The 72,089-nt window shown below is 40.7% G+C and overlaps 1 protein-coding gene across 1 annotated transcript; it reads right to left on the bottom strand.

The window, feature by feature from the left end:
• Positions 1-42,239: 42,239 nt before the first annotated feature.
• Positions 42,240-51,798, bottom strand: ADAMTS1 (ADAM metallopeptidase with thrombospondin type 1 motif 1). Its single transcript, XM_004757448.3, has 9 exons — positions 50,594-51,798; positions 48,630-48,976; positions 48,129-48,261; positions 47,563-47,730; positions 46,840-47,126; positions 46,433-46,619; positions 46,167-46,342; positions 44,855-45,030; positions 42,240-44,686 (listed from the first exon to the last, which is right to left on the bottom strand). The coding sequence occupies exons 1-9, from the start codon at positions 51,279-51,281 to the stop codon at positions 43,987-43,989; spliced, it is 2,862 nt and encodes a 953-aa protein (XP_004757505.2). The 5' UTR covers positions 51,282-51,798; the 3' UTR covers positions 42,240-43,986.
• Between the last annotated feature and the right edge of the window lie 20,291 nt (positions 51,799-72,089).

The raw sequence follows: 72,089 nt of genomic DNA, 5'->3' as shown, positions 1-72,089 counted from the left end.
TACAGATAAAAGGGAGATGATTCATTTCACAGGAAAAGCCTAACAATTTTGGAATAATCATATTAAAAAAGCAGTAGGGAATCAGAATAAAGTTCAGTGCAGCTAAGAAAACATTTTTCTCCTGTTACTGTCCCTTTCCCCACTGACCTACTCTTGACCTCTCTTAGCATCCCTGATGTTGACTGGCCCCTCCTGGTTGAAATCTCTTCTAGGACACCCAGCTCTCAAGGTTGCCTTCTACTCTCAGCTGTGGCCCTCTGTCTCTTGTTTCTACTGCTTCTGTCTCCCACTTCCTCAAGGAAAGTGTGGTACAAGTGTCAGTCCTCAGAAATCCTGCTCGTCTTTTCCATTGATGACTGTTTCATTCACCCTCATAGTTTCATTTTTACCTCTCCAGAGACCCTTCTGGAAAATATGTCTCCAACCCTGGACTTCTCTGCTCCAGTTCCCACCTTCATGTACAGCCCTATCATTCCATACCCAGGCCTAGTAGTTAGGATATAAAGAATGATTGTGTGGTTAGTTCCCAAATGTCTTTCTTTTTTTGTTTTGTGGAAAGAAACCGATATTTTATTCTCTTCAGAGATGCGAATGAGGATAAAGCTTCATTAGGATATCTCTTAAAGGAAAATAATGTTAGATGCATTGTTTGCGAAAGGTCCTGAAAATATTATAAACAAAAAGCCTACTATAGAGACCTTCACTTTCTAACAGGCCCAATATCTGGTGGGGAAATATGAGTTATTACAAGCTTCTTACCTTGAAGAAACTAATTTGAGGGGATTTGCTTGGCAAACCTCTCTCTTCGCTTGTTTTTCAACTGTTTATCTTGGAGAATTTCAAACCACACAATGTTTACAAAATAATTTAATGAATTCAGTGTTCCTATTACTCAGCTTTAACAATAATGGACTCATAACTAATCTTGTTGCTATTCTACTCCTTCCTACTTCCATTCCGCCCCAACCCAGTCTTTAATTCTATTTGTACCTCTCCTGTGTTTTGGGTCCACTGTGCCCTTGTCCCCTCAGTGAAGCAAGTACCGCTCACTTTATTAGCTCCTTAACTTCCCTCCCAATTTCAGTCAACTACCCTGATGTTACATCCAATAGTAGACCCAGCTTGGGTGCAGTCCTTGTATGAGCAAGCTCTTTGCAACAAGCCATCGCAGAACTTAAGAGAGTTAGAGCATAGCCATTTTATTTAGCTCTTGATCTTGTTCTTTCTCAAATCTAGGATATGCCTCTCTCATTCACTATCCTGCTCATTGCACAAAATCAAAATGTAATTTCACTTTCTAGCCATGGGCTGGTGAGATCAAGGACATCAGAGTTATTACATGTCTTTCTGTTAGAAATTTTGTCTGAGAATAAAAAGAATTACCTGATCATCTGGGATGATTTTGTCTAATATTAATTTTTAGGACAGAGAAAAATGAAAGCTAGAAAGCTCTCAAATTATCTCTTAACTTTGAAATTGATTCCTTGAGTTTTGAAGCAATGGAATTTTAATAACTACATTTTCAAGCCATTTAGACAGGCAGGCCCATTTCCTTTCCTTTCTCTTGTCTACTACGTCTTTCATCCACTGCTTCCCTTGTTCTGCCCAAGAACACTGGTGTGTTTCCTCTTGACGTAAACTTACACATGTTCCAGTATATAATAACGAAGATGATCTCTCATAGTAATCAAAGATTAAATAGAGTTATAAAGGAGATAATGCACACAGTTAGGTGCAGAGCTTCAAGGGTTGTGTTGGAAGAACAGGTTAAAAATGTGTTCCTCCGGGCACCTGGGTGGCTCAGTGGGTTAAGCCGCTGGCTTTGATTCAGGTCATGATCCCAGGATCCTGGGATCGAGTCCCGCATCGGGCTCTCTGCTCAGTGGGGAACCTGCTTCTCCCCCGTTTCTCTCTCCCTGCCTGCCTCTCTGCCTACTTGTGATCTCTGTCTGACAAATAAATAAATAAAATCTTAAAAAAAAATCTTAAAAAAAAAAAAATGTGTTCCTCCTAGGGTACCTGAGTGGTTCAGTGGTTGAGCATCTGCCTTTGGCTCAGGTCATGGTCCCAGTGTCCTGGGATCAAGCCCTACATCGGGCTCTCTGCTTAGACAGGAAGCCTGCCTCTCCCTCTCCCACTCCACCTGCTTGTGTTCTCTCTCTCGCTGTGTCTCTCTCTGTCAAATAAATAAATAAAATCTTCTTAAAAATTAAAAAAAAAAATGTGTTCCTCCTCAGCTCTTTCTGTTGCTGGTGTGGTTAAATGGAGTTATGTTTGCTTTGGGCACGAGAGGACCCTTATCTTAATGAAATTCTTCTTCTTTAAGATTTTATTTATTTATTTGAGGGCGAGAGTGAGAGAGAGAGAGAGAGATTGATCATGAGCGGGGTGTGGGGGAGGGTAGAGAAAGAATCAGACTCCCTGCTGAGCAGGGAGCTCAATGCAGAGCTTGATCCCAGGATCCTGGGATGATGACCTGAATTGAAGGCAGACAGAGCTTGACCGACTGAGCCATCCAGGCACCCCAGTCTCCACAAAATTCTTTAGGAAATGGTGGGATCTGGGGTAAGGGGTACCTTTATCTATGTCTGGATGCCATCCAGCCTTTAAACAAGGATATTTTTATAATTAAACAATGTCCTCTCTAGCCTGTTCACCAGGTTGAGAAGCAAAAATATAAGGGGGAAAATCATACATTCTATTCTGAAGTAGGATGCGTGTGCTAATCTTGTTTCCTGATTTGTTTATTTTTCCCAACATTCAGTAAATATTTTTGAGTTCTTACCATGAAGCAGGCAGTGGGACCAAGGCAAAATTGAGAGTATGACAATGAATAAAAGAGTCTAAAATATATTCTCTATTGAAGCTCACATTTTAAGGTAGCTTGAGCATATAGTATACTAATGGCAATGATTTCTATAGAAAATACAAAAGCACAAAGGGGGTGTGGAAGAGAAATTTCATAATGGAAATTGAGATAACTGAGAAGATGGCCTATGAACAAAGAACTAAGAAGGTGAGGAGTTGGTGATGCAGACCTCTGGGGAAAACAAAGAAGCAGGGGCAAAAAAACAAAACAAAAAACAAACAAATAAAAAACCTGTGGGAGGAACATGCTTGGCTTATTAAATGCTTTCTGTAGCAACTGTAGAGGCAGCTCAGTGAATAAGGAGGGGAAATACAGAAAGTGAGGTCAGATGAGTAATGAGAAGGGTAATCAAATCAGGTGAAGCCTTGTTGGATATGGTAAGAACTTTAGCTTTTACTTCGAATGAATTAGAAAAGAGGATTTTGAGCAAAGAAGTGACAGGATTCTACTTACACTTTCACAGGATCATTCTGATTTCAAATCCGAGAATAAAGCAGAGTCAGGGAGAACAAATAGAGACTGGGTGATCCCACTGGAGGCCGTTGCCAGAATCCAGGTGCGAGAGAACAGCGGCTTGGACCAGAATGGTGTCCGTATAAGTTGTAACCATGATAGAATGGAAATATCTCATGGCAGAGACCCTAGAATTTGCTTGTGATCAATCACGTGTGGAGTGCATGAAAGAGAGAGAAGTGAGAGTTGACTCCACTGATTTAAGACTGGAAACATGGAAGGTAGGACTGCCGTTTTCTGAGGTGGGGGAGAATATACTACAAGCAGTCTTTGTCTTTTTGTTTTCCTAAATATTTTATTTATTTTAGAGAGGGAGAGAGAGAGAGAGATTGAGAGAGAGTGTGTGAACACAAGCAGGTGGAGGGAGAGGGATAAGCAGACTCAGTGATGAGCGGGGAGCCTGCCAGGCCTCCATCCCACAGCCCTGAGAGCATGACCTGAGCCAAAATCAAGTTGGATGTTCAACTGAGCCACCCGGGTGCCGTGTGTGTGTGTGTGTATGTGTGTGTGTGTGTGTGTGTCTGTGTGTGTGTGTGTTTTAATAAAGTAAGAATGGTGGTGACAAGAGAAAGGAGATTAGGAGCTCCGTTTTGTACATATTAACTTTGAAATGCTTTTAGACATTCAAAGGAAAATATCTAAATGGTCATCAGATTTAGGAGTCTGGAGTTCAGAGGACAGCTCTAACCTGCAGACATAAATCTGAGAGTGCTCAACATAATGTTAATATCTAAAGACAGAATAAAACCAGGAAGAGAGTTAGTGAAAGACACAAATTGGGAAAGCCACAGATTTTATAGATTAGGGATAAGAGACTGAGAAAAGGTGGCCAGTAAGTAGGAGATAATTCAGGAGTGTTGTTTCCTGGAAGCCAAGTTGATGAGGGAGCAGGAGGCTGGCTGAGGACAAAGCAAAAGCTGGCGCCTTGCACCCCCTCTTCACCCGCTCCCCTCCATATGTGTAGCATTCCTCAGGCACCCCGGACTGCCATAAAACGATAAATAGTTAACTTGCAGGGATCGCAATCCTGCAGAACAGGAATCTCCCTTGCTCTAAAAGATGTCCTAGAGACCTAAACAGGGAGGTTACCTTATCAATAGCACAAATTTCCAGAGGCAAATAACTCTTGGTTCCTGAAGCCCTAATGTCCCCCTCCCACCATAAACTGGAGGAGACTGGGGTAGAAGGGAATGTAAATGATAGCAGGATCATAATACCCCACCAAGAATCTCCCAATTATCTTGATGTTAATGCCTGACCTAAAGACGACATTGATCAGGCCATAAGGGCAAAGACTCCCCCCCCCCCGGCACCTTGTAGGCCCTCCCTAACATGTGAGAACTCTGTTGAAATCTCCCATTCCTTCACCACCTCCCCCCAACCGCGGGGTATATAACATGCCCACCTTCACAACCCGGGGCAGCAGCTCTTCCTGCCCACGGGCCCTGTCCCCGTGCTTTCATAAACCACCATTTTGCACCAACGACGTCTTAAGAATTCTTTCTTTAGTCGTCGGCTCCGAACCTCCTCACCCCACCGAACCTGACTTAGGTTCTGGGACTTCATCAAAGTGAAGACATACTTTCAAGGAGAGAAGAGTGATCAAATGTGTCAAATGTTTCTGATGGGCAAGAAAAACAGGGACTGTGAAGTGATCATGGGCATGTCTTTTGAGTCACATCTCTAGGAATGCTGAATTAAGGGTCAGAGATTTGAGAGATGATAATTTGACTGTGCATCTGTCTGTTTTTTGGTGGTGCAGAGTCACCTCGGAAAGCTGTTGCATGGGGACCTTTCTCCCTCCAAATTCCATGAGGGACCTTCCAAATTTCAGTTCAGGTAGATGGCTCTCTCCTGAAAAAACTGTCCTCTGGGGATATATGTCTCTCCATTAGCTTAGGGGATTGCTTAGGGGAGGATCTCTTCCAGGATTTCTATCCAATTTCTCAACCAGGACTTCTTTACCAGGACTCCTCAACCGCAGGACTTTGGAGAGATGAAAAATTTCTCAGCAATAAAAAGGTTTATTTTTAAAGCTGTTGATAACATTTTTTTAAGCATTTAAAAAGTGGCTAAAAAGTAGTTACAGACAGGGGCACCTGGATGGCTCAGTCGATTGAGCATCTGCCTTCTGCTCAGGTCATGGCCTTGGGGTTCTAGAATCGAGCCTTGCGTTGGGCTTGCTGCTCAGTGGGCAGTCTGCTTCTCTCTCTCTCTCTTTCTCTCTCCTTCTGCTCATCCCCCTGCTCAAGCTTGCTCTCTCTCTCTCTCTCTCTCTCTCTGTAAAGATTTTATTTATTTGACAGAGAGAAAGAAACACAGCGAGAGAGAGAACACAAGCAGGAGGGGAGGGAGAGGGAGAAGCAGACTTCTGGCCGAGCAGGGAGCCCAAAGTGCAGGACTGGATCCAGGCCCCCAGGATCATGACCTGAGCTGAAGGCAGATGCATAAGGACTGAACCACCCAGGCACCCCTTGCTCTCGCTCTCAAATAAACAAAATCTTAAAAAAAAAAAAAAAAAAAAAGTAATTCCAGACAGAAAACCACCTCTTTATGAAGGAAGAGCCATAACAACAAAGGAGAGTGGGTAATGACCACGCCGTGGCCACAGTATCAGAAGGGAACAAGCCTAAGCATGGACATAGAGAAGCAACTGGAGTTTTTTTTTATTGTTGTTGTGTATTTGTTTTTTGAAAATTATTTGACACGTAGCATTGTGTAAATTTAAGGGGTATTTGATATATTTATATACCAGTATATAATATGTTGATGTGATAGATTTATAGATTGCAATATGATTGCCATTTTAGCCTTAGCTAATACCTCCTTCATTTCCCATATTTATTATTTCTATTTTGTGGTGGGAATAATTAAGAGCGAGTCTCTCAGCACATTTTGATGTTTATGGCACAGTATTATTGTCTATAATCACTCTGCTGTGCCTTAAATCCCCAGGACTAATTTGTTACTAGTTGCAAGTTTAGACCCTTCAACATCTCTTCTGTTTCCCCATCCCCCGCTCCTGGTAATCACACCATTCTGCTCTCTGTTTTTACAAGCTCCGTTTTCTTAGATTCCACATGGAAGTGATATCATGCACTATTTGTCTTTGTCTGACATCGCACTTAGCATAATGTCCTTGCCTGTGTATGAGTGTGCGTGGTTGGAGGAGGCTGGTGGAGAGGGGTTATGAAAAAGTAGTGGGAAGGCTGCCCAAAGAATTCTTTCTCTAGAGATAGCTAGAAAGAGAACATAAATAAATAAAACAGTGATTCATTCTTTGTGATGCTGTAAACCTTGTCCATCAGGCCTTATTTACGTAGGAGAGGGGCCGATGATGACTCTGGTTGTTTTGAAAGCATAGAAAAACTATTGGATTGAGCCCTACTTTGGCTCAGATGACCGGTCCCTAAAGATGGTCAGTTTTATCTTCTTTGGGAAACATTAAGACAAAAACAACACACACTTAGGACAAGAAGAAACTAATATGAAATGATAGACAATACCCAGAAACTGGCATTTAACTTTTCAAGAAAATGCTTATCAAACCAGTTCCTAAACCTGTGAAACACATGGAGTTTCTAATTGAAGATTTCTGAACGAAGACACATGTCTCTTATTCACTCAAATAAATCATATGCAAACTATATCCTAATGGACATTGTGTTTTTAATAAAATCATCTACAACGTACTCCATCTCTTTTTCTGAGAGTATATGTCAACGATTATAGAATATTTTGAAAATTTTCTGTAGTAATAAATACAGCATATATTTCCATTTGCTTAAGAGTATCTCTATGAAACTATGCCAAAAATAGATCTTGGAATTTGCACAAATAAGAAATCAAATCGTGATTGCAAATGCTTTCTTCTATTGACATTTATTCAGTGCTTTCATGCGATAGCATTTTAAAATGGCAGCTTTCCTTCTAGAAAGCTAATCAAAAGATGTCCTCTCTTTTCCCTAAATCTTTCCTTAGAACAATACCAGATTTTCAAGGAAAAAAAAAAAAAAGTCACAAATGTACCCTGCAGAGCACTCACTGATGTACTGATTTAGGCCTGATGGTGCAGGACTTTCTTTCCTTTGGCCAGGACTGGAAATCTGACATTACACAGCAGTTCCAGAAAGGACTCCAGTGGTTGGAGGCAGAGATCCTTTTCCAGGAAAAAAGCATAGCAAATACTAACGATACATTCCACTCTAACTTCGTCCAGAGATGCAAGATGAGTCTATAAACACAGTGTGACTTCTCTGGCCTCTTCCTACTCCAACTATAAACTGGTGTTTGAAATTCTACCTTAGAGATCCTTTAAACATGTAAAGAGCAGGGGGAGGGGAAGTTTTAAACCCTGAAAAGCCTGATGACTTTCATTTTTTTTTAAATTCTCTCTCTCTCTTTTTTTTTTTTTTTTTGCAAGTCAGTTGCTACCAAGATGTGCTATCTCCATTTCCTGAAAGGGTGTTTATAATTTTCCAATAGATAGAGACCTAGAGATGCAATAGCCATTTTCTTAACTTTTATAAATTGTCACTTATTTCTCTTTGTGCTGAGTTAGCTGCACTCTCAGCATACACAGACTTACCCACAGATGCTAAGACAGCTACACAGGAAAACAAACAGTTCACCCCAACACAGATATGTGTGCTCATCTCTTGTGTTCAGACACGTTCATCCTTCACAGTAAAGTTTCAAAAACTCCCATCTAGCTCTCTGGCCTAAGCCATCACCATCTTCCCTAAAGCATTCCCTGGGGAAGTGTGTAACTCCCTGGAGTCAGACTGGGTCATTCAAAGCTATTTCTTCTTGCTTTCTGAAATATATTGTTAATATTAGTACATGCCCAAAAGAATTAATAAGAATTGGTTCAATTCATGTAGAATGCTTAGGACAGCATCAGGGGTCATGAAATCTCACCCACCGTCACTGGAGAGTGTATGGGTTTCATACTGCTGCTGTAACAAATCACTATACACAGGAGCTTAAGACAACACATATGCTGTTATCCAACATTTTCCTTGATCAGAATGCTGACATGGATCTCAATGGACTAAAGTCTAGGTGTTAGCAGGGTTGCTTTTCTCCCCAAAGGCTTGATAGAAAATTCCAGTTCCTGGGGCACCTGGGTGGCTCAGTTGTTAAGCGTCTGCCTTTGGTTCAGGTCATGATCTTAGGGTCCTGGGATCAAGCCCCACATCAGGCTCCCTGCTCGGCATGAAGCCTGCTTCCACTCCCCCTCTGGCTGTGTTTCTCTCTGTCAAAGAGATAAATAAAATCTTAAAAAAAAAAAAATCCAGTTCCTTGCCTTTTTCTGCTCTGGAGACCACCTGCATTCTGTCGTTCATGGCTCCCTTTCTCCATCTTCCAACCCAGCAACGTGTGTCTCTCTGGTCCCTTCTCCATCTTTATCTGCCCACAGCTGGTAGAGGTTCTCAGCTTTTTAAAGACTCCTGTGATTTCACTTGGTTCGCCAGAATAATCCAGAATAAATGCAAGGTCCGTAACCTGAGTCACACCTTCGAAGTCTTTTCTTTTTTTCCTTGTAAGGTGACGGATTCATAGCTTCAAGGTTTAGGACATAGATAGCTTTGGAAGGCAGGGCATTATTCTGCTCACCAGGGTAGGAGGTATGACTGATTATAAATCTGAATAGAAAATGTATTCTCAGCACATTGACGGTCTCACTTGTTTCTCTCCGTTCATTGCTGCATTAAACTCTATGTAATAACAGGCCAGGCCCTAAGGGAGCGTGTCTGTGCCCCCAGGGAGTGGGCAGCCACATAACGCCATGCCACCATCACAGTCAACAAGATACAACAAAGGGCTTTAAACTAGCCTCTGCTGTACAGTACATAGATAAATGCAATTTTATTGAATATTCACTTACTTGTTTTATTACTATCACTCAGCAAATATTTATCAAGTGCTTAGCATGAAAAGGACACTCCACAAAAGGAAATCTTGATTTCGGACAAGCTTTCAAAGCTATGAGCTATGACATTATCCTCTCTCAAACAAACCAGCCTTTATAAACATCCCCGAAGAGGCTTTATAAAGGCTTCTCGGGACAAGAGTTCTTGAACTGAGGGCATGTGCGGTGGCTCCAGGAGTCTGGGACTTCCTGGCCAGTGCATATCCACTCGGACATGTCTGTGTGTCTGTGTGCTTGGAGGCAGAGCAGAGGAAAGGGTTCCTTGTCTTTATCCCGTTCAGAAAGGAGTTGACACTCCACCAAAGGTGAAGCCTGAAGCCTCCAAGGTCAAGGTTCGAGGTGTCAGAGATCTTCCTGCTCAGTTTCCACATTTACGACAGCCAGCTTCTCCATGGGACTGAGTGAATGGTGCTTGTTAACACTTCTTGGATTACTGTTCCAGCATCACACTTGCTCATTGTCTGATGAATTCCCTTTGTTCTGCTTCATTATGACACCATGAACAAACACCACCACCTGTGCCTCACCACGTATCATGTGACAAAGGAAGACTCAGAGATAGACAAGGCAGACCTTGAAGACAAGCTCTGGAGGCTCCTTTACTTTTCTGATCCTGGAAAATTGCTTGTATGAAAGTCCCATGCTATCACTATCCGTGTCCCGTTACATATTGTAAATCATGCGCGAAGAGAAGTTATCAGAAAGGAATGGAATGAGGATTATATTCAAATCAACCCCTCTGCATCTTACATTAAAAAAACAACTGGAGAAAGAAGTAGAAGAGATTATATCCCTCTGCATCGATTGAGTAGAAATGACTCCTTTCAACTGCCCCCTTTTCAAAGCTGCAGATAGACACAAGCATGACTTCTTCCTGAGAAGACACTTGCTTCCTGCAGGTCAAGGCCAGATGTGGGTGGTTTATTCTGGGCGCACATTTAGGAATGCCTCCAATCCAGACTCTCCAGACCCACTGCTTGAATTGCTTATGCCTCCCTCCCACCCTCTGTTCCTGAGAAAAGCGTGAGAATAGAACATGGAGTCCCCCGTCTGGATATTTCAGTTGTCCTATATGGAAAGTGCTATCACCCATTCTGGGCAACACCCCCATCCCCCATCAGACCAGAGAGCAGAAGGGGCAGCTGACCTGACTGCATTTCATTTCTTTTCTTTCCTTTTCTTTCCCTTTTCTTTTCAAGATTTATTTATTTGAGAGACAGAAAGAGAGAGAGAGAGAGAGAGAGAGAGAGCAAACATACAAGTGGGGGGAGGGGTGGAAGGACAGACTCTTGCAGATTCCCTGCTGAGCATGGAGCCTGATGAGGGCCTTGATCCCACGACCTATGAGATCATGACCTAAGCTGAAACCAAGAGTCTGATGCTTAAACGACTGAGCCACCCAGGTGCCCAGACCTGACTGCTTTTTAAGAGCCTATCTGGCTTTTGGAGTGCTCACCCCATGGAAGTCTAGAAAGAGGCAGCAATGTGTAATGTATTGTATGGAGATATGTAGGTGCACACACACAGGACAGGGGTTGTGCACACACACAGGACAGCCCTTTTATGTTTGGTATGTATTTTGTGCTGCTTCACTTAAGAGTTCCCTTGTCTCCCCTTCCTAGTCTCAGGCTTTACTCCATTGTTCATCACATCCCTCCCCTTAAACCCAGCCACATCTACTCGTATTTCCTGGACATGCCATGAGCAGAGGCCAAGTTCTTTGTTTTTCATTTTATGACTTAAACTTCACTGGTAGCAGGAGCAGACAGAATGAGGAAGATAGAAACATGAGATGACTACTGTAAAGCTAGAACTTGGTTTCTAAGTGACCTAGCCGAAGAGGATGAACACAATCAATTTGTAGAATAGCTATGGCTTTACAGTGTGGCAAAAATAGAAGGATGGGTTATATCCCTGCCTTTGAGGCAGGGGTGTGGGGGAGTGGGGGAGGGACAGAGGGTCTAAGAGGGAAAGAGAGTCTTAGGCATGCTCCAAGCCCAGCATGGAGCCCGATACGGGGCTTGATCTCAGGACCCTGAGATCATGACCTGAGCTGAAATCAAGAGTCAGCCACTTAACTGTTTAAGTCACCCAAGCACCCATACCTGCATTTTTAAATTAGGAATTGAGAGTCTATATTGGATGAATTCATTTTTATCACAGACCTGGGATCCACTCTATGGTCTCTCCTTCTTATCTTTATCTGTCTCCGGGACCACATGGTCATGCATGATGTTACTTTCATTTTAATCCATCTGGAGAGTTTCCAGAAGACTGAGAGAGAGAAAATGCTAATTTGGGAGTTTACTCAACATCATCTAGTTTTATAACCCATAGAAAATGGATCTGCGCAAATGGTCAGATAAGTACACAACCAGGTCAGGGTCCCACGCTCTGTTTAAATTCTGTTTTCTCATTAGTGACCTTCTCATGACAGAGCCCTGGAGAAGAAATGCATTTGAGCAAGTTTCAAGCATCCCAACATCTGCTACGAGCCAGAGAGAGACTTCAGGAGAAAACTGCTGTGAAGCAAGGATGCAATTATCTCAAATTAAAAGCAGTTACAATGATTAATTTAGTGTCCTGTGTACCACAGCCTCAGAACATCATGGAAAGCTCCAGTGATTCATTAGCATTCACACGTTCCATCCGAGAGACAAAACTTTTCAAAAGAAAATGTTACAGCCTTAAATTTTAAAATACTTTTTTCCCTACATGTTCAATTCTTGATGTGAAAGAGTAAAAGTAAAAAAAAAAAAAAAAAAAGATCTCAAGGGAAACCGAACGCCTTGGCAAACCAACAGTTATCAAAAAAGAGAGAAAATGATGAGAATTTTTACAGGCTCTGGTGGGGAGAATTATGCAATTTCCACCATGCAAACTTTTGTAATTGTAACTTTTGATACCTTTTAAGGAAAAAATGCCATCAGCCTTCAACTTGAGAGGTTTTATGAGAACCGTGAAGGGGCTTTCCCTTCACTCACATCTGTCTTCATTTGCTGGGTGTATGCTGTAGATTTCATGCTAGTTAGTTAAACCTAAGAAGTCAAAGACTGCTTAAATCAAGCGAATGAATAATGTATCCTTAGGCTAGAAATACCGCCTAAAAAGTTACGTGGTTTTTCTTATTTGTGTCCATTGTTCCCTGTAGCAAATAAGCCGAAAGAGCAATATCCGCAAGTTCATAGACATAAAGTAGGGATCTGGGCTTATTTAAGTAGGTCAGAAAAAGGATCATATTTCAAATGACAATGTTAGATATCTTTACCACATTTGCGTTTCTAAGTGGCTAGATGAATACCTTAAAGAGAGTGTGTGTGTGTGTGTGTGTGTTTTTGGTTTGCTTATGTTTTTGTTTCTGGTTTTTGGTCCTTTCCATACCCAGGCAGTTAATTTTATGGGATCATAGGAACTTTGGTTTTATAATGATTTCACCAGGATCTCAAACCTGTTTTTCATAATCATTTCTTGTAGATAATCATCATCACAAGTGTTGCTATTTCCTCTTATTTGTTCATTGACATTTACTCATCAACTGAATTTCCTGAAGTGCCAATATCTCCAAAAAGAATTCATCTGTTAACACTGCATGCCAGATTCGGTCAGAACTATGTGGTGGACACACATGACTTACTTTTGGTGAATATGCTATAGATTTTAGTCTCTTTGGTACATTTAATTTTTGCTTTCCAAATTAGGCTATACTTAACATGCTAACCATTAGAACCAACACTGAAAAATTGTCAGTTACCAATCGGCCATGTCTTGGGTACCATGAAGACCCAACCCTAGCTCCTTATGGATTGAAGGCATGTTTTTGTGGGAAACTAGACTAGAGATTTGTGGGTATGCAGCCATTAAGTTTGAAAATTCTTCTTGAAGGGTTATCATTTCCTTGTAGAAATGACATATTATACAACATATAATTGGCAATGGAATTTGAAGTTTGATATTATACTTGTGTGTTTTATTATTTTTTGTGATTTTATTTCTTTTATTATTTTTAATTATTTATTTATTGAATTAACATACAGTGTTGTCTTAGTTTCAGATATTGATTCAACAATCCTCCACCTTACTCAGCTCGCGATAATGTAGTCATGTGGTTTTTAATTTACTATTAACATTGCTCTCCATGTTGAATGAAACAAATATGTGCTCATTTGGAAAATATCTCATACAGTTCTCTACTTGGCACAGCACAACTTTAATTCTGGAATTCAAGCAATGCCTTTAAAGAAATATTTGTAAAACTCAATAATTACATTAACAATCATACAAGTCAGAGAACTGTCCTTCCGCTCTGCCCACCTCTACTACTCCTTCCTTTAGGCTTGTCTTCTCTCCGTGTCCCTCTCTTCTTCTACCCAGGTTTAGCATAACCTGCTCTCTTGGGGCTTTGTGAATTGGGGAAAACTTGTGGTTTTCTTCAGCAGCCAATTAACACTTCTTAATTCAATAGGGCACTGTTGGGCTTAGTAGCAGTAGAAAGTGTTGTGCACCTACTCATCTGTGAATGTGTTTGAGAAGTTGCTTCTGTAATAGGGCATGGCCTCTCTTTCAATTCTTTCCCCACCCCGCCTCATCATGTTTCATGCTTTCCCACAAAAATCTTCCCCCAACATAGCAAAGGCTATCTCATAAGGAAAAAACCATAAAGGCAGAGGAGAATAATGAGTTTTGGAGGCGTGTGTGTTGGTCAAATATTCTTTTTATCTGTAAACATAATTTCTGAGATTTTTTTTTCCTCCAAATTTAAGAATCCATTCTTTTATTTTATTTTAAAGATGGTGTCTATTGAAATTTTTATCCAAAATGACCAAATCAAGAGTAACCTTGTGGATGTTGGATGCTGCCCAACAGTCTCTTCATAAACCCTAAGTTGGGAAATTAGGCTTCCAGATTTTTGCCCACCTGCCTGCCTTCCTTCCTTCCTTTATGGTAGGAAGCCGAGCTCCTGGGTCACACAGTTAAGATGTTTACTTAGTTAAGCATATTACTGATAAGTATTCTGAAATATAATGGTTTAAAAGAATTAATGTATCCAATCATGGCCCACCTAATTCATTTAACTTTAGTCCCTATCAAACCACTAGGAAGGGCTCAATACATGAATACCAATGGAGTGAACTGATTCAGAATCACTCAAGGAGATAATTTGGGGGTACATCTAAGGAGTTCCAGCACTAGGGAGCCTAAGCTATTGTGTGACACAAAATGAAGAATTATTAACTGAACATCTAGCATCACCTACAAACCCGTGTGTGTGGTGAGCACTCCATGAGCACTTGATGGATGAAACTAATTTCTATTCCCACCCCAACTTACATGTTTAAGGTTTATTGAATTGACCCACCTTTGGTTTGCCCTGGAAATTGAATCCAATAACCCCTGCCAAAAAGCAGGGGTAATATTCAAAATATTTTTCATTTGGCACAGGGAGTGCCCAAATCAGTCAGCATTGGTGCTTGCCTACTACACTCTGGTGGGGGGCTTGCCCACTAAACTCAGCTGTGCTCACCAATCCTATAACCTCAAATCCTTCTGGAGGCTCAGCTGTCTCTAGGAGGCTGCCTTTCCTTGCCATGAGAAGAACCTAGCCCCTAAATACATTTTCTTTTTTCTTTCTTTCTTTCTTTCTTTCTTTCTTTCTTTCTTTCTTTCTTTCTTTCTTTCTTTTCTTTCTTCTTTTTTCTTCTTTTTTCTTTCTTTCTTTCTTTCTTTCTTTCTTTCTTTCTTTCTTTCTTTCTTTCTTTCTTTCTTTCTTTCTTTCTTTCTTCTTCTTCTTTTTTCAACCAGCCATCTTTGAAAAATTCCAGGGGAATTTGTCAGAATCTATGTAATCATCATTAATTTAGCAATTCTCAAAGGTAACCCAGAGTTCATCCAGCTGCAGTTTATTCCATTGATCACAATAATCCACCCCACCCAGAACTTTCCTCATGAAAGGAATCTTCTTGCTGTGGCCATCTGGATCATATTATCCTAATCAGTATGTGTGTGGAGCATACAAGGTGCCGACACTATTTCCACTGGAGAGTAGGGCTCACTAACTCTTGGATGTGCCTTTTCCTTTTCTTTTACCCATTTCTTTTATCTCCTCTGAATGGATATTTGATGGTTTTACTGATATTAAAAAATAAAACTGCAATAAATTTTATTTTGTCTGCATGACACAAATGGCTCAAAACTTCTGCCCCCATTTCTACACATTAGGTCTGGGGAGGAGGTGGGACTAAAATATACCACAAAAACCTTCCCTTTTGGAGATAATTCTATAATCTAGAAAAGCTTTAGGTCAAGCTTGGTTGAGGTCTATTTGCCAAAATGCAGACCAGGCCCCCACATTTAGCTTACAACTTTTCTCGAGGCTTGATTCCCAGGAATTGTTACACAGATACCTGCCGATTTTTGTGTATTCATATGGAATAAACCACTTTGATTAATAATATATAATACATGTGAAAGTACAACGCTACAGGAAAACAGGAACTAAAAACTGGAATATTAAAATACTTCCTTTTTGGTGTTTTAAATTTAGTATCACTAAGGCCCTGGAATTTTGACTCTCTTTTTATAACAGATAAAAGATGAAAGCTACCATTTATCAATTGTCAATCAGGTAATATCTTAGGATATTTTTATTTCCATTTCTATTGCCCTGCTATAAAAATGAAAAGAAAGAAAAGACAATAAATGTAGATATGGTGTTCTGTCTTTCAAAAGAACAGTTTCCCTTCAAAGGATCCTCTTTGTTCTGTACCAACAAATGTTGGGGGTACAGAACAATGATCAAACAAATGTTGGGGGCTTTTTTTTTATGTCATTCTGACTAACTGAAAAACGGTAAATTTAAATTTGTTATCAGCTAAGGAACAGCTTATTTAGAATAGTAGAATGTGTACCAAACAAAACAATTTAGAAGCCAGTAGACTACATGTGAACAGGCAACCAAATAGTGGCTTAAATAAATGGTTTATTTTCTCATATACCAGAAAGTCTGGGAATAGACAGTCTAGTGCTTTTGCAGATGTCAACAATGCCACTGAGGAACCGTAGGTTGTCTTGTACTACCTTTGACCTCATGTTCACAAAAGGATTTTCACAACTCCAGCCATCACAACCCTCATTCCAGACAGAAAGAAGAGGGCAAGAATAAATGGCCAAAGCTTTCTTCTTACAGGATCTTGTCATTATCATTTGAGAAGAATTCTGTGAGACTCATTGGGCTACACCATTTTACACTGCTATTTCTTAACAGCAAGCCAGAATGAGAATTTTATTTTAAATTTCTGTCGGCAGGAATGAACAGAAGTTGAACACACCAGCTCACAATGTCGGCTTCATATTTTTCTGACCAACACCAACAGCTCTTTATGGGTATAACATGGGTTTCCTCAGACCGCACAGGTTTTTGGGTGAAAATATATGTCATCCTAAGTCTCCCTGAGTGTTCTCAGACTTCTCACCCATGTGTTATCCCAGACCTATAGGAACCTGTGTCAATCCTCCTAAATATTTCTGGACATCTCCCGAGGATGTTTTGTGAGTACACAAACTCAGCTCTGAAATATACCATGCATGTCCATTTTCCTCTTGTATTATATTGGCTTCACATAGTAATCAGTTGTGGAGGGGTCTGATGTTTCTAAAAGTGGTACAAGCCAGTGTCAAGACCACCATAACTTATTGCTTTCTTATCACCGAAGTCATTGGCAAGATTGTCCTATACAGCTTCTCTGCAGAAACTGTCCCCCAGCATTCAACATCCATAATCCAGCTAACAGGGACTGTCTTCGAGATGCCATGTGGAAAAGACATGCGAACTTCAGTAGTGATGAGTTTCCTTCTCATCACCTGTGAGTTCCCTGTTCATGTCATACTCTATGCTCTTAATTTTCTGTGGAGTGTTAACTGGAAAAACCCTTTCTGTTTCTAGTTTGGTTCACTCCACAGCGCTCCCACCCGGCCATGGAACCCTGCGAGTAGCAGAAAACCTGCCATATTCCAGTTTATCCTCCTTTCAATTCTCAGGGTGCTTTTCTTGGTCCAACTTCATCTGCCTTAACTTTTTTCCCTGTGTGTAATTTTTCATCTTAGGGATCTTTCCCAAGCTTCATGCCAACCTCCCACAGATACTGAGTACCCTCTGAATTATCCAAATCAAGGGGGAAATTCAGTTTAAATTGCTAAGCTGGGATTTATTACCTTGAACAAATACTTTTTATTTATGTAAAAAAAAAAAGTTACTATTCAGGAAATGCTAAGTGCAATATGTCTTTCCCTCTCTTACCTTCATTGCCCATCACCATCCACACCCATACCTCCTGCAGGTTGTCAGAATGATTTTTCTCTTCAAACTCCAGCTTCCATGTGCATTTGCACTTCTGCTCTCCACTGCCTATGTCAAGTCAGTGCACTTATACTCTTGAAATTATGCGCCCGACCGGTCACAGAGGGTTCACTTACACAGGAAATCACGGTTTACAGTTTTTGATCTGTTCATGCCTCTCTGCATGGAGAAGAAATTTGACGAGTTCCTTAGATAGATCATCTTCACTTTTGAAAACCTCCTTCAAGGCAGCCCAAAGAACTGTCACTAGGGAATATTTGTGACAGAGAGAAACTATGTCTTTGTTTCCTCTCCTATCTCCCAATCTGGAATTTGAAGTTCCCAGACGACAGTCTGCGCAGGGTGAGGATAATAAAGCTGGGAGTGCTATAGAAGCAAAGCGTGACCTTCTGAGATGAGAAAGAAAGGCAAGTAGAGGGTGCCTCGGTAGCTCAGTCAGTTAGGTGTCTGCCTTTGGCTCAGGTCATGATCCCAGCGCTCTGGAACTGAGTCTTGCATCAGGGTCCCCACTCAGCGGGGAGTCTGCTTCTCCCTCTTCTCTGGCCCTCCCCCCTGGTCATGCTCTCTCTCTCTGACAAATAAATAAATAAAATCTTAAAAAAAAATAAAAAGAAAGAAAGGCAAATAGAACCTAGAACGCTACTCTTCCTAAGGCCCCCTAGAACGTAATTACAAAACAGCTGCTGAAGATTAATGTTGAGAAATGAATGTCATAGAGCTCATTAAACCCTGGTGTGAGAATCTAGAATGAAGTTAAAATACGCATATGGAGCAAACTGAATACAAGTAAAACAAAGTGAATTATGAACACAGAATTCAGAAGTTACCCACATCCATGTGTAAATCAGATTTTCAGGTTTCCTGGCACAAAGGAAGCTACGTGGGAAGAATATATATCTAGAACAAGAAGGAATGAGATAATATTTTAAAACTTACTGTACCAATAAATACCCCAGACCAAGCTTAGCATCTCATCTCTATGAGTGATTTCCTCCAGAAAGGTCAGAAAATGTATGTAATCTGGCAAAATATACTAGTACTGAGTTTTGTGAGGATGTGGGTTTTGTGGTAACACATTTTAAGTACCCCTTTTAAAATCAGAAGATCCTTCAAATATAACATTATAAATAAAAGCCAATGGCTTCAGTCAGACCTTGCAAAGTAAGTTCAATATTAGACTCTTGAGATCCACTCAATAATTGTGATCCCAAACCTTTGGTTGGAGATCTTGTTAAGTTGAGAGCTATACCTTTGCTGCTTTTTCACCTGAGATAAATCATTTCTTCCAAGAAATGACTTTTATTTTTTGGGCAAGTAACCTTCTTAGATGCTAAAAGGAATTGGAACTTCAAAATAGATAATTTACCTCAGATGGGCTATGCTATCTATTTCCAGAAACCGGTTTAAAGCTTTTCTTTACTCTGACTATTGGGTCAAATTCTTATTAATAAAATGTGTGCTACTGGAAAGGAAAGACACCTTTGTTACTTAATACATGCGTGGTCATTTATATTTGGCGTGCATAAATGTCATGGAGAACAGGAAAAAAAAATAATTCATGAACAAAATGCATTTTTATACTACTGTCCCCTTGCCAAATTAAGTATTATGGCTGGAAATTTAGGGTGGAGGCTCACTTTGGAAAAAAAGACTCAAATTGTCCTGGGAGTTTGCTTTCATCATCAAAGGGCTTTTATGCATTTGGAGGGATCATCAATTCCTGATTTGGTAGTAGAGAATATTCTTAGTTTGCAAAACTACTGTCAAATTCTAAACAGCTTGGTTACAATTCCTGCTTTTGACTAGACGTTTCTTCCACCTTTTTTTTTTTTTTCAATAGTCAATCTTGAGACAGTCAAAGTAGGATGGAAAAATACATCCTCTACATCAGAAATAAAACTTTCTCGAATTTACCTAGACGATGCTGTCCTGACAGGCTTTTCCTGTCCAAATCTATTTATGAAAGATTCATTAATCTCCAGATTTTAGAACTGAGAGGAAAATTACAATAGTTCATTTTTTCTTTCTTTTTTTTTTTTTTAAGTGATGAAAACAGTGCCTGAAACTCATCTGTCATAAGCTTTGTTATAAGGACAGGACAGTGTTGTTCTAGCCATAACAGTTCAGGATCTGAGCGTTTAAGTACCTATGCACCTGTTGGAAAGTCCCACTTAGTTCAAAAGCCAAACACACAAGTAAAAACCAACTTTGTGTTCATACATTTTTTTTAACCTGTATTAGATGTTAAATTGGATTTTAATTTGGAAAACAACCTTACTTCTATACACTTTCACTTTCTTTCAAAAAAACCTTTTTTTAAAGATTTTATTTATTTATTTGACAGAGACACAGAGAACACAGGTAGGCAGAACAGCAAGCAGAAGGAGACGGAGAAGCAGGCTCTCCATTGAGCAGGGAGCCCAATGTGGGACTCAATCCCAGGACCCTGGGATCATGACCTGAGCTGAAGGCAGCTGCTTAACCAACTGAGGCACCCAGGTGCCCCACTTTCACTTTCTAAACTGAAGTTAAAAATATACCTAGAAGGAGCAGTGTTTCTTTGACCTGTTCAGTCATCCAAGATACTGAAAGTCCCTTGCTCACACCGTGATGTAAAGGAGCGAGTGGTAAGGTCCCCTGATTTTATTTCTGTCCTTGCATCTATGGTGACACAATCTGAGATAGGACAACAAGAAATATTTATCTGATAGAGCCATTGCTCTTCTATCGGTCATTAGCACGCAATGGAGGCTACACACAAACTGTGTCTTTCCACAGTATCTGCTTTCTTCAATCATAAAGCAAAGTTAAATCACAATTATAAAGCAGGTTCAGGACTCTAAACTCAATAAGGTTTCACCATGTGATGAAACGTGGCTTCTTACACAGCACACACTGCAGGGCAGAAGACAAACCACACAACAGACAAGGCAACAGAAGGTGTAGGTAGTTAGGAAACAAAACACGAAGTCAGGGGCACCTGGGTGGCTCAGTGGGTTGAAGCCTCTGCCTTCCACTCAGGTCATGATCTCAGGGTCCTGGGATCAAGCCTCGAGACAAGCTCTCTGCTCAGCAGGGAACCTGCTTCCCTCTCTCTGCCTGCCTCTCTGCCTACGTGTGATATCTCTCTGTCAAATAAATAAATGAGATTTTTAAAACAAACAAACAAACAAAAAAACCCCACAAAGTCAGTCCTTGGGTTTGCAGTTGAAATAAGGCCTCGGTCTCGTTGGGATCAGCTCTTGGCACTTCTTATGTTCCAGCAGTGAAGGATTTGGTTCTGCTCAGAGATCAATCAGGCAGAGCCCTCCATGGCGGTTGCCTTTTTTAAGGGTCACCTAAAAAAAGGGTCACATCTGAAGAGTCTGACAGTTGGCTGCCCAAATCCTCACCTTTTTAAAGGGAATTAGTTGGTTTGGGGTCTCCTCAGACCTCCTCTGTTTCTGCTAATCCTCAGATCTGGGGTGTCAGCTGGCATTGGTCCAGGCGCTATCTCCCAGCTGTAGGACCTTAACTGCCTGCGTCATTGTTTGACATGAGAGACTCCATTTTGCTCTCTCCAACATGTAAGTTGCTAAGCTCTAATACTTGCACTTTGCTTAGGAAGTCATAAGGAACTTTCTGTGACAAACATTCAGCATAAAGGTATTTCCTTCGCTCCTCAAGTACATTTTTCAAATGTTCACAGACCGCTCTTCCATTTCTAAGTTCTTTAAAAGGCAAAATATGATAAGAAGTCAGCAAACTCATCAGTGTTATTTTTCTGCTGTAGAAACTGCCTTTCATTTCCACTTACCTTTATGTCTGAGGTCAGAGCCCCTTTGAAACTCCAAACCTGGTGACCAAAACGCCAACCAACCTAAATAAACCATTTCAGGAGCCTGAAATTGGAGTTGAAAACATCTGGCGACACGATTTCTTCTCCCCAGGGGTGCTCTAACCTTGTCATTTGTTATTCATACACATGGTGAACCAGGTTTGGTGTCAGAATGTTTACTTCTATCTCCTGTCTTGTGTGCATGTGATTTTTGCCGACGTATTCACCCCCACGATCATGTATGATATGAAAAATAAATTCAAAGTTGCTATAACTCAGCTTCTTTTTCTATCATCTATGATGACAGTGCTTGCTTCAGTTATCTTAGAACTTATGGCAAGGATAAAAGGATTTTTTTTTTTAAAAGAGGAAACATGTGGAGAGAACTTAAAACACAACACTAACTCATTAAGCAAATGTGTACGTATGGCATGCAACACTGTATCTGATGAGCTTGGCGACTGTGACCATGTTTTTACCACCAGAACTCTCACTGTCGTGGGTACCATAATCCAAATATTTTAGTTCCCAGTGAAAGAGTCAGGAATAAATAAGACAAACACTGCATGTTAATTCCGGCGTGGAGCCTGAGCATAACAGAAAGTTGAATGAGGAAATCTGGTTTGGTGTCAAGCCCAATAAAATGAAGAGATGTTTGTTGATGGGCTATGTTCCCTGCTGAGAGAGTAGTTTGAATTTGGACAAAATAATACTCAGCTTCAATTTCTCTTTGGATTTGTTATTGCTCCTGGATTCTCTTTAATTTGAACCTTGTAGGGGTCATCAGTGCCTCTGTCATCTCTAATACTCCCTACCTCAGTGAATCATACTTCATTCTGCCAGGATGACCACCCAGAAATCCTGTTTATGTAGGACTTGGCTTCTGCAGAGGTCATCGTAAGTCCTGAACAGCTGAGTTGGGACTTCCACAATGGTCTCCTGTTTGCTGCTGGGCACGAGTGGAAACATGGTCACCCATAAGGCCTAATAGCCATCTGGAAGTTCATCTGTTGGGAATTCTCTTTGCACTGCGTCCATTGGCCTGTCCATAGTGGCCACGCATCTTCTAGAGTACGGTCTTGGTGGAAAAGACTGTGTATGTCAGGAAAGCCAATGCACATTACATATGTGCATATCAGTCAGGAAGTTGAGATGAAAGGATCTGGAAATGAGCCATCCACCAACGTACACCTTGTTGCGTGCTCCTTCTGTTCCTTCTATCTGATCTTGAGTTCTTACTACTTTTACACTAAAATATTAGAAGTCAATAATGATGATACTTTAAGATTGAGGGAGGATCATGTTAGACTTAGAAATGGGCGGGAGAGATTATTGAATATCCTTTCTGTGAAAATGCAGGAGGCTTTGGAGATCAAGTTGTCCTACAGGGGGGTGTGCCTTTATCTTCAGTTACCTTCTTTTACATCTCCATAGAAAGAGAAGCTAACTTGTAACAATCCATAGAAATGGAACTAGTTCCTCTCTGTGCAAGTATACATTGTGTCCCTTGGGAACCATAACTGAAGATCATCACCCTGTGGGTACTGAGCAGTTTTGCCAGTTTGGCAGGCATCTGTAAGTTCACTTCAACATTTCTACCATAGGTGTGCAGTCCTTTGTGTTCTTGGAACCTGTCATCCCACCTCATTGGTTCACTCACTAATTAATGAGTTACAGAAAACCTTTGACATGTATTCATTTTATATTGGTATGGGAATCATGATTTTATCTTATTTTAAGATTCACCAATCAAAAGATAGATATGTGTGTATGTGTGTGTGTATACATACATGTATAACTCAAGCTATCAGTTTTCTATATCAGATATTAATTTAGCAATTTTTAAACATTTTATTTATTTATTTGATAGAGACAGAGAGATCACAAGTAGGCAGAGAGGCAGGCAGAGAGAGAGGAGGAAGCCGGCTCCCCCCTGAGCAGAGAGCCGGATGCGGGACTCAATCCCAGGACCCCTAGATTGTGACCTTAGCAGAAGGCAGAAGCTTAACCCACTGAGTGACCCAGGCACCCCTGCTATAACAATTATTTGAAAAGTTCAAGATGAGGTTCAAAATAAGTATCAGGGAGCTAAAGATAAGGGAAGAATAACATAATACTATCAGCCATGATGATCAGAAGGCCACCATCAGGGGCAGAGATAATGAAGCTTCTAGAAGTGGCCTGTGGAATATCCAGGGCCCCGAGGGGAGTAGTGGAGTTAGAAGGAGGAACTGGTAAATTGGCAAATTGCCAAAAGTAGACTCAACTTTAGGATGTCACTTTTAGGAGACCCCATGTGTTTAAATCTGATATTCAGTTTAAATTTAACTAAACTAAAATTTTAAAATTGGTATTTGGCTGTATTTCTCCTTTATCATTTCCAGGGTGGCAGATGGTATTTTCCCTAAATGGCTGCAATAATATCTATCGCACGTGCCGTGCTTACGTGGTGGTGTTGACACTCATCCCATTGGGCAGTGAGGGGATAGTTAAGTCCAGTCCTCCCTCTTTGAATCTGAGCTAGGTAAGCTAAGACCAGAGCCAGCTTACTTACAGCTGGTAGGACTTCCAAGGCTACCCTCTAAAAGACCTTCTCTTGGGACAATTACTCTTGGAATCCCACTCCCATATTGTGAGGAAGCCCAGACAGTTTGGGATTAGAGCCCCATGGAATTCACATGTGGAGAGGAATCACCCACAGGCCCAGGTGAGCTCCGTGCTGTTAGCAAGCATCACCTTCCCAGTCGGGGATGAACCCTTTGGGAAGTGGCTCCTCGGGTTCTGTGCGGAGGTGTTCCAGCTGACGCCTCAGAGAGCAGAGGAGAGTCTGTTCTACAACGTCACGCTCAAACTACAAATTGTGAGCTAACTCACTGATGGTTGTTTGAAGTCACTACATTTTTTTAGGACTTTTGTTTGTAGCAATAGACAACCAACATGTCTTGTTATATCTGGTCTTGGCAATTTGCATTTTGAGTATTTCTAATGAATTAAAATTCCTCTAGTAAAGAAGTAGAAAGGACCATAATATATTAAATTAAACTTGTTCATACGGAATGAGAAACAGGGACAAATGGGAAACCCATATAGCCCGTGTTCTTTCTGTGTTCAGTTGGAGCTCAATAATTTTTTTTTTAACTTTAATTATAGGACTGTTTCAAGAACAAGTTCAGGATTGTTTGCAATCACCACTATTATTCATGAATAAATATTTAGATGGAAAGTTCTTGTGTGTGTTTTTGTGTGGGGGCGTATCCTCTGAGGGGCTTATGCTACTCACTACTATGTGTATTTTGGCTCATTCGATTCTTACTGGCACAGGATACAGACACTATCATTGTCTTGGGACCCTCAAGTTCACGTTCAGCAGATTTCTTTATCTCTGCCAGTGTTAGTCCCAGTCTAATTATCTTTCTCTTCCTAAACTCAGGATGTCTCTGCCAAACTCTGATAGCTCCTATTTTTTTTTTTTCAGCCCCATCTGTAGGTTCAGTTGCCTGTCCAGAAAAGAGGTACTATTTTTTTTTTTAATTTTTTATTTTTATAAACATATATTTTTATCCCCAGGGGTACAGGTCTGTGAATCACCTATTTTTATTGTGGTAAATTGTACAACACTTTAACCATATTTAAGTACACAATTCAGGGACATTCACATTGTTGTGCAATCGTCACCATCATCCATCTCCAGAACTTTTTCGTCATCTCAAATAGAAACTCTGTACTCACTAAACAGAAGCTGCCCTTTCCCTCCTGCTCTCAGCCCATACTAACTACTTTCTACTTTCTCTCTCTATGAATTTGACCATTCTGAGTACCTCATGTAGGTAGAATCATTCAACATTTGACCTTTGGTCTCTGGTTTATTTCTCTTAGCATAATGTTGGCTTGTTTCTTTGTTTGTTTGTTTTAGAGGGGGAGGGGGAGAGGAGTCAAGGGAGGAGGGTAGGGGCCAAGAAAAAAGGAGAGAGAGAACCTTAAGCAGGCTCCACACCCAGTGTAGAGCCCACTGTGGGGCTGGATCTTACAACCCTGAGATCATGACCTGAGCCCAAATCAAGAATCAGATGCTTAACCAACTGAGCCAACCGGGCACTCCTCTTAGCGTAATGTTTCTAAATTCACCCATACTGTAGTGTATATCAGAATTTAATTCCTGTTTTGAGGTTGAGTAATATTCTATCATACCTATATGTCCCATTTTGTTCATTCATTCATTCACCGATGGGCATTTGAGTCGTTTCCACTTTTTGGGCTATTGCACATAACACTGTTATGAATATTGGTACACAAATATCTGTTTGAGTCCCTGCTTTCAATTCTTTTGGATATATACTCAGAGGTAGAATTATTGGATCATATGACAATGCTATGTTTAAATTTTTGAGGAACTGACATACTGGTAAAGTCATACTTTGAAAGAGGACCATTCTCCTATTAAATATGTTATTTGGTGATATAAAAAAATATGTGATTTTTCATTTTTCCTAATGGCTACATTTCATTCATGTTATGTTAATGCTTCACATTAATCATATGACCCTAGGCCAATTCACTACTACCTGTGTTAGGGGAGACCATTTCTTCACTGGTTTCCTCTTCTAATTAACTTTATTTCTGATCATTCTTTGAAATGAATCCTCCATTCCAAGGAAAAGAAGACAAAACAGAAAACAGGCCAATAAAACACATTTGAACATCTGATGAAGTTCTCTACATGCAGGGATTTGTTTAGCGCTTTCATTGTTGTATGTGTGTGTAAAGAGAAACAGAGACAAAAATTTGTTTTAAGGAATTGGTCCATGGGATTGTGGAGCTTGACAAATCCCAAATCTACAGAGGAGGCCAGCAGGCTGGAGACCCAACAAAGAGCTGATAATGTAGTTCAAGTCCAAAGGCAGTCTGTAGCTAGACTACCCTCCTCCTTGGGAGAGGTCAGTCTTTTTCTTAAGGCCTTCAACTGATTGGATGAGGCTCACCATATTATGGTGAATAATTTACTCAAAAGTCTATTAATTCAAATGTTAATATCATCTAGAAAATAGTTACACAGCAATATATAAAGCATGTTTGGTCCACTATCTAAAGACTTCAGCCTACCCAAGTTTTTTTTCCTACTGAATTTAGAGCTATTTCACTTGAACACAAACTGAGCCATCATAATAATAATATAATTCCTTTAAAAACAGGATGAAATGTATAGAAAGTTTAAATTCTGTAACTTCATTGGTTCATCATTTCTTAGCCTCTGACTTATCTTAGCCATTCATCAGGTTTCATATTACTCATAAGTTATTAGAATGTGTTTCCAAGTATTTTTGAGGACAAATTTTGTCTTGATAATTGACCTACATTTTCCTTTAAGCTTGGATAAAGATTTATATTTTTTAAATATCCTACTAATACCACCTATTAAGACACTAAGAGGAAATTCACTGTTCAGCAAATACTGATATGGAGCCTCTGAAGCCTCAAGTTATCACTGACTTCCTTCCTGGAATCACCAGCATCCCTCCCATAGCACCCATCAGGTTTCCTTGGAATCCATGTGGCTTATAGCTATTACCCCTATTTTATCCCAAGTCCAAAATGGTTCAGTGGGTCTGTCTGTCTGTCTTTCTTTCTTTTGTAGACTTTTTCCTCCATGATTTCCCCCCAAAAAACTCTTGTCCTAACCTCATTTCCACCGCTAAGATTTTGTTTCAGGTCCTGTCATACATCCTGGAATGCCTTTTTTTTGCCTATCCCAATCCCACCCATTGTTTAGGGAATAGTTCACATTCCTTTTCCTCCACAAAGTCTTCCTTTCCCAAGTATCCAAATCTATATTACTCTCTGCTCACTCAACGGTCCATTTTATCTGTAACTTAACTATTGGTAGCAAAGCATACTACACAGTTATTGTTTCTTGTTGTAGTTTAGTAGTTTCATCTGACTTTGACTTCCCGAAGAAGAGTTCAAGCATGGAGAAATTTATTCTTTTATCTGCCTTACCCTTCTCTATACAGAGAGATAATTAGTAACTATTTCTCCCCTCCCTCAAAAAGAATTAAACAAAACATACCACAATCCTGCTCTGTATAAGATCATTCCTGTATATTTCTAAACTTTATGTTGGGTTTGTAGTTAAGTGTATGTGTGTCGGGCAAATGTTTTTGACACTATGTTTATGTATGACTTTGGGAACAACATTTTTCATTCTGAAGCACTGGCATTTTAATGGTCATGTTAAAACCTTATCTTTTGAGCATTTTTTTTTTCCTACTGAATTTAGAGCTATTCCACTTGAACACAGTGTTTACCAAGATGAATCGTCTCATTCCTCTTGGATAATCTCCAACCAGAGTTATCTATGAATGATACCTTAGGGATCCTCTTTTCAGACTCAATCTGGTTTTTGTTTTACAATTGCAAACAAATAAAACCATAAATTTAAGAACATGGAAAACATATGATCTAAACTGCTTTGTCAGCAAACTTATGTACAGCTGTTTAAATCTGTGCAGACATTTAGGTTTTGTTCATAGTCCCACTATTAATATTTTGTATGACCTCCCTTTTGCCATTTCTCCTTCTCAAGTTGGTCTCCTATTTCAGGAGGTACAATGCAGTGCTTATCATTTGGTTTGGGCTTAGGATAGTGATACAGCAATGCAACACTGCTTTCATGTCACAGTATGTCAAACAGTGTAGAAATGTCAAGTATTTTTAGTCTCTGCATCATCCTTTCGACAGGATTCCAGACTCCCAGTGTGCCCTTCATTCCCAGGGCACAAAATCACAGTGAGTCATTTCACTAGGGAGTGAAAGAGCTTTCCATCCAAATGATGTTTAAGCTTTCAGACTGTATGTTAAATTCCCAGAAACATTTACAATCGTAACAAATGTCTTTTGTGGGTTTCTTTTTTTTTAAGACTATTTATTTAGAGAGCTTGTGCAGGAGGAAGGGGGAGGGAGATGAAGAGAGAAAGAAGCTCTAGCAGACTTCGTGTTGAGTGCAGAGCCTGAGGCAGGGCCACATCTCACCACCCTGAGATCATGGCTTGAGCTGAAACCAGGAGTCAGACACTTAACCGACTAAGCCACCCAGGCGCTGCACAACTGGTTTTTCAAACTTTATATATCATCATTTTCACTCTTAACCATTTAAATATATGGTAAAATGTTACTACTAACTGTTCAAGAGGTAAGAAGACAGGTTTTAAAAGCTACTGAAACCCCTACGTATTTCAGGGGAAAATCTCTTCCTGTGTGAGGTGAAAGCAAGTGGGACATTCCCACCTCGCTCCACTAGAGGTCTCAGTTTATATTACCTTTTTCCCAGGCAAGTTAAGATATTGCTATTGTGGATTCTCTGATAACAAAATATTGCTAAAAAGTGTCATAGCCATGAAAGTAACAGTACCTATGAGATTCCATCATAAATTTTAAAAAGTCCTAGTACCTTTACCTAATGTTTAAACTTTTGTTCTACATTTCCTTTTATGGTAATAACATTCATCATTTAAAAAAAAAAATCTTTTTAGGAAGTCACAATACCCTGTGTATCTGAATAGATATGACAATGTGTTTCTTTACATGAAAAAAAAAAAATCACAATAAAGGAGAAATACAGTTTGTATCATTTCTAGTGAACTTAGAGGAAAAAAAACCCAAAGATTTTGTCCTTTGTTATTATTATGATTTGATATTTCTAGAAGCTCTAACTTTCCACGGAAATTGATTGATCAAAAATGTATGCCATTTATTTTTTAATTTATTCTGAAAAGGGGAACATGGAATTTTTATTTCAAGCACTGAGACAGTAAAGGAGTAGTCCAAGACCTGGGTCATCTAAGATAGCCACTGCCCTCATCATCTGGTCTTAATTATAATGAAAATTAAATTTCTCAAAAGGACACTCATAAAATTGGGAATCGATTAAATTTCATCATCAAAAAAATATTTCTACCCTTAACTCAATACTTGGAAAAATAGGTTGATCTTATGGAGTAGAATTTACCACCGGATGACTTGTTCTATTGTAGCACCCTCCAGGGCATGGATAACTCTAGCTTGTCCATGCTTTTGTTGGAGCGGATAAACTTGTCAGTTTCTAGAAGCTTCCGCAGGCTAATTTAATTCAGATCAGTTCCTCTTACTGAGAAACCTTCTAAAGCACCTGAGCTGCTAAGTCCATATGTTGCTGTGGGATTGAGTGTCACGTGCACCAGAAATTAATCTCTATAATAATAGTAACATTACTCGTGTATGTCAGAAGCTCCACCTGGAATGTCCCTTAGTTTAGAACAATCCTTTAGGTAGATCTTTCTTTACAAAAGAGGAGCCTGGAACTCAAAAGAGATGAAGTAATTTGCAAGCTACCCAAGAAATATGCAAGCACAGATCTGTCAGCTTCAAGAAGGCAGATTGCCTTGCAATCACTTCATCCCTAGTAACTGTTGAAGTTCGAACCCACAGTTGCTCTTTGCCGGATGTCCATATTTATCATGAGTTTTTTTTTTTTAGTTTCTACTCCGTGTGAACTACAATTCTAGGAACTCAACAGGAGGGAGAGCTATAAAAAAAAAATAAAAAATGTGGTTCTATTATTAAGAAACATAAAATCCACTCAGAGAGAGATAGCAAAAGAGCATAAAATCTGGATGAGCACTTTTATGGGAAATGCATGCTTGCCAGAGAGCTTAGCACATGAAAAATGATACAGTTAAAAGTGAAAACCTTCAAGAGATTCTGGGCTTTAAAAAAAAAAAAAAGTCATTTAAACCAAATCTGGTATGTCTTTTTTAAGCAAACAATTAAAATGACAGTATAATGGGAGGGAAATGAAAAAAATAATATAACATTTTAAAACAAAATGCCTGCATGATGTTAGCCTCTATGTGCATCTTTGTGAGTTGAATTCTATTATCGGGATAGGATTAATTACAATGGACAAACCAAAGCCCACATTCAACAACACTTTGGCCCTTTTAAGGTTGTCATTTGGGAAGGAAGTACATACCCCTCTCCTGGTCATGCTGCCACGGCTTCAGTATTTCTGGAATGGATCCATTGAATTTGCCTTTGGAGGCTACAGTTCATTCTTTGAATATCCCCTGTGGGGGCAAACTGCTCTTTGAAGGAGGATTTTATTTTGGATCCAACTAAGGGTCTTTGCAGCCAAGTATGATGACTAAGGTGGGTATCTAAGCTGGATGATGCCATTTTTGGTCAAAAATGGAACACAGCCGTGAGGCAGTACTACAGGTTGCTTCTCTGACTGGCCACTCTTGGTTTCATGACCTACAGTCCAAAATGATAAATTTGGGGTGAGGGGCAGTGGGGGGTAGGGGGTCATTCATTTAGATATGTGAGTTTTGGCATATTTATCTTCAGTTGTTACATTACTTGCATCTGCAGTTTCTGTTTATTTATTTAAAAATTATAATATCCAAATATTCAATACTTTATCTAGGTAACTTTTCAGCAAATTAAGTTAGCCTACCTAGGGGAGTGTGTTGGGATGAAGCCAGCAAAGCAGAAAGTATCCTTCTGGGTCTCTTACACATAGTTTTTATTCTTTTCCCTGTTTCTTCAACCAAGCTGGTGGATCATCTATGCATTCCACTTGTCATTATGAGGAGCTGGGAAAGGATGAATCACATGGATCAGTCCCTTTGGCTACTGTTATTCCTCTCCTAATATCCGGAACATGTCTGAAATGGACTGAAAGTTTGTGTCCCCATAAAATTCATAAGTTGAAACCCCAGTGTGGTATTAAGAGGTGGAGGCCTTTGGGAGGTGATTAGGTTACAACAGGGGAATCCTCAGGAATGGGATTAGTGCCTGTATGAAAGGGATCCTAGACAGGACTCTTGCTTTCTTTCCACCACGTGAAGATACAACAAGAAGTTGGCAGTCTGTAACCCCAAAAGAGAGCTCTCACCAGAACCTGACCAGGCTGACACCCTGACCTAAGATTTCCAGACTCCAGAACCGTGGAAAATAAATTCCTTTTGGTTATAAGCCACTTAGTCTACATACTTTATTACCAGCCTAAGCTAAGACATCATCCCCTGCTTATTTTTTAATTCCATTCAATGTGTGTGAAATGTCATTTTTATATCTGCGCTCCTTCTGTGAAATTATACTTGACTCTTGGACCTGTAGTGATTTCTCCTTTCCATATCACTGAGCTCATGTTAAGCATACAAATCATCAGACTCGCTTCCTTGTATTGTTAATTAACTTTTCACTTGCATATACATTTTATTTATCCAGCTATATTGTAAGACTAAAGACAAGGTTGTCTTTCTCCCTCTCTTCCATCCTCTTATCTTTCTCCTTCACTTTCTTTTTCTCTTGGGCTCCTCAGTTCCTAGGATAGTACTTTCTACAAAATAGGGGCTCGGTGATACACACTGATTCTTACTGATATTTGTTGTGTCTGTGGAATGATGGCCTGCCCTACTGATTTACTCTCTTTATTATAATTTTCTTAAGAAAATATTGAGTTGATTTTTTTCTTTTGCTTGTGTGTGTGTGTGTGTGTGTATGTGTGTGTGTGTGTCTTGGGCATGTACCCCTGGAAAGACATATAATTATATTTTAGGGAAAGGCAACGTTTCTTAACAAGTGACTTTTTTCTTTAACATAGATCGTTAAATGGAATGATTCTTTTTGCTCCATTAAACCTTCAGGATTGACAATTTGATTTTTTCAACACTCTCTGCCAAAATATTACTTAAAAGTAAGCATTTGTTTTTGTTAGTTTTCCGTAGGTTGTAAATCAAATAAGTATGATATCCAGCAGTTTGCACAAAAGCAACTTGATTGTGATTCATGCTCTGTAATTAACAAAACTTCATATTTTAGATTGTATCTTTTTGGTGGTTATTGGTAATTTAAGTGGGTTATGTTAGGCAGAACTAATGGTATGGTACTTTTCCCCCTAAAGTCCCACAGTTATATATGGCAAAATCCCTTAGAAAAATAAATGCTCAGTTCTCTGATTCTGGACTCCCAGTTAATGCCTTTTGGGTTTTTTGTTTTTGTAAAATTATACTTTTGTCTTGTCCCAGTCACGTTAAGAACCAAATATTCCTGTGTTTCCACTGTGCCTGCAATTTTTTGTGTAATCTAAAGTGAGGATTTTAGACATGTTTACCATGAATGGGATCACAACTTTCCCAGGTGTTCAGCTTTGTTTACATTTTGATCTTTTAAATGTCTCACAGGCACACAGTTGTTAAAGAAAATAAAATGCATTACTATCATGACTTTTGGTAGAAAAGCCAATGGCCTTTGTTTTAAGAAAAGAAAAGAGAGTCTAGATGGAAAACAAATTTCTTTAACAATCTTGGACAGCTGTTTCTCAAAGGTGAAGCTCCAGTCTAAAGTCATGCTCAAGGTCTATGAAAGAAAATTCTATTATCATTGCTACTACTTGTAGGATATTAACAAGGCACGCTATTGGAATGTCAGTATTGGTGTAAGAGTATTTTAATTAGAAAAACACAGGGTTTCACTGTTGTCCAACTTCTAAAAGAAATTGTACTAATATTTTAGGGAACATTCCAGAATATCTTGTACTTTGAGGACTAGTTATCATCTCTCTGTATCTGCCAGAGGGGAGGAGCCTGCCTATAGTTTTGACGATCTACCATTTGAGGATCTGTGACCTTTTTATTCAAAACTTGTTTATCAAGCCGATGGATGGTGTATGCTCCTGCTCTTCTTCCCTTTCCTCTCCAGTATCTTTTGGAGTGAGTCGCATTGTTCTCATCACCTCTGGCATGCTCTGAGAAGAGAGGGAATGAAAGCCAAGCCTGTTGCTTCTACTCTAGTTAACAACTTTGGTGAAAATTTTGAAGGTGAAATGTTCTGGAACATTCAGAACTGAGTAAACCAACTTGAAATAAGTGAAAAACCAGGACAATATGATAATGTCCCTTGTTGCAGGAGGCTGCTTGGCTCTGGTGTTCTTTCTTTGATGCCCTTCCCTGCTTCTATGTACGATGCAGCACGAACTGGTAAAAGCTTAGCCCACGTTCAAGAAAAAAAAAGGAAAGAAACTCTGCACACCGCTAATTTAATACATCTGGTGAAGAGCTTCAGATAGAAATCACAGATCTTTGATCCTTGCCCATTTCTTAACTCTTTCAGCCCAGTTCCCTCATCTGCAACTTCAGGGTCACCAAATGTGTCTTTTGTCTGTGCCCTGCACCGTGTCCCTGTTTCACCAGTGTTGGCCTCACCTCCCTCACCTTCCAGGACTGAGAATCCCTCTAAGGCTCTTCATAGTCCCCCACTCAGCTTGCCTTTTATATTTATTTATGAATAAAAGGGACTTTCCATTTTCATTCTCTTTACTTGCTTCTCTTCCTCTGGATGCAAAATCTGTAACAGAATAGTGAATTTTTTTTTACAAACTCTGATGATATGTAAATCAGGCCTCAGAAGAAAAGTGATAAAATGCACCACCAATTAGAACAGAGCACTAACGCCCTGAATCCCTCTACATTTTGCAGTGCTACAAGTAAAAAGAATGTCTTTCTCCCTCCCCCTTCCTTCGTTCCTTTCCTTTCTTTCTCTCTGCTACCACGTGATGGCCTCTGACCCTTCCCACCAACCTGTTTTAGAGTTTGTTTCTGTGCTTTTAGGTGTATGTACTTTAAATACATTTATTCTTCCCCCCCAAACACGTGGGAGAGTAGAAAAGCAGGCTAATATATGTTGTATCTTCAATGACTTCAAGACTGACGTGATTTGGAAATTGGACAAAAGAAGTCTCACTTCTCTTTAGTTTTTTGGGTGTGTTTTTCTTTTTAGTTTACTTTTCGTAAAAAAGTAAAGAAAAAATTCATTACCCAAAAGTAGAGAACAGAGGGTGATGAGACTCTCTCCATCACTCAGCGTTAACAATTAGCGCTTCGCTGATCTTGTTTCATCCCCATGTTTTCTGGTTTTGGTTGAAATTTTTAAAGAAAATTCCAGGCATATCATTTTACTTCAGAATCTAGCTTTAGTTTTTGAAACAAGAGACAATTTGGAAGTATCTCCTCAGTGATGAGATGATAGGACCTTTCCACTGCTGTGTTGTTCAAGGCAATCAACACCGCCGAATTAAAAGACCATTATTCCATCTTCACGTGCTACTGTTGCAGTGCTTTTGGGATATCCTTTTTGTCTATGGCGGAAAGAAAAAAAAAAATCCCTGCCCCTCTGACAGCTCCATAAGGAAAACGAACACAACTGAAAAGGACAATTTAAGCAATGTGAAAGTTACTTTCTCAAATTTTTGTAAATAAAGAAAAATACCGTTGTCACATCTTGGCTTCATTCTTTATGCATATGTCTATATGGAAAATTGCAGTTTACTCTTTTGCTCTTGGCTTTTGATGAATCCTTCTGTTTCATATATAATCTAGGATTATTGAGAATGTCAGTGTGCAACTTGAGCCCAGCTTTTCCCTTAACGTTAACACTTGGCTACTTTTGCACCATGCACAGATTGGGAACTAAAACACTTCTTCCTAACGCAATGAAAAGCACATACATAGATACATGAGCCTTGTGGATTTTCTGCCTGATGGGAATATATTCGTTTCATTCACCTGGAACTCCTCTAGTTGCTAGGTACACATTATTAGTTTTTTTTTTTTTTTTCTTTTAGAGTCCGTAACTCTAAATTCTTGGGGATTTACTGCTCATTCATCTCTTCACTGACAGATAAGGACAGAGAGGTGGAAAACCCAAACACATTTGAATTTGAAATCAATTTTTATTTTATTTTATTTTATTTTTTTCCTTCAAGGATTTTATTTATCTATTCGACCAACAGGGATCACAAGTAGGCAGAGAGGCAGGCAGAGAGAGAAGGGGAAGCAGGCTCCCTGCTGAGCAGAAAGCCTGATGTGGGGCTCGATCCCAGGACCCTGGGATCATGACCTGAGCCGAAGGCAGAGGCTTTAACCCACTGAGCCACCCAGGTGACCCTGAAATCAATTTTTAAATAATTTTTGTGATATATAGTATATATCTCTTTGGAAAGTAACATATATACTGAAATTATAATAGGAAATCACTTAGTAACAAACTGACCAATTTCTCTCTCTTGATTTTTGCTTCCCTACTGAGAATGACCATCATCATCTACGTATCAACAAAACTGACTTTCCTTAATGTTATGGTATTGAAAAAAAGCTTCAGCTTTTAAAGGGTTCTTATTGAGGGCAAACAAAACAAAAACATGTAAATTTGTCTCTAAATTACTGACTAGAATAAATTCACACAATAAAAACCATTCCACTTAGGGTTTTCTTATCCTTTAAAAATAACTTTTTTTCTGATTTTAAAAAAGATGCAGTTGTGGTTTTGGTAGAAAATTTGCAAAATGCATAAAAATACAAAGAAGAAAATAAAAATGGCCAGTTATGTTATTTTTGTGTATATGCATTTTTAAGTGTGTGTGTGTTCATATATACAACCTGGTAACAATAATTTTTTTTAAGATTTATTTGTTTATTTTGGGGGGCAGAGGAAGAGGGACAGCGAGATTCCTCAAGCAGATGCCATATGGAGCATGGAGCCCCATGCTATTTCTTTATTCCAGGACCTTGAGATCATCACCCAAACCAAAATCAAGAGTCAGATGCTTAAATGAGTGAACCACCCAGGAGCCCCTAATATGGTTTAATGCTGAAGAGTGGAGAGGCTCTTAATGTTGGCTAACTGGATTGGAAACCTTACTCAGCTGCCTGCTAACTATTCTATCGCAGTCAGGTAATTAAATATCTCTTTGCTTGTTTCCTTTTCTATAAGATATAAATAATAATAATATCTACATCAGAGGTTTTTTTTTTGGTGGGGGGAGGGTGTTTATTAATGGAATTAACTTATGTAAAACACACAATTAACTTCCAGGGATGATGGTCATCATTATTACTGTCTGTGATTCACATTTTGTTATGTCATAGTCTTCAGCATCATATTCCTTTGATGCCTGTACTCAGATTTATGTAACATTTGTATATAAATCTTTGTGTACTTTTTTGATTAATTAGCACAGATTCTTAGGAGTGAAAATTTCTATGTCCAGTAGCTTGACTATTTCTAAGCGTCATTCATTGAATAAAAATATTCTATGGGCAAAATTCTAGGAACTGCGGACGTTAAGAGTGAGCAAAAGAGGCCCAGAGCTAGAAGAGCAGAGAATTTTTGTAAAAAGTGACAAGAAGGGAAAGTGCAGAGTGCTTTTAGAGGTCCACCTAGCCTAAGGGTTCTAGGAGGGTTTCCCTGGAAAAGTCATATTGAGTTTGAGATCTGAAGCATGATTAGCTGTTAATTGGGTGGCCATTTGGAATCATGGGGCCCATGGGAAAGCTCAGATGCAAACTTCATTGTCTTTTGTGTTTAATGAAAATACACTTACATTTTTTTCAAGGATCCTTCTGAAACACAGTTTAAAGTTTTTAAGCCAGTCGGTCAGCCTCTGTGTGTGTGTGTGTGTGTGTGTGTGTGTGTGTGTGTCTTTGGCTGTGTGATGTCTTTCATAGTTCCTATGTTGACATATCAGATAAATATTTTTCTATATTTGCTAGTACTTTTTAATTTCATTTAAATGTTTTAACTTTTTATATATCTGGAATTTAAGTTGATGAATGGTCTGAAAGAAGGGTCTACATTTTTTTTTTTCCAAGTGAATTTCTTTTTTTTTTTTGGCCCCCTATACCTGTTTCACCCATCCTTCCAAACACCTCCCCTCTGGTAGCCATCTGTTTGTTCTCTCTTTTAAGTGTGGGTGGTTTTTTTGGTCTCTCTCTCTCTCTCTCTCTCTATTTTTAGTTCATTTGTTTTCTATTTTTTTTAAGGCTATGTTTGGAATGATTCTTTTTTGCTCACAGATTTATGTTGCTGACTTCATCATATAGTAATGTTTTATGGTTATGGTTACTAAGGTGTATTTCTGAGCTATCTTTCTCATCCATAGATATCCTTGTCAATGATTCCACAAGTATCATTATTTTCTAAGTATAGTTTTAATGTTGTAATATATTTTTTAAAGATTTTATTTGTTGGGGTGCATGGGTGGCTCAGTCATTAAGCGTCTGCTTTCAGCTCAAGTCATGATCCCAGGGTCCGGGGATTGAGCCCGGCATCAGGCTCCCTGCTGGATGGGAAGCCTGCTTCTCCCTCTCCCACTCCCCCTGCTTGTGTTCCTGCTCTCGCTCTCTCTCACTCAAATAAATAAATAAAAATTTTTTTTTAAAGATAAAAAAAATATTTTAAAAGATAAAGTCTTTAAAACAAGATTTTACTCATTTATTTGAGAGAGAGTGAGAGCGATCACAAGGGCCGGGGATGGGGGGAGATGTGGAGGGAGAAGTAGACTCCCAGCTGAGTGGGGAGCCCAATGCGGGGCTTGATTCCGGGACCCTGGGATCATGACCTGAGCCAAAGGCAGATGTTTAACCTTTGGAGGCATCTGGAAGCCCTGCAGTAATATACATATATTTTTTGAAGTATACTTGATACCTAATGTTACATTAGTTTCAGATGTACAGCATAGTGAATCTACAACTCTGTGAATTCTCTTGTGCTCACAGGTGCAGCTCACACCTGTCACTCTACAACATATGGTGCATTTTCAAGTCAAGTGTAACAAATATTTTATATTATACTTCATTTTTCAGTTGTGTTTCTCTTTATCTTCACTAAATGTATTTCTTCGGATGAACTTTAGAATCATGTAGTTGATTTCCAAAAAATTAATTCATGGCTAATGATTGGAATATTATTAAATCTACTCATTATTTGGGGGAAAATGAGAGGTTTATGATTTAGAATAAAAGAAATCTATGTCTCTTGCTGTATACAAGTCTTCTTCTATGTCTTTCTAAAGTTTTATAGATTTTTTTTTCCATAGTAAAAAATGTCTGCTTTTACCTAGAGAGAGGTTTTAAAGACAAACAGAATAGTTCTTACCTGATTATCCTTTATACTTTTAACAGTATTTAATTGTTAAAATCTATATAGATGTTCTATTATTTGGGACACATATTTTATTATAGATTCTATCTTTAATCTGTAAGAAATATTATTCTTTATTTTGCTTAGTGTTTTTCTCCATCTGAAATATCATTTTGGCTGATATATTATTCTATTCTTATATTTTTTCCTACTGTTTGCCTGCTAAATCTTCGGACATTTTTGAAGAAATGCCATTTTGGCTTAGATAGCTCCCTTTAAGTTATTATGTCATTGAATTTTATTCTTAAACACCTTCTGAAGATGTCTGTCTTTTAATAGGACAGCTTAAACAATGTATTGTCATGATAATGTTGTTGGTATTCTGACACCTTATTTTTTGCTTCCCATTCTTTTCTTTATGGGTTATGTTTTACATACATCCTCTTTCTCCATTTGGCCAATATGACATATGGTTTTAAACTTGAATTATTATTATTAACATGTTCTACATTATATACCATCTGTTTTCATTATTATTTTTATATTTCCAGTTAATTTTGAAACCATATTTTTAACAATTATTTATATTTCGCTATATATCTAAAGCTAGTTTCAATACTTAACTAAAAATCTTGTATTTTTAATTTCTGTTTGTCTTTATAGTATACATTGATGTTGCACAGAATATCCACCCACCCACCCCAAACAAAAAGCATAGAAAAAGAAACAAAAACTTGGACTCATCCATGATGTATTTTTTTTTTATTTTTGCTTTCACATTTATATCCATCTGCAAATATCAAAGTCTTGAAGTGCAGAATTTGACCTCTTTTTAATGCCCTCTCTTTTCTCCACTGACTTCTTCTCTTCCCCCTTTGCTCATTGTTCTAGCCACTGTTCCCTCCAAGAAGTTGAGCTCAGTCTCACCTGTGGTGGCCACCTCTCTTTTGTGTAATCTCATCCCTCAGAGAATTGTCCCCTCACAAGCTTCTGGTTTCCTCCCACATATCTCCTTATCAAGAAAGCTTTCCTGGATTAATCGGCATAAAATTACACTCCACCTCCTTCCCGCCCTGGCAAGTAAATGTTTCATACCTTCTCTTAAGAACATAAAATGATAGTAATCTTAAGAAAAAGAAGTGACCACAGCTAACAAAATGTGCTAAACTGGAAACAAATAATTGTATAGTAATTATAGAAACTTACCGTTAAATAAAGGCAGTGTGATTAATAGGAGGCAGCTGTAAGGAAAGGTTCAGGCTTCTGAGTTATGGAGCCAAGAACAAACTAAACAAAGATCCTTTAACTCCCATCTTGGACCGAGGAGGGAGACAAACCATAAGAGACTCTTAGTCTCAGGAAACAAACCGAGGGTTGCTGGAGGTGGTGGGGGAGGAATGGGGTGACTGAGTGATGGACATTGGGGAGGTATGTGCTATGGGGAGTGCTGTAAGTTGTGTAAGACTGATGATTCACAGACCTGTACCCCTGAAGCAAATAATACATTATATGTTAAAAAAAAAAAAAATAGTTGCATTAGGCGCTCGCAGTCTTCCCAGACTGAGACCAAATGGAGATAAGTAGAGGGAGTGGGCACTGGGTGTAGTTCTCTATTCTGTGACTTGTCATGCTTATGGTTTAGTATATTTTCAGTTCTGTTGTTCTTAAGAGAAGGTACAGAACACTTATTAGCTGGGAAGGTTTGTTGATGAACCAAAGCATATTCCATGTTTTCCTTTTTCCATTTCTGCCAGTCATATGAGCTGATTCATGTCACAGAAGTATGTGGAAAGCAGAAGAGGCCACACTTCTATAATGAGGAAGCTTTGGCCAATTTCCTTGATGCGTCTAGCACCACCAACCCTTCCATGAATAATTTTTTTTTCTTTCTTTTGGAAAACCAATGAGATTAACAGTTGTCTATTGCCCCTCAGTCATATTGTGATCTGTAGTGTCCTCTTCCAGAAGACAAACTGAACAGAGAGCAAAGTTGGAAATGATTTTTTTTTTTTTTTTGCCCATTTTTAAGTGAATGCTGTGGTCCAAAAGTTGTGCTTTGATGATGGTTATTGAAATGCTAGAGAGTGCCCACTGCATGCTTTGGAAATTAGGTACTAATTCCAAAGTACTATGCTGGCGTAGTACTCAGCATCATGTCTGCTCATCACGGGCACCGGCAACATGAGTAAGCACAGAGTTCCCTCCTTCTGAGCAGGCGCCTGGTCAAGCTCACAGAACTAGATGTGTGTTTGGACTTAAACTCTCTTTGCTACCCAAATGGAGTTGGTTTGGGTAGCAAAAAATGGAGTTGGCAACTACTCGGTTTGTTGACAAAAAGAAAATCTTATCAACAGAGGGCTGAAAAAAATAATGATGCAACTTAGAAAGTTGGCATTACCTTGGATGGAGAAGAGGATGGTGGAAAGTCTTTTTGCTGCTTTTATCTTTGTGTCTTAAATTTCATCCTCTTGCTCATCATGTCCAATCAATAGAAGCCTTTTTAAAGAGAAAGAAAGAAGAAAGAAGGAAGGAAGGAAGGAAGGAAGGAAGGAAGGAAGGAAGGAAAAGAAGAAAGAAAAAGAAAGGGAAAATACTTTCATTGGTGAATTATGTGAGATCTGCAAATGGTTTATTTGTATTACAGATGACCATTTTTGGTTTATTTATCTTTTTTTTAGTAAGTAGCTTGTATAGTAATTGAGGGTAAGGACTTTTCTTGTGTGTGTGTGTCCTCAGCATTACTTATCATGGGGATTTGTACACAGTAATCCAGGCACGTAAATAATGATAGTACTTGGTACAAGGAACACTTTTGGCCAATGAATTGCACTGGCCAAATTCCATGGTTTTATTTTGTTTGTTTGTTTTTCTAATTTATTTGACAGAGGGAGAGAGATCACCAGTAGGCAGAGAGGCAGGCAGGCAGAGAGAGAAAGGTGGAAGCAGGCTCCCCACTGAGCAGAGAGCCTGATGCGGGGCTCGATCCCAGGACCCTGAGACCATGACCTGAACCGAAGGCAGAGGCTTAACCCACTGAGCCACCAAGGCACCCCGGCCAAATTCCATGTTAACCGTGTTCTGAGACCAGGACTAGTTCTCAGGGTAAGAAGACTTCCTTGACTTTCACCTTTCAGTTCAGTGCCAGTAGGTTGGAACAAACTCCACCAGACACTAACATGGCTCTCCCCTGCCCTGCCCTGCTTTCTGACCTAGGCACCGGGCTCCTGATCATCTTACATTCAATTGCTCAGGGAAAGAAGGCTTTGGGTAATTCTGAGGGTAAATTAAAAATGATCATCTCAACCTGAAATTAGCATGTTATATAGAACTATTTGAGAAAACGGAGGATGAAAAAAAAAAAAGGATGAAAATGTAACATGGGAGCTGTCTGTGGTTAACCACATAATCCAAGTCTCTGAGTAAATAAGTTATTTCCTGAGAGAAATGTAGTTACTTTGGAAGCAGTCTCAACATTCAGTCATTGATGCACCATTTAGTATTTAAATTACAGTGATTTATGCGAGGCCACCTGGAGGGCTCCAGGGTTTCTTCAAAACCCCTCTTGTTCCTGAAGAGCAAATGGAACATTTGGACGGTTGGGCTCTCCATGTGGCTCCATCCCCAAATGTAATTTTTGAGGTGTCATTTTCTAGTCAGTGGCTTCAGTGCTGTCACAAATTTTACTCACATATATAATTGAAGAGATACAAATTCAAAATGCATCCGGAATCCCACCTTTTCTCATTTGTGTTATATCCCTGAGGTGGGCAAACTACCCACAGAACGAATTTGGCCCAGCTCTTGTAAATAAAGTTTTATTAGAACACCATTGTGCCCATTCACTGATGTATTGTCTATGGCTGTTTTCAGGCAACAGCAGCATAGGTAAGAAGTTGTGACAGAGATGATCTGGCCCATAAAACCAAAAATATTTATCATCTGACTCTTCACGGAAAACATTTGCCAACCATTGGTGTATGTTCAACAAAACTCTGTTACTGAAGATATAATAGATTTCTTTTTTTGGTAACAATCACATACATTAAGGATACATGAAATACATTTCATTCGAATGAAACCTTATTTCTATAGAATTTAAGAAAGTTATTTAGTCTTCAAACTCAGTATTTGTGTCTCAGATTTCCTTCCCAGGAATTAATTCCCATTAAAAAAAAATAGACACACACATTCAAAAAGTGTTCTTTTATTATTTCTAGTAACATATATTGTATAAATACTCTATTTTTATATGCCCTTTTACAAAAGCGATATAACTTAAAAGTTTTATCATTAGGAAGAAATGTATAAAAATAAATATGTTATTATAGGCATTTATTACAAACTATAGTCCTTCTTAGAAGGAACACACAAATACTTATAAAGTATGTAGAATTTATAGTAACATATTTTACTATATACATATGGAAAAAAAAAGTCATATTCTCTATCATAGTAGAAGAGCTGAACAGACATTCACCAGGATATGACTGCTGGACCAGCTGCTGGGGATGGACCTGCTACCCCTCAGTAGCCTCCCCACTGTGAGACAAGTGATCTCCATGTCCCCAAACCCTGGGGATCCCTTCTACACACCTTATTCTTATACCGGCATTACATCCTTTTCCTGTGATCACCCAGTCTTTCTTGAGACAGGAACAGTTTTTTGTTGTTGTTTTTGTTTTGTTTTTTGACATCCACATTCTTAAAGTAGGCTTACACACAGAGGAAAGAAAAGTAGGAGGTACTGAACCCATCCTGCCTTCTGGTTTTTCCGAGCATCGGATTCGTTGCTGCTTTTTTAACCCTTGTATACTTCCTGCATTTTTACAGACACGTGGGATTGTTTCTTGGTCAAAATAAAGTCATGAATAAAGACATAACAAGGGCACAAGAAAGCAAAGAGTTCTTTTGGGTCATGTGAGGTTGTTAAGCATTTCTGTCGTGGTGGACAGTCTTGAACTCTTACCTCTTGGTAGAAAAGACCGCAGGAACATTCTCCGAAATGGTAGCAGCCGTATCAGTGCTGGTTAAAGATGCTTCTTGTATCCCTTTTCTCCCTCTGCTGTTAGTGAGGTAAAGTAAGCCCTGTCTGAAGCTAAACAAATCTCTTCTCTCTTCTGCTTTTCATTCCCCGACACACAATTTAAATATACAAAGTATTCAATCAGTACCACAACACAGGGATTGTATACTCCTTAAACTAAGTTGGACAATTGTTTCTATTTTCTTTTTAACTTGTCATAGATGTAACAAAAGGAATAATAATAATGCCCTGGGGCTTAATCATGCTATATCATTGCTCAGAGATTAATAACCCTCATTAACTAGCCTATCAGATTTGTAACTGGCAGGATATTCTGACGATCTAACTTCTTTTCTACCTCCCTCTACCCTCCCAACTCCTTGACAGGCCTTGTTGCCTACGGGCAAGGTACACTGGATCCCCAAGGTACACTGGGTCCCTCCAGGTGCCGACATCGAGAAACTTCTTGATGTCAGCCCCTCAGCCCTTCCATACCTCGTCCCTCCCCCTACACGGACGCTGCTTAACTACATTCCGCCATCGTGCAAAAATCTATGTAATGCTTCGGTTTCTTTAAAGGATCACAGCTCTCGTGAGACAGCACCCCCCCATCCTGAGACAGACACTGCAAGGTTCTCTTTTTGTAACCCTTCCCGCAAGTCTTGGAACATGGGGACCAATCCCCTAGCTGCCAGTGGGGGCAGGGCAGGTCGGCGCAGGGTCTGGTGCTGGCCGGCTTCACTTCCTTCGCACACTCAGAGGCGGGCTGCCCGTTGATGTCACGGCACTCCACCAGCCTCCGCTGCCAGCCCAGCCCGCACGACTTGGAGCATTCGCTCCACTCCTCGATGACCCATTCGGAGAAAGTAGGGATGGCGTTGAAAGACTCCTTCTTCTTCTTCACAAAATAGGTGTATTTGATTTTGGGACGGAAGGCGTTGCCCACCGTGAGGACCTGGATGGTTATGGGCTCTGTGAGCGGACTGAAGCTGCGGATTCGTTCCAGCGAGGCGGAGGACCCGCTGTACCTTAGGACGGTCCCTTTGTAGGAAATGTCCTGCTCTAAGGTGGACAGAGTGAAGTCGCCGTTCAGGATATAGGTGCCATCCGCAGCTTTGATGGCGAGATAGCTCCCATTGTTTCTGGATCCCCGGTGATTCCGTTGCTTCACTTCAATGTTTGTCGCTCCAGCCGGAATTGTGATGATATCGTGATAGCCAGGTCTGCGGGTCAGAAAAAAACACATGTAAGAATTTCTCAGTCCCTTGGCTAATTCTCTGAATTAGCTTGAAACCACGCTCGTCCATCAATGGAGCATGAAACTTTTACTAAAGCCGTGAAATTACATGTAAATAATAAGATCTTTGGGAGTACGATGTTTTAAAACTCACTTTGCACTGGTCACCGATCCTGAGGTTTTCTTGCACGTGGATCCGTTTCCTCCACAGACGCCACATTTATCAAACTTCTTTTTGGAATCTATGATGCGATCACAGCCAGCTTTTACACACTGTCCTTGCACGCAGACGGAGGTGGAATCTGGGCTACACGGGGTACCGTCCACCACCTGAAGAAGAAGAGAAATATATTTGCGTCACAGGTTACCACGGGAAAGAGAGGATGCTCTGATAATTAGGAAAGTTTCTCTCATTAACATCGTCTTCCGATCATCACAATTAAAACAGAACTCAACGTGTATCACATACTACCCTTCCTGGTGGCTTTTTCCCCACAGTAGATGTAGATGTCTGAAAAAATTATAATTTCTTTTTGGTTAATTGTTTATTGAGCTATATCACTTACAGGTAAGGTCAACAAAAGCAGAGCTTGTTAATGTGTTTACTGTGGTCTGCCCCATGCCTAGAATAATACTCAACAATCGCACACACTAAATTAGTCAGTTGTGTGTTGAATCTGCAACTGGGAAGTATTTTCATAGCCTACAGTGATAACAGCACATGATAACTCAAACAAAATTCATTTCCTTTTCTTTTTTTTTAACCTCAGAACCAGATTTACCCCCTCAGCAAGAGAGCAAAATGATGCTTCTACAGTTTCAAGAGAAATCCTCAAACACAAGAGTTATCGATGCTCAGACTTCATTTTAATAAGTCCATTTGCACATGTTAATGCTAATCACCAGTTACTAGTTTTGTCCATGCCTATGTTATTCTCCAAAGCCACTGGCTGGTTGCCATGCAAATTTATCTAACTATAAAGAATTTTACATCTTTGTACATCAGAGGAATAACAAGCAACGATAAGAATCCCGAGTGCTAGATTCAAGCTTTATTCATCACTGAAAGCAACACCGCACCCAAAGCGGGCAGTTGCCAATGTATCCAGAAGACAAGGAGATCTAATTTGAAATGGAAAGCGTTAATATTATAAACTAATAAAGGGGTGCCTGGGTAGCTCAGTGGGTTAAGCCTCTGCCTTCGGCTGGGGTCATGATCTCAGGGTCCTGGGATCGAGCCCAGCAACAGGCTCTCTGCTCAGCAGGGAGCCTGCTTCCCCCCTTTCCCCCTCTCTGCCTGCTCTTCGCCTACTTGTGATCTCTCTCTCTCTCTCTGTCAAATAAATAATTAAAAAATGTTTTTAAAAAAATATGTATAAACTAATGAAACTGCGTCAGAGGTTGTGTGAAAAGGTCACAGTTCAAGCCCTCGTTTCTTAGACAAGAGTATGAATGAAAGGAAGTACCTTGGGCTGCAAGACGAAGAAGAAGCCGACGCCTTTGGCTTGGCAGATGAGCTTGCACCTGTCCTTGGGGGAGACTCCAGCGTACTTGGGTGTCCACTCCACCGCGGGCCCGCTCCCAAAGGAAACTTTAGAAAACTCATTGTGTGCCTCACATTGTTCCTCTCTAAAGGTTTTTCCTAGAAACAAAAGGATATAATGACATCATCGGTTTTCAACCCTTACCTGTTGGCCTGCGGCCACATGGCTTTTACCCCATTTCTACTCACCATTGTTGTCTGGACAGTCTTCAATGTTACATGACCTGTAGCGCACACGCTTGCCTTCACAGTACTTCCCTCCGTTTTTGGGGACGGGGTTGTCACATTCCCTCATTGTGTACTGAACTCCTCCACCACACGTTCTCGAACATTCTCCCCAGGGTCCCCACGGCCCCCAGCTTCCATGAACAGGAGTCTAAATGGGAAAACAAGGGGTCAGCATTAGAACTCTTTACAGAAGTCTTTTTAGGAAATAAAAGAGAAAAATAAGGACCAGAGAATCAGCTGTCAAAGCAACCATCAAAGCCACAGGCAGGGATGTTTATGATGATACCTGATGCTTTGGTATCACTTTGTTCCTTCCCAGCTGTGAATTTTAAAGGAGTATGCAAACACGTGGCGACAGGAAAACTCACATGGAAGTGCATCTTGTCCGTCTTGTTCACACACTTGCCGTTGATACACCATCTCCCTTCCGCACAGCTGGTGCCGTCTGCCCAAGGGAAGTGTTTGGTTTGGCACACCAGCAAGCCGCCGGAGGTGCCCGTGCACCAGAGGGTCGTGCAAGTGCTGGCCGCATCTAGGCAGTGTTTGGACTCCTCCCCGAACGTAAATTGGCATTGCCGGTTGGCATCATACAAGGTCCCGGGGAGATCCGAGGGGAGCTGGATGGGGCTCTGGGGCTTGTCCATCAAACATTCCCCTGCAAAGGAAATGCCCACTCATTATAAAACAGGAGAGGAAAACACACGGAAGGCAGATTGGTTTCAGAAAATATGTATCTTAAGACATCATATATATAGCGGAGTGACTTGAACACCAGAGCTTCTGGGGAAAATGCCAGAGAGGTTTACATGATTTGTAAGATTTTGTCCTCAAAGGGGTTTCTATGTTAACAGTGATGGGAAGTTATTGCTCTGCTGAAAAAGTATCAAATTAACGTACTTCAGGAGCTACCCGGCCAGAAGAATGATCTGTTATTGGAAATAAAGGCCTAACAATGTATGCTCTTGACAATGAAGGTAACTTGGAAGGAGGAGAAATAAAAAGAACAAAAAAAGAGAGAATGAGGTGGTTTAACTAGAACCTTCCATGTGGAAGCTGAAGAACACCTAGAAAGAGTAGCTCAAGCTTCTTACCGTGACCATTATCCAGAAATGACGTAATCATGTAGGCACTGCAGGGAGACCAAGGCTGGCTGTGGTTCAGGTTGGAAAGCATTGACGCCATCATGTGGGAATTCTGGTCGATGCCATTAATGCCGGCGCACTGCTTTGCATCATCATGGGGCATGTTAAACACGTGGCCTAAGAAGCAATCCAAAACCCACATCAAAAAATAGATCACTCACAACATTTGTTTCCCCCATCGGGGATTCTGTTTGTCTCAAAGTGGGGTTTCTAGAAGAAGAAATGTACTTTGGCAACCATCTAGTTCGGACACAGCGTGCCTGTCTTTTAAAAGGTGCAAACAAATATGCAAATTTCCAAAGGTCCAGAGCTCCTTCTATGTTATTTTGAATCCAAATAAGGCTGGCCCTTGTTTAGAATAGTGGGGGGAAAAAATACTTCCTGCAGTTTTTAGAAAGCTCCGGAACCTAAAATAGCAATAAACCTGCCGACACTCCCCCCTTCTGTGAGCAACATGGTTTATCCCTTTGAAAACGCATGCAGCGGACTCCACTCCTAGTCCGAAATGGACTCACCTAGTTCATGAGCTGTGGTGAAGGCGGCTTGCAAGCCATCATCTTCTATGACTGAGCAGCTTCGGCTGGGGTCACAAATAGTTCCAACATCAGCCATCCCAAGAGTGTCACAGGTCTGGGCCCCACACAGGTCCTGAAAGGAACAGAGGTGGGTCCTGACTCAGAGGGACAGAGAGCGCAAACCTTTTGGCAGGGACCTAACTTTCTGGCAACATGTATCTCCACATTTGTGTGGGAGCATTTACATTCCCTGCTGCTGAGCTGTGCTTTTGGGACCACTGTGGGTGACTTTAATGAAGATTTTTCTGTGATGCTATTCAAATAGGACTGTGAGACTTGAGATATTAAAATTAAGGAAAACCTAAATAAGGGGAACCAGCCTAGCCAATTAAAAAAAAAAAAGTAACTGCAAAAACACTGGGGAAATGCCTTGAACACATTTGCTTGTGACAAAGCGGACTCCCTAGAGGACAGTCCTAATCCGCAGGGTCCTGCTCCTACCTGTCTGGTGAAGAGAATCGCCGTGTCATAGTGTTCTCCATCCCGGTCACTGGGTGGGTTGTGCTGTTTTTGCCAGTTGCAGAAGTTCCGTAAGGTGAGGGCCGCGTTGGAGGTCACTTCCGGCCCCTTCTGTTCCTCGTAGATGACCAGGATCTTCACGACCACCAGGCTCACTGAATTCCGAATGCTAGGGTGTTTGTACAGCCTGGCTGCCACGGAGAACAGGGTCAGGAGGTAGTGCTTCAGGCCACTGCCGTGAAACTCTGCCATTGACTGGTCAGCCACCAGCATAGTTTCCACATAGCGGTGGCTGGACACAAATCGCTTCTTTCTTATGCTTCCAGTTCCTGTGAAGAGACAAAAAAGACGGTTTGCTCAGAGACAGTCTTGCCAAGAATAGTGACCTTCCCACAGTATATAAGGAAAGCCTAACCCGTCAGAGCAAATAAGGCAAAAATAGGCCTGGAACAACAATAACAAAAATATTTGCATCTCTTTTCACTGAAAGTGTTATTTTTAAAGTTTTTTTTCCCTTTATTATTATTTTTTTTTCTCTCTCCTTTACTAGAAATAAAAAAGCCATGTGAGTCACTGAGGCTTCGTACTTTTTTTTTTTTTTTTTTAAGCAGGATTTCTTTTGTCCTCCTTGAAATCCTATAAGCTGACCAAGGCAGTGTGCACATCACCCTGCCCAGCTGTAGTAAAAATTTGGAGCAAGGGAAGCAGGCAGAGCCCCTGAGTCACTCTTTCACAGGCCAGTACTCAAATCCTGAATGAGATCATCCGACTCCACGTGGAAGACCCAGGGCAGGGCTGGGGCCTCTGCCAAGGGGCCGGGCCTGGAGGAATCTCGGCCTGCTCTGCTCTCTCATTCCAGGGGTCCCTGGGGATGCTCTGCTCTTGCCAAATCCGGGCACAAGGACCACACACTCTGCCCAGCAGCCTATTGCCCTACTCCCACTGTTCCAGGGAACTAAGTTCCTGCCTTGAGCCATGGGGCCACGTTTGATTATTCAGAAAAGAGCCCTTTGACTCTGTACTGAAAACCAGCCCCCAGGGAAGTCCTAAACTGGACACTGACCGTGTACGGGCTTCCAGGAGCTGATGTCCAGGGGAAAACATGAAAATTCGAAAACAAGACACGTGAGAAAGTTAAGGACGAAAAGAGGCACCCAAGCGATAGAATGAAGAGGACAGGGCAGTAATCACCTCGCACAACTCGCACAGTGAGGGTGAGGCGTTGCAGGAAGGTTCGGCATTGACTAACAGTGCTCGAGAGCAGAAGTTTGGCCGCGAGAGGGAGCGCAAACTGGGAGGCCGTGCGGGAGGCGCGGAGAGGCGGGGCCCGCTGCGCTAAGACCTCCCAAGCAGGTTCTGCAGAGGGGCCCCGCCGCCGCCAGCCGGTCGGGGTCAGCCTCTTAAGGGGGAAGGGGGAGAAGGCGGAGGCCCGCGGAACCGAGATTCTAGCGCAGCTGTCCAGGCTCGCGGAGTGCGCGCCGCCAGGTCGCCGTCGCTCCTCCGCCCTCCTCCGGGCGCAGGGTACGCGCACTGGCACTTACGACGCTGGGCGCAAAGTTGCAACCCGACCCAAGAACACATGTACCGGCGTTAAAAAGAAACTAGCAGGACGGAAATAAGTCACACGCGCTCACACTGCACTAAGGTGGAAGGAGTAGGGTTATCAGCTCTTCCCTTCCCTGTCGAAACGCTGCGCCTTAGCAGAAAATCGTGGATTTGTCTGACTTCCCTTGACCATTCATTATTCGGGCAAACGGGATTCTGTTCTAGCAAGGATGGGATTAGTTCACCAACCCAAACCTCAACCCACATTAGGCCTCCATCCGGTCCCCTGACATCGGTTCCTGCCTGCGAACAGTTTACCCTCCGCACGCGCCGCACAGAGACGGTGGGCAAAGTGGGATGAATGGAGAGACAAGTGAGAGCAACTCTCCAGGGATCGATACCTGTCGGCTGTCCCGCCCGCTGCGGCGCCGGGTCCCGCCGCGGCCACTGCGCTCCGGCGTCCTCGCCCGCCGGCCCCTCGCCCCTCCCAAGCCGGGTCTCGTCGTCAGTGACCCCGCACTTGGCGCCGCCGCCGCCCCGCCGCCTCCGCCGCAGGAGATGGAACTGGGGTCGCTCCGGCGGCTCCTCCCCGGCGGCGGCGGCGGCGGCGGCAGCTGGGGCGAGACGCACGGTGGCGGCGACCGGCGCGGGCTGGATGAAGTATTCCTCGCCCTGCAGGTAGAAGGCGCCGCGCACGCCCTCGCAGAGGCTGAGAGCTGCGGCCGAGCCGGAGTCGCCGTTCACCGTGCCGGAGTAGAAGCAGTGCGCCAGGTCGCCGGCGGCGTCCGGACCGAGCGCGTCGGGCCCGGGCCTGCGCCCCACGGTCTGCAGTGTGAAACCCGGCGCCAGGAAGCCGCGGTCGGGCTGCAGCTCCAAGTGCAGCCGCCGGCCGAAGGCGTCCAGGCGAAGGTGCGTGGTGGTGTGTCCCGGTGCGCGCTCCAATGCGGGCTGCACCAACTCTTCGTCTTCCTCTGCGGGGCGCCCGCGCGCGCCCGGCAGAAGCAGCAGAGTCGTAGCCGCCGCGAGTAGAAGCAGCGCGGGCGCAGGCTGTGAGCCCCGAGGCCGCCGCGCTGGCTCCGCGTTCCCCATGTCGCTGCCTCTTGTGCGCCTTCGAAACCCTGCGGGGATCGGTCGCTGCACCCGAGTCCCGGGAGGCACCGCGCGCCGCAGTGCACCGGGCGAGGGGACTATTGTTCGGGTCCGGAGCACGGAGCCTCGCTGGCCTCGCTCTGGGATGTTAACGATTACTGTTACTCTTTGAAAGTGCGCGCAGAGCTGGCCGCGTACAGGACTCCGGAGCCACTGGGAACGAGGCGCTGCAGTTCTGCGGGAGCGCGGGAAGTTTTTCTTCTGGCGCAGAGTTGGAGGCACCTCGCAGCAGGGGCTGGATGGGAGGCTGCTGCAGAGACTAGAAGTGCCCTGGAACGCCTCCGGGGCAGCGGGCAACGGGCAACGCGAGGATCGGTGCCTGGAGCCCCTCTTCGGTCTCCGCCTTGGCCGCAGGGCGGCTGGCTTTGCGCAAGACTCGGTCCTTTCGGCCCTACTCTTGCGCCGGCTTTGCAGTGGCCCCTGGCGTGGAGCCGCTCTCCAGCGAGTGCGAGCACCAGGCAGCCGGGGCAGCCCTTTTATAGTCTTGACTGCATCTCCACCTCCCTCCCCCCTTCTCTCTCCCTCTTGGCCTCCTTTCCATCCCAAAGACACCGCCCCCAAACTCAGTCGGTGCTAAACCGCGCTCAGCGCCGCGGGCCCGGGCGGGGGAGGGGACGGCCTCCGCGGTGGCAGGGCGCCAAGGCCTCGTCAATCTGGGGGCGGAAGACGCTGGAGGGGCGCTGTGACCGGCGCTTTGTGCGTCTGGGGCTGATGCGGGGAGAAGGTACCCCCTTCCACTGCGCCTTCTTCTTCGTGGGCTTTCCGGACCCCCCCTCCCTTCTCGCCGCCCCTGTGCGGGAGCGCAGTTCGCGCGCTGGGTTGCAGTTCCCAGAAGGGACAGTGGGGGTGGAGAGCTGAATCCCTTCTCCAAGATTTCCCTGCCTGGGGGCTGTCACTATGCCCCTTGCCTACGTCACCCCCTCCCGCAACCCCTCACTCCCCACTTTGTGAGATGAGCCTTCCCAGAAAAATACCTCACCCCACCTCTCCATCTCGCTGGCTTGCCTCGGCCGGTTTGTGCAGCTTGCTCTCTCTTCGCCCCAACAGTTCTGGGGGAAAGCGTGTTTGGTCAGTGCCTCCCTAGAAAGCATGCCTAGGTCTGGGGGTCACTTCCCGGGCTCTAGGTTTCCAAAATGCGTTCTCGTTGAACTTTATTACCACCACCCGTGTTATCTCCTGACTTTTAAAAGACTTCTCTTTGGGGACCAGGCTCGTGCTTCCGGAATAGGTGATCTGGAACGCGTTTTAATTCCCTAGAGCCTAAGGAGGGACTTGCGCTTTCCCTTGTTCATTCCAGAAAGAATCAACTCCCGCCCAGTCTGCCTTCCTCTACCTAATAGCTGCCGCAGAACGTAGGCCAGGCGGGCCGGAACGTGAAGGAACCCCACTTTTCCACCCAGGGACCCGCGGGCTCGCTGAGGCTAGAAAGTGTGCGGTGGGGAAATTGGGAGCTTCGCTTCCTTCCCCGACCCCTCCCTCCTCTTCCCACCGGGAAGGGGAAAGTCTGCACCCGCGTTCTGAAAGCGAGCAAAGATGAGCCTTCTTTCCACCTCTTAGGTTCCTAAGAAAAAGCTGAGCCGCGCTTCCATCGAAAAAGAGGGAGGGCGAGGCTCAATGACACAGAGGAAGGAAATGTTTCATAATGCTTCCACAGGCGGAAAACCAGGGGACAATGGTGCGAACGGCCGCCTCAAGGCGGACGGACCTGTATCCCTTTGCGCGCGGGCTCCCTCCTTCCTCGCCCGGGGTCCTGTCTCGCCGCTCCCGCCCCTTCATTTGCACCAAGTTTGGGGTCAGCCCTTTCCTCTGCCCTCCCCAGACCCTCCCAACTTCATCCGGCCCCAGCCCGAAGCGCCCCTCCAAGTCCTCCCACACACCCCTCTTACAACTTTTGGTTTCAGAATACTTTCCAGCTTCCTCTCCTGTCAGAGTTCTAGATGGCCTGCTGGCAAACACAAACACAAAAGCCTTGCTTGCCTCTCTCTAGGAGAGCTCCAATGGGAAGGATTGGCACAGGGAAGCACAGGGGCTTCGCACTTGCTAAGGCAGTCACCAGGGGCCCCACCCCGCTGAGGGACAGATACGTTCTGGAATGCAGTTTTCTCTGGCTCAGGTCAGTGTCATAGTTAAATGCTGAATGATCCACCCGAGAAGGATGTTTTAATACATTTTAATAGCAGGTTAAAGTGTGTCGATGACCAGTGTCCCTCTTGTCTTTGCTGTTCCACTTTTCCCACCATCTAGCTAACATTTTAAGGCTGTGTTTCTGCCCCTCTCCTCCCATCCAGCCCCCCTTCCCAGCGCATTTACTCGGTTCCCTTTGTCCTTCAAATTTCATATCAACCTACACTCACGAGTGGCCTCATCCATTTCTACAAAGTCCATCCTAAGCTTCTGTTCATCTTGGAAATAAGCGATTCACTTCGCTGTGCTTCTAAGTGTCATTTCCTATGCAAACAGCCCTGCTTCTCCAGGTTTGGTTTCCAGACTTTGTTCTTCCTCCTCTTCTCCTTCCTCTTCTTCCTCCTCGGTTTCCTCTTCTTCCTTCTCCTTCTTCTTCATTTTTACATCTCTCTCCTCTTAGTTTTTAAACGTGCCGCCTTTTAATGATTTCAATTCATTTGTTCTTTCATTTTACCTAGAAAGAAGGTAAGACACTTGGGAGAACATTTGAGGAAAAATAATCACTTTCCACCTACAAGATATTGACTATGGAATCATGAAAACACGATGGCAAAGCCATGGGTAAGTTTTCAGACCCTTTGCTTAGAGGAGGGTTCTGGAAACAATAGATGGTGACCAGAAGGTGGTGATCCGACTGGTTTTGAGATGAAGATTTCAGATACCTGAGGTGGTCTAGGGGCTGAAAAACTTACCAGAGCAGTAAGGTTCAATGTGATTTGCTTGAATGGGGACAGGGAAATTCAGAAAATCAGCAGAAAAAAATGTGTAGTTAAAAAAAAAAATCGTGTAATACATTCCCAACTTTGAACTCCCGTACGTAAAATTTAGCTTTTATATTAGAGCAGGTTGGGCCTTTAGTCTCTTTCTGCCTCCAGTGCGCTTCTTATGGGAAGTTTGTTTAATTCAAGGCATACATTTCTAATCTTGAATGGTTTACTTCAAAACTGTTATAATTTTTGCAGATTTCATGTTGTATATACAAATAGAACTGAAAAAACAGAGAACTAATGGCAAAAGAATGGCCAGGAACATGGCTTTTTTACTCACTGGGTTTCTCTCCAGATTTCTGTTCTTTTGCATAATGACTCCAATCTGTTGTGCACCTGTAGTTCTGGGAAATGATTCTTTTTTAATCGCTTCAACAGAGGCATGGATGTAGAAGTTGCCAATTACTAAGCTTGAAAAAGTCCTTCCATGCTCAGTAGAACATTTAATCTACTTCCTTCTTTGTTTTTAAGGACCAGCACTCTGTTCAGGAGTGTGTGGTGTGACATGAATATATACATATATTTATAAACAAAATTGTGAATTGAAAAACATACTTTACTAGAGAAGAAACAAGACCAAAGGAATCAAATTTGTACATGGTGCTAGTAAAAGTGACATGTGATATTGGATCCTTGTTAGTCAGTTTTGTACTCCCACTCATAAAACGTTTGCTTCTTGATTTAAACGATTTAAACGTGTACCCAATGCTCACATGCTGAATTCCCCCCTACCATATTTCTGGTTTCCTCTTTATAGAATACATATGTGCTTATGGAAGTATAAATCTTGATATGCTCTAATTTATAGACCTTAACCAGTTTTTATTATTAGTAGAGATGACCTAATAAAAGTTAAAATATTTGACATAAAAGTATTTTTACAATTAATAGTTTGGCCTTTTAAAAGCATCTGTGTCCTCTATTAACAGAGAAAAGAAAAAGTTTTGTGCATTTTAAAGTACAAGAAATAAACAGTTATTCATTCTTATTTATACTTTACATGTTTGTATGTGTTTCATATATTTATATACTACAGACACAATACTCAATTTATAATTCTCTAGAAGTCTACACCAAATTAAGTATTGAAATGGCCATGAAATGAAGGAATCTGGTAAAATATATGAGCTATTAGCATTCTAGTGTAAACATTGTGTACAGAAATGATATACATATTTCATAAACATGTAATGCTCTTCATATTTTCCAACAGGAGGATTTACCAATTAGAAAAGAAAACTGTTTAACATTAGTGTTTTTTGGGAAGAAACATACGGCTCAAAGTAACACTGGACCAGTGGACATTTTATTTGATTATAAATGAGAAAATAGATAGAAAACATTTATGTTAAGCCAGTTACATACCCAGAAATACAAATATTAAAAAAAAAAAACAAACCAGAAAAATTGTTGTAAATTGCATTTGGACTTAAAATAGCTATGACCTCAAAGTCATGCATTTGCAAAAACCGAAGAGTAAGATCTGTCTAATCCACTGCCCTTGTCTGACAGATGTGGAATTGAGCCTCACAGAGGTTAAGTGTCTTGCCTAAGATGTAGCCAAATTGGAGACTTAGAAATAACTCTGGCTCATTATTTTTCATCAAATGCCTTTGGGAATTTTAACCAATTAATTGCTTTGGTAAGTAAGTATGTTGTCAGATTTGTCATTACTGTTGTTTCCAATGATTAAGTTTTATTTAAAACTCTAACTAGGAACTTTCTGGCAACACGAAATTTCCACCTTAAAAACTCCACGGCCTTCAGTACTTCTTTTTTTATCCACGAGGTGGCAACGTTCTACAACAAATGATGTTCAAGCCGGTTGTCCAAAGAGTTCAAGGCTGGAACTTAAAGTTTTTAACACCTTTGCAATCTTATTTAATACATTTCTACTCAGCTGCCTCTTGCCTTTTGGTATCATGGAAAATATCCTTTAAATATTGTAACTTTAAGTGTAGTTAATAAAACTTAAAACAGTATTAAAATGCCTTAGCTAAGTCCTTAATCATGTAGCTCCATCAGTTTAAACCAAAAATCAATTAAGCTTAGGGAAAAAAAAAAGGAAACTACCTCATAAGATAATACTGTGGATAACTTCCATTCGTCACACTTAAGGGCTTTTTACAATTCAAATGAAAAATCGTAGACATTGCAGCTTACTAAGACAAAAAATCATTCACTAAGCAAATATTATTATTAAGTGCGTAAGTATGGTTAGTATACATTTATACCTGACTATCAAGGCTAAAGTTTCATACTTGCTAAACTTACTCTCTTGGTTTAGAGATTTTCCTTGGCAACAAAAAAGAACTTCAAGCGCAAAATTCTAAGAAGAAGAGAAAATGTTCTACCACCAGGTGGTGACAAAGGATAAAATTTAAAATCAGTCCTATGGGCCAGTACCTCATGCAAATGTTTGACCACCCCAAATGTAAGTGACTTCCAAATGTCACAGGAACTTAAAATTGTATCAAGAGTATTTTATTACTTAAAATCAATTAATACTAGCGTATTAATTTTAATAAATTCTGGAACTAGAAGTGGACAATTTTAGTCAGTAGGAGGCACATGAGACCACAGAATAAGAAATTTAAACTATTCCCACCTAGCTTATAATTTATTGATCAGCTCAATGAAATAGAAGTTTTTTTGTTTTGTTTTTGCACCCCCCCCCCAGCTATTTAAGCAGAGACTGGAAAATCAATTGTCCAGATATTTTGAAAGTAATTTTTGAGATTCCAAAGAGCAAATTTGAAGATTTATAAGCTTCCTTCCTATAAGAAGGATTTACGACTTACCAATGCTCCTTTGTATTTTATCAATTACCAATGACCTAATTATGAAGTTCTGTGGTTTACTGATAATTCACCATTGCCATGGCAATGAGTAGCTCACAATTACTGACATTTGAGTATCTTCAAAGTCCTAGGATTGCTGCCTACTTCCCATTCTCCTGGCCCTTATTTAACTGAGCCCTCGACTCTGGCCATTGCTGCTCTAAACACTTCTGGGCAGGTGTAACCTAGTGGTATTTCCCAGCTGCACCCCATGTCCTGGCAGTTTCTCATCTGGAGCCCGTCTGAGCTGCAGAAGGATGGTTTTACCATGCTGCTGGGTCTCCTCTATTAATGATCTTAGCTGGAACATGCTTCAGTGCTTGCGTCTCTGCTTGACATGAGCGACTCTATCTTGCTCTCTGTAGTCCTCCTCTTTTCCTTGGAGACAGTATAAAGGTTCATTATACATGTGTCTTCAGAGGGTCCTGATAGAACCAAGTTCCAAGTGTCTCTAATGCACCCTTGCATTGGCTTTGTCCCTTCCCCACCTTATTCCTTGTCTCCTTCCCCTGCTTCCTGAGCGAGCTTACCTGCTCCTTGCCCTTCCGACCTCCTCAAAGACTATATGCCCTCACGCCCTTTCCCGAGGCTGCTTTCTGGGCTCCACTGAATGTCGACTCATGTCAAACCACGAGTATCTGAAGCTGCTGTAGCTGGCCTGCTCCCTGATGGGACCGCTGCTGTTGGTGGGGTGGTGTCGCCTGCGCCAGGCAGTGGCATTCTAATGGCAAAGACTCTGTGGTCTGAGGTGGCAGGTCTTTGCAGCCAGGCTTTTAGAGAGATTGAGGAAAAGAGTAATTAAGAAGAGCATGTGGTTGGATGGCTTTTGACAATTGCTTCAGAGCTTCAGAGCAGGCTTTGGCCAACTATAGCCTGTGGGCCAGCCACCTATTTTTATAAATAAGATTTTACTGGAAGGAAGCCACTGTCCTTTGTTTAGGTGTTGTTTCTGCCTACATCTGCATGACAAGGTGGAGTTGAACAAGTGCAAAAGGGGCCAATGTCCCCCACAAGCCCCAAAACTTCATTATCTGGCCCCTTACAAAAAAAAAAAAAAAAAGTGGTAACTCCTGCTCTAGAAGCCTTGAAAACTTTTTTGAGAAGAGAGGTTGTTTTTCTGATTTTTATGTTTAAGGCATGTCCTGAGTCATCCTTATCTCCTGCAGCCAGAGCGCAGACACCGCTGAAAATCTGAAATGCCTCATCTGATAGTTGCCTCATGCGGAAGTCAGGGTCCTCATAGAAAAATGTGGGGCCCTGAGACACGAGATGGAGACCTAAGATGGAGCCTGAGAATCCAGACGCTCCACATTCTTCTGAGCCCTCCAGATTGTCAGAGGCAGGTATCGCCTCTTTGATACCACAGAGCAGCCTCTTGTTGCCAAGAGACTCCTAAAGTTCTCAGCAGCCCTTCTCTGAAAGATGCTTTCCTTCATTAATGTCTGCTCCCTCTCCTGCATTTCTAGGCTCTTCTTTCCTGGAGGAAATTTTTGAAGAAACGATGGTCGTACAAATTATGGTCCCCGATTTTTTTTTTTTTTCTAAAATCTAGGAGTGGAAACAATGCTAGTCAAAAGCACTGCAATAGTAACGGCAAAACTGTCAAATTATATTTGATTAAGACAGTTATAAGACAATTTGGTTATATGTATGACATTACGGAAGAGTTTGTCGTACCGTTGTGAAAAATTTCGCCATCATGCACAAAATCTGCAGTGAAAATGCAGAATTGTATTTATTTTAAGGTGAATGGTGTGGCTTGTTGGAGTATATGCAATTAGCTAACAAGAAATTCTGGGGGTCTAGAAGAGATAACCAAAAACAGATTAGTCCCACCTGCTCTCTGAGAATTGGTAATGGTTGTCCACAATGGATTCCTATCCGTGGGGATGGTTCTCGTCTGGTTCCTGTCTGAGATTTCTAGGCTAGGCTAATAGTAATGATTCTAGGAAGCTTTGTCTTTGTCCTTCAGATCTAGGGAGATTGGGCTAGGAGAACACCGATGGTCTGTGTGTGTGTATGCGTGTGTAGACAAGTGACCCCTACTCTTTTTTTTTTTTCTTTTTAGAGGTGGGGGAGGGGCAGAGGACAAGGAAGAGAAAATCTTAAGCAGGCTCCACATCCAGGACAGAGTCCCATGCGGGGGCTTGATCTCACCACCCTGAGATCATGATTTGAGCTGAAATCAGAAGTTGGAAGCTTAACCCACTGAGCCATGCAGGCACCCCTGGCTAACTCCTATTCCATTTCCAATTCCCTGTTTTCTGAAAAGGGGCTGCCTGCTGTTCCCTGATAAGCTGCGCCTTTTTTTTTTTTTTTTTAAATGTTGTTCCTCAAGAGCTCCAGTATGCTAGAAAAAAAACAAAACAAAACAAAACAAAAAAAAATATATATAGGCAGGGGAAGGGAGCCAGTTGTGAATGACATTATATCAGAATTCACATTTTCTTCGGTTTTCCCATGACAGTAATGTGTGGCATTTCTTTAGTGTTCACTGTGTGCCATGTATATTTTACATATTTAAGCTAATTAATCCTCACCTGTAGTTTCATTGTTCTTATTATCTTTGCTTCACAGATGCTGAGGCAGCAAAAGTTAAGGGATTTGGCCAAGCTCACACAGCCAATGACTGATAGAGTCAGGTAATCTATTCTTTCAGCCTTTAATACAATCAAGCACAATATGCAGACAACTCTAGTTAAAACTTGTTAAGGGTGGTGAGAGTATAGAAGAAAGAGGACTGGGTAGGAGTCAGGGCAACTGATTGCTGATGTGCAACCACCTGCTCACTCACCTTAGTCATAGACTCTCTGGAACTTAGCTTCTAAATCTGTGAAATGGGCAGGTTGGACAGTGCCAGCTCCACTATTCTGTAATTTAAAGGCAATTTTAGCACTTAGAATGACAGTAGGTATCCAAATTGCTGTATATGTGTTTTATGGTATAGCTCTGCCGTGCAAGCAATTTATTATATGTTGTGTCCTCGATGAGGTAATTATTCAGTAATTTTAGGTCAATGAAATCTTGACATAATTAGAATGTTGTTCATATGAGAAAACCAGACCTGCTTCTTCTTTTTCTATGAAGCCACTGTGGGCTAATGGTATTTTTGTCACCAGTGTGAGGATGTAATGAATTAAGACATCAAATAAGATGATTTTGTCTTACAGAATTAAACCTATAAAAGAACTGGGGAATATGATGGCATAAAGGGACGTAGTTTCCAAAGGATTCAGTGCTACGTCTTGTAGATTCTATGACCTGGTTGAAAATGACATATATGTATATGTGCATCATATAAGTATAAATATAAATATTATGTATGGATGTGTATATATATTTATATATCAGAAAGAAGGAATAGATTCCAAATTTCCATATTGTACCCCCAAGTCAGAAAATACAAAGTCTTCAGTTTTATGGCTTTGTAACTTTAAAATAATCACACTGGATTCTGAGTAGGTAAATGTAATGTTTTCTGGAATCTATCCACACCATCCTCATCTCTAACATATATTGAATACTCAGGTACAGAGACTGAACCATGTTACTACAGCTCTACCAAAAAGCCCTTCCTAATTTTATTTTATTTTTTAATTTTTTTAAAGATTTATTTATTTATTTGACAGAGTTCATAAGTAGGCAGAGAGGCAGGCAGAGAGAGAGGGGGAAGCAGGCTCCCCACCAAGCAGAGAGCCAGATGCAGGGCTCCATCCCAGGATCCTGGCTCCATCTCGGGACCCTGGGATCATGACCAGAGCTGAAGACAGAGGATTTAATGGATAAACTGATGTTCATCCAAACTCATGGCAACTGCATAAACTATATATATGTCTCATTCGAAATTAGAAATCAAATAAAAGAAAGTAGGTGAAACCCAAAAGAACGTTGCGAGAGAGCTGCAGAGACACACCTGTTAGGCACAGGTGCCCGGGTCAGGCAAGCTCACTGGGTGATGCGGAAACATCCTACAGAGAGGGAGAAGGCACAAGTCAAGCATTTGTTCCTCTTTTGGAAAATTAGAAATTAAAACACAAGGAGATTAGTGACATGACATGGAATGAGCAGGAAGTATAAGGCAAAATCATACAATCTTAAAGAACATAATGAATCAATCTTCTAACCCAGATGTCATTTCTGAGTAGCTGGGGACTTTGGATATGGACAGAACACTGAGACTATGGCTCATTGCTTTTTGAGCCCAGGTACCATGAGGTAAAGCAATTCTTACCTGAATTCTAAGAACAGACTTGATGATTTTAGGGACAGTATAAAACTCATATCATGAAACCAAAAAGACCGAAAACAAAACAAAAAAAAAGTTCTTTTCCCCCCATCAGCAATACGTCAAATTAGAGATATCTCTGTTTACGTACTTTGCACATCAGAAGTGAGTGCACAATGTGAAGATCTCACTGAAGCTCGTCAGCCATTTCTTTCCGAAGATTTAGGATTTTATATCGGTACTTTTCGTTCCCTTTTTACATTTTACGTTTGATTCTATTACAACAAGTATAGCCGTCTTGCTATTTCCAGGAATATTACTCGCTTTAATTGGCTGGTGAAAGCTCCAAGTCATTCTCTGTAGGCATAAAATCCAGGCCAAAGAAATGGGAGAAGAAATTTTGTTACCAATTCAAATGGCTTTTTAACAATTGTATCAAGTTTTTCCCGTGAGACTGTCAATCTTCTCACCATACATCCTCCCACTTCCCGGTCTTTCTCTCTGTGTTCTCCTTTTTAAATTTACAATGTTTATCACGTATCTGCTGTGTCAGTTGCTGTACCCGGCATTATGATATTTGCCGAGCACCCTGAAATTTCAGTCTTATACAGGACTGTTTAAATAATGGCTTTTGAGAATCTTATACAAATACATTTATTTATCTTGTGCATTTTATTAACCTATTGAGGCAATGTAAGTTTTCTCCATTATTTTGTAAATGTGGAAAGTCGACTTTTTTTTTTTTCTGAATTATTTATTTATTTATTAGACAGAAATCACAAGTTGGCAGAGAGGCAGGTAGAGAGAGAGGAAGGGAAGCAGGCTCCCCGCTGAGCAGAGATCCGGAAGTGGAGCTTGATCCCATGACCCTGAGATCATGACCTGAGCTGAAGGCAGAGGCTTTAACCCACCGAGCTACCCAGGCACCCAAGGGAAGTTAAATTTTAATTTTGATTCACTTGTGATTCCTAATGGAAAGCGCTTTTAAAAAATTAGCTTCGGAGGTAAAATTTCATGATTTACCAATGCATATAACACCCAGTGCTCATTAAATCAAGTGCCCTCCTTTTTTTAGTTCATTTGTTTGTTTTAAAGCTACCCTATGAACCCAGCAATTGCACTACTGGGTATTTAACCCAAAGATACAAATGCAGTGATTGGAGAGGGTACCTGCCCCCAAGGTTCATAGCAACAATGTCCATAATAGACAAACTGTCGTAAGAGCCAAGATGTTCATCAACAGATGAATGGATAAAGACGTGGTGTAGATATACAATGGACTGTATTACTCAACTATCAGCCATTCCTATTTACATCAACGTGGATGGAACTGAGGATATTATGCTGAGTGAAGTGAGTCAATTAGAGAAAGACAATTACATGGTTTCACTCATATGTGGAATATAGGAACCAGCACAGGGGGTCATAGGGGAGGGGAGGAAAAACTGAATGGGAAGTCATCAACGTGGGAGAAAAACCATGACAGACTCTGAACTCTAGGAAACAAACTGAGGGTGGGTGGGAGAGGGCTCACCGGGGGATGGACAACAAGGAGGCCCCGTGACGGGATGAGCACCATGTGATGAGCACTGGGTGTTCTGTGCAACTGAGGAATTGTTGAACTCTACATCTGAAACTAATGATGTGCTATATGTTGGCTAATTCAATTTATTTTAAATTAAAATAAATATGAATGTATCGTATACGGATGTTGCTCCCAGCGTCGTTAGGGCTACACGGGGGATATAGATAAGGTGGAGGGGATGGCATGAAGGTGGAGGCATAGCCTTGTCCAGGGGCAGGGGGCAGCGGCAGGGAAGAGTTCACAAAAGAGGAGTTTTCAGTCTAATTTTCTTCTTGTCATTGTTTTGAAACATCATAAAAATACATCATATGGGAATAGTGCTACCACTGCTGTGCCTCTTCTAAGGTAAAGAGCATGGGAAAATTGTCTTCTTATGAAAAGGGTCATATACTTTAGAAATAGTTTTTCTATTTATTTTCTGTCTTTTGGCCTAACATGTTTTGTTTGGTATGGCTTAGTTTCTGCATTCCACTAAATGATCCTTATTAATCATTTTGTATAGAAGGAACATAGAATTGGTATGATAACTCGCAGATAGTCACAGAAGAAAGGGGATTAGTTACTGAGAAATTCAGTTTAGATTCATTTAGCAGGAAGGAAAAAGAAAGAAAATTATCTAAGATCTAATTTTGAAATTTTACTGAGTAATTTGTACTGTTTAACTTTCTGCATTTCTGCAAAACTTATCTTTGGTATCATTCAGGAATGTTATCAGTGTTTCTTTGTTTTTTGAACAAAAAAGATTATGGATACCTATAAGACTAAAATAAAATGTTATTATTTGGTGTAAAGAATGACTGGAGCATTGTAAAACAAAATAAAACAAACCTTTAAGCTTGAAGACTTAAATTTAATATTAAAAATTTTAAATACTTTTCATATTCTAATATTTTCTCCTTTACACGTGATTTATTTGTTCTTTTAAAAGGGATTGAGTAAAGTAATAGGAATAAGTTTTAGGGCTCTTTACACGGCATTTCCTCCCTTTCCTAATGATTCTTATTAATGGTGGAACAAAATAGTGAAACTATGAAGAGAATCTTATATTCCTAAGAAAAATAGATTCCTTTGTATCTGTTTTCAGATTAGAGGAAAATGCTTCTACTAAGGAACAAAAATAGTTTGCGAACTATAATTTAATTTTTATCCTACAACTAATTCCTGGTGTGATACTATATACACATATATTAAAGAAATCAATATACGCCTTCAATCTTATTTTTACAAATTGTAATAATACTGCAGTTTTGAGCCCATTTTCTGAATTGGCACTTTTATATTTTTAAAAATGTATCTTAAGTGCCATTTAAATGAAACAGTTACTGGAGCACCTGAGTGGCTCAGTCAGTTAAACTTCTGCCTTCAGCTCTGGTCATGATCTCAGGGTCCCAGGATTGAGCCCCACATCAGGTTCCCTGCTCAGTGGGGAGTCTGGTTCTTCCTCTGCCCCTCACTCCACTCCTGCTCTCTCTCAAACTCCCTGTCTCTTAAATAAATAAGTAAAATCTTTAAAGAAAATAAACAAAACACTTATTCAACACGACTCCTTTTTTTCCCTTCACTCTCTGGTAAATGCTGAAGTAGACCTTCATGTACAGGCCCAGAATGGTCACCAAATCATCAAAAATAACTAAGAAAATAATCATGATCAAATGTAAGTTTTTCTCCTTGGTGGAGTCAAAGACATAAATAATTCAAAATATTGTATAATCCAAAATTAACATATATAAATATACATGAATGAAATTGATTTGGCTATGTGACGATGATGATGATAGCAATTGTGGTGGTGGTAGAAATGAAGACAGCTCATGTGTATAGACAACTTTTGGATTGCCAGGCACTACACTAAAGACTTTGTGTGCATTAGCTCATCTGCCCTCAAAATAGCCCCATGTGGTATATTCTATTACTATCAACAGCTCAGAGAGATTAATCAACCTGCTTGGTGTTCCATAGCTAAGACAGAGTTCATGTAATCGTTGATGTTGTCCATGGAATATTTCTGGTGTTCTTTCTTCTTCTTCTTCTTCTTCTTTTTTTTTTTTTTTTAGATTTTATTAATTTGAGAGAGAGAGAGAGTGCAGAAGCAGTGGGGAGGGACAGGGGGAGAAGCGGGCTCCCCACTGAGCAGGGAGCCCAGTGTGAGGTTTGATCCTGGGACTCTGAGATTATGACTTGAGCCAAAGGCAAACACTTAACCAACTGAGCCACCCGGACACACTGGAATGTAACAAATTTAGAACAACCCTTGAAAGATATAAAATGATTTGGTCAAATAACATCATATCCTTGTCCAAGGAAGACGCAACATTATAGTGTAAGGGCCTATTTAGCCAGAGCAATTCCATCCGGTTAAACAGTGATTTTGTTGTTTATGCAATAAAACTTAAACTGACCCTGCCCCGCCCCCAAGGAAACTTACTTAAAAACAAGTCTGGGAAATCAGTCCCAAGTAACAAGGCCCAAATACAAGGGCAGATCAGGCCAGGTGGAGACATCCAATCAGTGGGGCGTGCATACTGTCTCCCTAGCTACCAAGGAGTGTGGGTCCCGCCTTTTGGGCGCCAGTTCTGACCAATGTGATAGGCTAGTTCAAATATCTACTAGGGTAAATTGTAATTCAATTGGCCACCCATGTGCGACCTAACATGACTGTGCAGCTTTCTCTGTGTGTTGGAATCTCATTGGCCACCTGTGTGTGGCCAGGCCCAACCACATGCTCTTTGCTCTATAAAAGTTAGTCTGTAAGGCAGGGAGGGGTCGTCCTCTCTGTAAGAGGCAGCCCCCAACGGTCGGTTTGACCATTAGTTTGATTCTCAATGCTTGGCGCAAAATAAAGCTTTGCTTGACCTTTGCTTTGTATCAGTCTCACTCCTTTGATTATGGACCTAACACATAGAAACTCTTCAGTACCCTACACACCACTTTTAGCACAAGGTAGAAGTCTATGGTGCACTGAAGGTAACAGAAGCTAACTAAGTAGCTTGACCCCCATACAATGACTGAACCAAAAAAAAAAAAAAAAAGGTGTATCCATTTCTTGTAATAAATTCCAGTTACCTTGGTTTCTACTTTTCTGTACACAATAACCATCATTCAATGGAAAATGAAAATGTGCCCTAAAAAAACAAGAGCAAAAAATGAAGAGGTAAAAGAGTAAACAGCCAGACCCAGAATGACACTTCTTTAAGGTATCTAGGACTTCAAAACAACTATGAATAAATCTAGGCGGCATGCACGAAACTATGTGTCACATCAAAAGAGAGGTGGAAAGAAGCAAAATGAAAATGCAAGATATAAAAACACAGCATAAGATAGAAAGAAACTCTTTGATGGACTTACCAGTAAACTGAAAGAGCTGAGGAGAGAGTCCCTAAAATTGAAAATAGGCCAATAAAAATTATTCAAACTAAAATAGGAAGAAAATATGTTAAAATAACAAACAAAAACCACTAGAACATCCAAGATCTGTGGGATAATATTCTAACTGTTAACATACAAGTAAGTGCACTTGCCATTAGGGGAAAGAGGATAAAGCAGAAGACATCTTTGAAGAAAAAGATGTCCAAGAATTTCCCAAAATTAATGAAAGGCAAAAAAAAAAAAAAAATCATGGATGTAAGGAACACAGAAAACCCCAAGAGTGATAAATAATAAGAATATGAAAAAAATCCCTAGATACCTTGTAAACCGCCAAAGAAAAGGGGGGGGGGGGGTGGAGAAAATCCTGCAGGCACACAATGAAAAAGAGACATTACATACAGAGCAATAAATATCAAAGTTACAGCAAAATTCTCATCAGCAGCGATATAATCCCAAAGAGAATTGAATGACATGTTTCCTGGACTGAAAAAGGAAATAAATATTTCAACCCAGAAATCCATGCTTTTCTAAGAAACAGGAAAAAAAAAAAAACCTGTATGGTAGTGATATAGAAAAGATGTTGGGGTTCAAAGCTGACAGCCAAGAAATAATTAGTGACATTTCCTTGGTGCAAAAAGGTGGTTTCATTAAAACACAAGGATAGGACATGTGGGCAGATAAAGGAGTCTTGAGGAGTGGCCCCTTAATATACTTTCAAGTTGGGAGGGGTTAGGGATAGTGTAAATCTCGAAGTAATTTTGGAAGCAAGGTTTCTAGGACCTTGAGGGGGCTGGGTCTTGGTGGGAAAAGGTCATTTCTTACTGTCTAATAAAACCTTAGTCTTGAGACCCTTCACATGTATATCAGTGGATTTTATGTTTGGGGATGACTGCCAACATGTGTCTTGGGGGATAGAGATAAAAGACATTTCCAAAGGAATTTTATATGGTAAAGTAAACTTTCAGGATCTTTATAGGCTAAGATTGCCTTTTGTTCTTAGTAGAGTATTAACTCTGAGGCAGCTGAGTTCCTAGAGGAGGGTCACTCTGCCCGTTTCAAGGACTTGTCAATGGACTGACTGTAAGAGGTGAGCAAATTTGATTTTTCTTTTGCTTTTGTTTCTCACATCACTAGAAAGGCAAATAGATTAGAATTTTGAAATATATATATGTGAAATATACCTTAAAGATACACAATAATTAATACTGATTGTCTCTCCAAGAGGAGACTTCAATATTTGGGAGCAAATGGGAGACATATTTCACTCTATAGACTTTTGTTCCCTTTTATTTTTATTTATTTATTAATTTATTTATTTACTTATTTTTAAGATTTTTATTCATTTGAGAGAGAGACAGAGAGCGAGTGCACACACCTGTTCCAGACAGAGAGCACAATGGGAGGGGGACTCCCTGCTCAGCGGAAAGTCTGCTTCTCCCTCTCCCTCTGCCACTCCCCCTCCCATTGTGCTCCTCCCCTTCTCTCTCTGCCCCTCCCCTGCTTGTGCTCTCTCACTCAAAAAAATAAATAATATCTTTAAAAAATTGTCATATGTCAAAAAATGTAAGAAAAAATTAGATTGATCATAGTTGAGATAATATTAAAAAAAACGGACAAAGGTCCTTCTTTGACCAAACTTTACACAAGTTTCTCTGAATTCTATGTAATCCTTCATTTGGGGGCTTCCATGTTTGTCTCTGGAATGCCCAATTTTAGCAAGAACCCTGCTAAGTCAGTTTAGCTAGAAATCCCCTAACCTCCTTATCTGATCAGATTCCTCATTCCTCACCACCCCCCACGTGATGTCTGACCACCCTGCCTTTAGCAATGAATCCTGTTGGGCCAGTTACACCAAATCTCCTTTCGCCCCTGCTGTTTCCTCTGGGTAATTTTCCATCCACGGAGCCCTACAGGACTCCTTGGTGCTAATTCTTACTTTTCCTTGCTGTGTTTGCAGTAGAACCTCATCTCTCTCACCAGCACAAAACCTGATTGCAGGGGTCCCTACACTTCTTGCTATGGTCCCCTGAATAAAGGCTGCCTCACTATTCTTTATTAGCTGAATCATATTTTTTCTTTAACACATGTATGACAAAGTATTCATGTTTTTAGAACACAAAGCTCATTTATAAACAATTATTAAAATTTGGGTGTTGCAATAAAAAAATTAAAATGACATAAGCAGGGGTACCTGGGTGACTCAGAGGGTTAAACCTCTGCCTTCAGCTCAGGTCATGTTCCTGGGGTCCTGGGATCTAGTCCCGCATTGGGCTCTCTGCTCAGTGGGAAGCCTGCTTCCCCTTTTCTTTCTGCCTGCCTCTCTGCCTACTTGTGCGCTGTCAAATAAATAAATAACATCTTTAAAAAAAAAATGACATAAGCAATTCACTGAAGAAGAAACATAATTGACCTCAGAATAAATATCAAGAAACCCTTTATTAATAACCAAATAAATTTAAATTAAATCTCAAATTACATTCCCGTATTGAAGACAGTATGAAGAAACTGGCACTCTTCGGAGCAGCGTAACGTGCATAACATTTTGGAGGTCAATTCGGCAAAGTGCCACAAATGTTTTCCACACATTCTTCACCTTTAGCTGGGAAATATTCCATTTTTATTTATGTAATTTAAAGAGATACCTACAAGTATGCTAAAGCATTTATATATAATAGTGTTTCCCTGTGTGATTTTTTTTTTACCAATCATGAAAAATCAAAATGTATTCCAATATAAGCAATTTTATTTTTACTTTATTTTATTTTTTAAGATTTTAAAATTATTTTAAGTAATACAATTAGATGAAGTAATTAAAAAATTATTTTTAGATATACCCAATGTGGGGCTCAAGCTCACAACCTCAAGATAAAACGTCACAATCTCCACTGACTGAGCCAGCCAGGCATCCCAATAAAAGTACTTTTAAATAAATTAGAATAGTGATATATGAGTTCGTGCTATGTAGCATTAAAATATTGTGGAAAAAAATCTTAAAGATCTGGCAAATTTTTATGGTACCTTTTTTTAAAGATTTTATTTACTTATTTACGTATTTACTAATTTATTTTTTCAAGAGAGTGTGATTTGGGGAGAGGGCAGTGAGAGAGGGAGAGAGCGAATCTCAAGCAGACTCCACACTGAGCATGGAGCCCAATGTGGTGGTCAACCCCAAGATCATGACCTGAGCTGAAATTAAGAGTCAGATGCTAAACCAGCTGAGCCACCCAGATGTCCCTTTCATGGTATCTTTTTTAAGCTAATAAAAAGTTTACAAAACATTGTGAAGTGTGTGTGTTTTATACTGTATACTTTAAAAAATTATGTACACATGCATAAAAGAAACTTTATATATAAATATCAGTCTATCTATCCATCTATAGATATGTATAGGTAGATAGGATATATATATATATGTGTGTGTTTGTGTATGTAGATATACATATATATATATAAAACTTCTAATGGGTGTGTGTATGCGTGTGTATGTGTGTATAAAATCAATTTTCTAGGTGATAAAATCATATACTTCCATTATAATGGTAAGTAAATATTACAGAAATACATAGAAGAATCTGTAGAAAATGCTAAACCAAAAACAAAGAAATACAATAAAGAATGAAGGAAAAACCACATAGGCATGTCCCACATATTCTTTCCTCCGTCCTGCGTAAATTTCCTAATTAACATACCTGTTTTACAAAAGTGTTTTGCTCCTTTGCTGCTTAAAACAATGCTTCCTACTCATGTGGCAGATAAAATTCACATTCCTTCCCATGACCCATGGCAATGCGTACAATCTCATCTCTCACAGGCCTCTTTGCCATTTGAATCCAAGGTAAACACTATTTGTAGTTTCCTGCACACACAATGCTGCTTTCTATCTCTGTACCTTTCTCCGTTCTAGTTGACGCTCCTGGATTTCCAAACACCCTCTAGCCTCTTCTGAGCTGGAGAATTTTTGTTTACTTTCAATATGCTTCTATGACGACTCCATGGTGAAAAAATGCGGGATGATGCCAGTTCCTCCCCCACATCCAAAAAGACACACTGAGGTAATAACAAGCACCCTTCTTCTATTTTTGTTACTGTATCCATAGTTCTTTTGTTACTCTTTATATGTATCAAATTTTGGTAATTGGCTACTTATATGATTCTCCCACTGGAGGGTAAAGTCCTTTCCCTGCAACTAACTAACTTTCTTTCTTTCTTTCTTTCTTTCTTTCTTTCTTTCTTTAAAATTATAGACAGTTAGCCAACAAATGTCTCTTTCAGGTGAACTGAACTGAAAACTATTAAGACTAATATACAAATGATGCTTGCCCATGATGGGAGGCAAAGAGGGGGATATTTTAAACGAATTCTTTTATGATGAGGGAATTACTTGGGGCCAGATTTTTAAATGTTTTCCTTGATCTTTCACAATTTAAAACAATAGTTGTTAAGTTACTGTTCAATTGTTGTAGACAAGAGCTCTTTACTTTTTTTGTTTTTCAATTGTTGGTCTGTTCTCTCTCTTTTTTTAAGTTTTTATTTAAATTGCAGTTGTTAACATACAGGGTAATATTAGTTTCAGGTGTTCAATATAGTGATTCAACATTTCCATACAACACCCAGTGCTTATCTCAGGTATGTTCCTCAATCCTCATCACCTATTTTTCCCTGTCCCCCAGCTCCCCTCTGGTGACCCTCAGTTTTGACAAGAACTTTCTAATACAAGAGTTAATAACTGAGAGTTGGTGTGTCAATTTATAATATAGGATTTAAATGTGAACAAGATTTTATTTCTATTTCAGGCAGTGTTATGAATTAGATTGCCTTAAGACCCCTTCTGCTGAAAACAACTAAAGAGAGATGGAGGAAATATTAAAAATAAAATCTTTCTGAATGCATCTGTGAAGAGTTAAGAAAGTAAGGAATTCTTAGAAGTCAGGGAATAAACAGAGGAAAACAAACCCCTGTATCAGTTCCCCTTAAAGGAGCTTTCTGTATGGATAAAGTTTGTTTTCTGCAACTGTTTAGAAGTGGGCAACACAGCTAAACCCTAAGTATATACAAGATGGGATGCTCACAGCGAACTGCATCTCTATACACCATACCTTCACCTGTTGAAAGAGGACAAGAAAATTAACTCCTTGAACTTTGATACTGTATGGAGAGGAATAAAATCTTTCTTTTCTACTTAGTAACCACAGCCAACTGACTTTAGTTTTACTGACTGAATTCATACTTCCTGGGTGGTCTCAATGTTGAACATACAAATATTCAGTGTACAGTGGTCCCTGATTAGCGAGGCTTTGGGACTGGTGGGACAAAAGCCTTCTCTCATTAAAAAACAAAAAACAAAAACATTTCAACTCAGGGCTCAAATAACATCTTCAGTAATATGAGCTCACAGTAAAAATAAAAAACAATGCAAAGCAAAACAAAATAAAACAAACTAAGCAAACCATGTTAAGTGAGAACCAGCAGGGGGAAAAAAACACACACACACAAAAAAAACAAATCAAAACTAAAACAAAAACCAGACAAACAAATTACAGCATCAAACCTACAAAAACATTAGATATTGGAATTAATAGATATAAAATATAAGTAAGGGTCCATAGAAATGCACATAAAATTTAAATAAAATGAGTTTATCAGTTCATTAGACAAAGATGAAGAGCAAATCTGTGAACTGGAGAGAAATAATGGAGAAATTTCCATGAATGTACGAGAGCCCATAGGGTAAAAAACAGAAGAATACAGCTTCAGAAGATCAGAAGATATAGTTTAAAAACG

The sequence above is a fragment of the Mustela putorius genome, unplaced genomic scaffold (assembly GCF_011764305.1).
Source record: "Mustela putorius furo isolate JIRA1106 unplaced genomic scaffold, ASM1176430v1.1 tig00000832_pilon_pilon_pilon, whole genome shotgun sequence".
Lineage (NCBI taxonomy): Eukaryota > Metazoa > Chordata > Mammalia > Carnivora > Mustelidae > Mustela > Mustela putorius.
Note: the sequence above shows the minus strand (reverse complement) of the source record. Positions and strands in the feature narration are given on the sequence as shown.

Excerpts from the sequence above, each read along its gene's own strand:
- ADAMTS1 (XM_004757448.3), bottom strand. The coding sequence starts at position 51,281 with ATGGGGAACGCGGAGCCAGCGCGGCGGCCTCGGGGCTCACAGCCTGCG. Across the intron at positions 47,731-48,128 it reads CACCACAGCTCATGAACTAG|GCCACGTGTTTAACATGCCC; the intron begins GTGAGTCCATTT and ends ATTGCTTCTTAG. Across the intron at positions 46,343-46,432 it reads AGACTGTCCAGACAACAATG|GAAAAACCTTTAGAGAGGAA; the intron begins GTGAGTAGAAAT and ends TTTTGTTTCTAG.